Source organism: Eleginops maclovinus, chromosome 13 (genome assembly GCF_036324505.1).
Source record: "Eleginops maclovinus isolate JMC-PN-2008 ecotype Puerto Natales chromosome 13, JC_Emac_rtc_rv5, whole genome shotgun sequence".
NCBI lineage: Eukaryota > Metazoa > Chordata > Actinopteri > Perciformes > Eleginopidae > Eleginops > Eleginops maclovinus.
This window is the reverse complement of record NC_086361.1, coordinates 712,071-784,159: the sequence shown is the minus strand read 5'-3', so window position 1 is coordinate 784,159 and position 72,089 is coordinate 712,071. Positions and strand designations below refer to the sequence as shown.

The window sequence follows — 72,089 nt, the reverse complement described above, 5'->3', positions numbered from 1 at the left end:
ACATGTACTGCGTTATCTAAAAGGTACTACTGACAAGCAGCTGACTTTTAGGAAAAGCAGCGATGGTTTAGGCCTCTGGGCATACAGTGACGCAGATTGGGGCGCAGACACCAGTGATAGACGGCGCACGTCTGGCTACTGTGTGAGCATGAGCAAAAACAGCTCACTGGTATCTTGGAGAAGCAAAAAGCAACCCACAGTAGCGTTATCGACATGTGAAGCCGAATATATGGCTTTAGCTCTAACAATACAGGAGTGTATGTATTTAGAGCAGCTGTCTCCAACACGTCGCTCGCGAGCTACCAGTCGCTCGCCGCCCCCTTCAAAGTAGCTCGCCAAATAGTTTACATTTAAACCATAGACTGTATATATAACATTTAAACACAAATTTTCATAATATGCCAATTTCATTTATCACCTGTACATAAAGTACCGCTCATCTTCTATCTGAAGATATGTTGCTATGATATTTGTTTTCACAAAATATGACACAGAGCGCTGCTATCAACCGGTATTGCTAACAGTGGCTAACCCGAGGTAATTGCTAAATCTGTAAACAAGGCGCGTCCATCTTTTCCGACCTCGAATGTGACGTCACTCCCAGTTCCGACCTCCGACCTCCGATGTAAACGCGGCAAAACACCGAACGGGCATTAGCTTGACCATGGCCGCTGAATGCAACAAGAGGCGGAAAACATACTTTTTTCACGAGAATTGGGAAATAGACTTTTGTTTCACAAGTGTAAAGGACAAGTGTGTTTGTTTGATCTGTGGAGTAAGCGTGGCGGTCGGTAAAAAATGCAATGTGGAGCGCCATTTCACCACAGTCCACAGCACCTTCTCACGGAACTTTCCCGCTGGTAGCAATCTACGAAAAGAAAAGATGAAGGACCTGAAAATACAGCTACAACGACAGCAGTCTGTTTTTACCAGACCAGCACAGAAGGCTACTGCTTGTACGGAGGCTTTGTTTAAAGTGGCGCACATCCTGACAAAACGCAAAAAGGCCTTCACTGATGGCAGTGTTGTAAAGGAGGTCATGACCGCGGTGGCTGAAACGTTATTCAAGGACCATAAATGTAAGACAGAAATATTGTCTGCTTTTGCTGATGTACAACTTGGTGCAAATACAATGGCAAGGAGAGTGTCTACACTGGCTGTGGATGCGGGAAGACAGTTGGAAACTGACATTAACAGGTGTAAATGGTTTTCTATTCAGCTGGATGAATCTGTTGACGCGAGCGATACAGCCCAGCTGGCTGTTTTCATCCGCATGGTTTTTGATGATTTCACTGCGCATGAAGAGTTTTTGACTTTACTTTCATTGAAAACTACAACAAGGGGAGTCGATATTTACAATGCTGTGAAGAACTACTTCACGGAACAGAAGATCCCTATTGAAAAGCTGGTGTCAATAACCACTGACGGAGCACCAGCGATGACAGGTCGTCACTCTGGATTTATTGCCCGATGCAAAGCAGACCCGGAGTTTCCGCCATTTCTGGCCTACCATTGCATAATTCACCAACAGGCTTTATGCGCGAAGGTCACGGGATTTGAACATGTCATGGAGCCAGTTGTCAAGATTATCAACTCCATCAGAGCAAAGGCTAAGCAACACAGGACCTTCAAGCAATTCCTGGAGGAATGCACTGTGGCCTATGGAGATCTCCTGCTCCACACTGACATCAGATGGCTCAGTAAGGGTAAAGTGCTGCAACGTTTCTTTTCCTTGCTGGGTGAAATCAAGATTTTCTTGGAAGAGAGGGGGGAGGACACCACCTTGTTATCTGATGCAGTATGGGTCCTTGATCTTGCGTTTTTGACAGATGTAACTGAGAAAATGAATAACTTGAACGTACAGTTGCAAGGTAAAGAGAAAGACGTCTGCAACATGATCAGTGCTGTTAACGCGTTCAGCGCAAAACTGGCCTTTTTCATCCAGCAGTTGAAGGCCAAAAGATTCCAGCATTTCCCCTCTGTCACAAAGGTTTTGGAAACCCATGCAGGGGTAGCTGATGCTTTGAACACAGAGAAGTACTGTGATCTCTTGATCAAGCTTGGCCAGGAGTTTGCAGACAGGTTCAGAGACTTTGAGAGACTTGAGCCCTGTGTGAGATTAATTGCCAACCCATTCATGAATATGGACATTAGTCAGATTTCTGGGCAGATGGCAGACCTTTTCTGTATCAATCCTTTGGAAATGGAAATGGACCTTTAAACCTCCAAAACGACATACAGCTGAAATCTCAACAGCATGCTGAACATTTCTGGAGCTTGGTTGAGCCAGAAAACTATAAGAATCTGTGTCAAGCAGCTCTGAAGACAGCTGCTTTGTTTGGGTCTACATACCTCTGTGAATCTTCTTTTTCTGACATGAATGTCATCAAATCTAAGTTCAGAACAAGACTGACAGATGAACATTTGAAAGACTCCATAAGAGTGAACCTAAGTGGGTATATTCCAGCATACAGCTCTCTTGTTGGCACCATGCAGTGCCAGGTATCTCACTAACTAAAGGTGCTTGACTGAATATGTAGGCTAGTGAATAAATGACTGAAAGTGTGATGTGGACAAAGTTAAGAAGTTAGAATTGTTCAACATCAATAGTAGCCTATGTGATTTCAAAGGTGTGAGTTATGTTTTGACAAAGTGTCAGTGTTTTGTAAATGTTATGCAAAAAATGTGAGTTTAATGTGTTTTATAGTTTGAACAGATAAAGAAATGCATATGCTGATGAGTTCAATTTGGGCTATGTTTCACACAAAGTGTGAGTATTAGAGGTCAGTGTTTTGTAAATGTTATGCAAAAAATGTGAGTTTATCAGTGATCGCTGAAAAGAAAGAAATGCATAGACATGCATACTGATACATGTTTAGTTACATTTCTGTATTTTGAGTGTGAGTATTGGCTGCCAATATTTTGAAAATGTTCATGCAAAAAAATATGTTGTTGAAAAGAGAAAGAAATGTTTTGACGTGCATACTTTGAGTTTAATTTGAGTATTAATGTTCTTACACAAATAGTGAGTGTTGGATGTATGTTCCGTATATGCTTGTGCCAAACGAAACCTTATTCAGGGATTTAGATACGTGTGAATAAATGTTACACATGATATAAAACACAAGTAGCTCTCCATAATTTGTTTTCATTAGAGGTAGCTCTCAGAGGGGAAAAGGTTGGAGACCCCTGATTTAGAGCAATTACTGAAGGATATGGATTCCTATGAATATGTTCAAACTGTTGTTCATGAGGATAACCAGGGCACCATTGCACTTGTGAAGAATCCTGTGTGCAGACAAAGGTGCAAACATGTAGACATCAAGTATCATTTCATAAGGTCAACCATTAAAGAAGGGAAGATGACACTTGTTTACTGTCCTACTGATGAGATGATAGCAGATGCTATGACCAAGCCTGTCTCAAAGGTTAAACTGATGAAATTTTCAGGAGCCATGTTTGGTGTAAGCGTCTGATGAGCTGTAAATATGTTAAGTACTGTATGTACTGTAAAATGTTTTGATTTATTTCTGGGTTTATTCTGATTGTTAAAAGCTGTACAGGATACAAGTCACTCGTAAGTGGGAGTGTTGACATATGTGTGTATGATTGACTGAGATGTATTCTGTACTACTTACCTGCTCCACACCATAAGGGGGTGCTGTTGATTTTGTATGGGATGAGTGTGATTGGTGACGTCACACCCCCTATATATATGAATGTTCTGCGCGTGATTTTTCTCTTGGCCCGCTCCCAATATGATGAAGGCTGGAAGAGCAGTTCCTTTGTTTGCTGTATAATAAATATGCCCTAAAGGCTGAAGGAAGAATTCGTCTCGTCTACCTTTCTAGTGTTGCATTATTGGACTCCTGCTGTGTGTTGGCACTACTCCTGCTAACATACATAATAAATAAAGGGATCAAATATTGAAAGTAGCCTAAAAAAAATTTAACAATATTTTAAGAGGACTTTATGAGGGAAAAACTGTTTATTTCCAAACTGAATTACAGATACCATCTTTTATGGCAGTCGCTCACAAACCACCAGTGGTCTATAAGCGCCCCCTAGTGGTCCCTGAGTATAATGGTAAAATGTCATTTGAAATTAATATATTATAGGTGTAAAGTATTTTTCAAACTTTGTAAGAATGACTAGTATAGTTGGCAACAGATGCAGTGTATGAGTGAGTAAACAATGTTAAATCAATGGAACAGTTTTAATAATTTACTTGTGTTAATTGTTAAATGCCATCAAGATGAAGTGATTTATATTCATGGTTTCCTTAACACATTTCCGCATTTAAGAAGAAAATAAAAACACAAAAAACATGATATCAGTGGAATATATATATATTTAACTTTATTGATCAACACTTTCAACAACAATGTCAGAAATAGGCATGCCAGTCATCTTTCTTTCTTTTTCTATAGTCAAATTAAAAAAAGAGCAGAAAAGAAAGAAAGAAAGAAAATTGACCAAAAAAAACAACCAAAAAAACACTAGAGTACCACTAGATTTGGGTAGTAAGATGTGTTCCACCCATCAAGATAAAATGATTTCAATGAATGCTTACTTAACATATGTATGCATTTAAGAAGGAAAAAAACAAACATGATATCAGTTAACAGTTCAACAGTTTCAACAACAATGTCACAAATAGGCATGCCATTCATGTTCATATATTCAAATCCAACTGAGGGCAACAAATAAATAAATAGAAATAGATCATCAATTCACACAAAAAAACAGTGTTAATTCATGAATTACGGTACATACTAGATACAATTTTAGAGCTACTTTAACTTTGAGAAATATTGTTATTATATGAATTATTATAATACTATTGATTTTTTATAATGTACCATGGCATTGAAGAATTCAAGAAATATGGGAGACATTTCTGTGTGGTAGGAAGTGATTACAAAGTTGTATCAAGAGAGTAGGACAAACTTTGCTATGATATCAGCACTGTTTAAAAGAAGCCATAAAACATTAGCAGGGACATGAAGTAGCTGCAGAAAGGAACAGATGGGAGGTGATCATCATCACTAGACTGGATTGGATCAAACAGGATTCAAAGGCACAATTTGAAGAATGCAGGGGGTGTGGAGTCAAAGAAAATGTGCAACACATCATATTACATTGCAACATTTATAAAACAGAGAGGAAACAACTAAGTGACAGGGTCAGAGAGGCAGGGAGGTAGTGGAGCCTGATGGGGATACTAGGAACAGAAGGTGGGGGCGGGGTAAGAGCTACAAGGAAGGCCCTTTTTAAGTAATTGAATGAAACAGGACTGATTGGAAGAATTGAAAATAACGTAAACAGTGGTATAATTCCACAAGTGATGATGGATGACATGGTGATACACACTCTTGTACAGTAGGTGGCGGTATGCACCTTAAAGCTATTTGAAATCCGCCAAAACTAAGCGAAGAAAAATAGCTGCATTTTTGCACTTGCGCAGAACAAGCGGGTTCCCGGTACCGATGTTGTAGCGGCAAGCAGAACTTAAAGCTTTAGACATTGAATAACCGCAGGAGTAAACGCAACATTATTCCTTTCTCTTCTCCTCTCCCTGTGTGTGAAAGATGTCCAGACTTCAGAGTCTAAAGCAGTTTGTCAACCAGCGGCTCACTGCGGCTGTCGAGGACATCTTTGAACATTTTGAAAGAACAATAACTGAGTATGAAGAGGAGATGGATCGCCGACACCGGAAACTGTGCCAGTTGGTTTCAAGACCTACAGTACACCTGCAGACTGAAGCAGGTTAGTTTCTGTCTCGTGATGAACACATATTTACTCCTAATGCTGTCCATGCTAAGCTAACGTTAGCGTAACCCCCCCCCCCCCCCACACACACACACACACACACAGCCTGTTAGCAGCTATGTCCGGCTTGAACCATATTACATATGCTATATGTTCCAAGCTAACATTAGCTTGACCCTCCACACACATTCTATGAGTAGCTAGCAGATAGCATATGTTGGCTAAGTGTAGCCGACGTTAGCTACTCCTTCCACATACAGCCTGTTAGCAGCTATCTCATACCGGAAACTTGTTTACTGCCAATGATATCCGTGCTAACTTACGTTAGCTACACCCTCCACACACAGCCTGTTGGCAGCTAGCTGTTGATTCAAAAGTCTCTATTGCTACTGCTGTCCGTGCTAAGCTAACGTTAGCTACAGTCTCTATACAGCTTCAGCTAAAGGGGATAGCCGGTTGAGTTTAAAGAACAGCCCATCATGAACCCAAATTAATTTATAAAGACACTTTGCTAGCAGGTTTCAGGCTAGCAGCATTTTCTGTGATGTTATTACAAGTGCACGAGTAGAAGTGACTAGCGTGTAGATGTAGTATTTCAAAAATGGTAAATTAAGATAAGATTTATTAATGCCAGACTGGGACATTTTTGCGCTGCAGCAGCAAAATACAATGCAATAGATTTAGGAATAAAATAAGAAATAAAGTATTCTAAAGAATGAACATCTTACAAAACAAATACAAATACAAATAAACCGGCTTTATATATAAGTATATATGCAGTAGAATATGAACATAAATAACAAATAAACTGAGTGAAAATTAGACTATTGAATTTACTAAATTTAACGCAGGATAATATTTACATTATAGTGCAGTGTATGGATTATTAAATAAAGTATAAATGTACAACGTAAGTGTAAAGTGACAAGTGAGAGTGAAGTGTTCCAGTTTACAGAGAGGCTATGGAGCAGTGAGTTGTCTGCCAGCCAGAGGGGAATTATTGTACAGAGTTATTGCAGTGGGCAGGTATGTTCTCCTGTACCTGTTCTTGTGACAGGGGAGCTGGAGCAGTCTGTTGGAGAAGGAGCTCCGCTGTTGGTCCAGCTGCAGGTGGAGAGGGTGGGTGGGGTTATCCATGATTGATAACAGTTTGTTCAGAGTCCTCCTCTCCACCACAGCTTCAAAAGGGTTCAGTTTGATGCAGATGACAGAGCCAGCTTTCTTAATTAGTTTATTAAGTCTTCTGTTGGCACTGGCTCTGATGCTGCCCCCCCAGCAGACTGCACCAAAGGAGAGTGCACTAGCAACTAGGGATGGGCATTCGATTAAATTGTCTTAATCGATCGTCGGGAGAATTAACGATCGATTTTGGATTAATCCTTCATATTTTTATATTAAAATTCACTATTTATAGGCTATATTAAAAATGCAGTGAACATACCAAAAACACAGCGTGTTTTCCTCATTGAGAGATGTATTACAAGATGGACAACTCTTGTCGCAGTTCAACCGGATCCGTTCAATGGTTGAAGTTGAAAATATGCGCTGCTGTGCTCTTAAGCAGCGGAGCTTGCAGCTAGAAGCCGGTGCTCATGAACACAACTGACCCTTGTTTTCCCCCAAAATAATAATATAAAAACACAATCATTTTAAACAATAACTTATCCAAAAATATATAATACTTTCAGTCTGACAGGTTTTGCCAAATTGTAACTCAAAACTATCCAAAAAGGCACCATGTCGAGAAAGAGGGTGAGAGAGAGATTAGCCAACCCAACAATGAATTAGGCTTATCAACAAAGCTTCATAAAAATAACCAGTAACTCACATACAACTTCAGCACCAGTCTACTGATTTTTGTTGAGCCGACCTGGCAGGCTTTCTGTGAGCATGACAGCTGAGTTCATTTGCCAGTCATCACTGATGTAGTGGCAGATGATCGTGATGTAGCTCTCAGCTGTTCAAGCGGTCCAGCAGTCTGTGGTTAGAGCAACTCTTTCAGCTGTGCTCAGTTCTTTTAACAGCTCCTGCTTCCGTTCTTCGTAGTGAGTTTCTATCAGTCTGGTGACGTCGTGACGGAATGTGATATGCTGGTTCTAATAAGTTTATCAGTTTTCGAAAACCTTCGCCCTCAACAATACTTAAGGGCAGCATATCTCAATGAACCTTGCAGATCCCTTGGGTAATTTTCTCTGCTCGTTGTGCATCGCAGCTCCTCCATGCTAACATCGAGTTGATGCTAGGTTATGACGTACGCGGAAACTCAACGTTTTCCTGCCCGATTTGTACCACGCACGTCTACATTTTACGGTACGTGACGGCAGCCAGTTAGTTTACCTAACCGGAAATAGCTGGTAGTTCACAGAAACTGTCTGTAGAGTTTATTGCTTGATATTGGTGATCGATACAGTTTGTTATTTTCGCGCATGTGCAGCCGTGGGGGAACAGATCGGGCAATGACAATTACTTTTGAAATACACGGAAACTGGCAGGTATCTGAGTAGGCCTGTGGCGGTTTTTTTCAAACATTGCCCCCGTGTGGTAAATGTTTGATTGCTGCCACATAGCGGTTTCATTGCATTCCTTCAAGACTCACAGTACACAACAGAACCTGCATTAATTTTATCGACAACAAATGAATGTCATCGACGAAATTCTTAATGATCAATTAATCGATCGTCGATTAATCATGCCCATCCCTACTAGCAACAACAGACTGGTAGAAGATCCCCAACATCTTGCTGCACATGTTGAAGGATGATGTTTAATCACCTCCCAGCTTTACTTCAACTATAGTTTGATGCTATTACTTTACTGTACTTTCACTGAAATAAAGTTTTAAGTGTAGAACTTTTGCTTGCAAAAAGTATTTCTATTATTAAATATAACTCTTACTAAAGTAAATCGTCAGTTTTCTGTGACATGGTAATACAGGTCATCTGTTGTCTCTTATATTCTTTCTGAAGTGACCTTTTTTGGACACAGCTGTAGTCTCGTTATCTTCATTCTTGCACTCTGTTCAACAACAAAGTTGATTTTATCTAAAATAAAGGAATGACCAGTCTGCTCACAGGCCAGAGTCAGTCCTCACTATGTTGTGCACATGAAAAGATGTTCATTTACATCAAACCATATCAATCGTATTATGTTTATATGTGTGACAACATACTTCGAATGAGCGTACATTCCAATAAATCACTTTAACAAAAGCTTCTTTAAGAAACATTTGGAGTGGTCTCTTAATTTTTCCGATGCTGTGTGTATATACTTTACCTTTGGTTACTGGTGTTCCCCTTGTTGACACACACACACTTTCACTGTCAGCTGTGACTGTGAGGATCACAGAGTGACACAGAGAGAGAGGAGGCTTCATATTAAAGTGGTTCAAATGCCTTTACACGCTCAGACGATCTGTGCAACGTGACCTAACACAAATACCAATAGCTGCTGACACATCAGGTCCCAGTACCAATTGAGTACCGGTTCTCAATACCTGGTCTGCGACAAATACTTCTTAACTCTCTCCTGCTCTACTCCACTTCCCTTTCTTGTGATCGTCGCTACCTTAAATGTAGTCAGCTGACTAACATGTTATCAGTGACACGCTGCGTAGTTTGTGACAGACATTTGGATGTCACTTTCATACTCTGCCTGATGTGTGGATTTAGGTTGTCAACTTATTTCCTTTATTACTGCTGGTCATAGTTCAAAGTTGACCCTAAGCTGGCAGACATAGGTCTATTATTATTGCACATGCATTATTGTTAAGGAATGAATTAGTAGTTTGTTTATGTGGAGAGATTTTGAACAATTAACTAATGATTAATTTATAACTTTTAACATGAAATGATGTGTGAGACTTGAGTCTATATTTCACTCTCATATCACGTGTTTCCTGTTGCTGTAGATGTCCAGCAGCTGTTGGTGGTTAATGAAGAGATTCCGCCTGCGCAGCAGAAAGGCCAGGAAAACCCAGAGCCCCCCCCATGCATAAAACAGGAACAGGAAGAACTATGGAGCAGTCAGGAGGGAGAGCATCTTCAAGCGCTGAATGAAGCTGATATCACCAAGTTCACCTTCACTCCTGTCCCCGTGAAGAGTGAAGATGATGAAGAGAAACCTCCGTCCTCACAGCTTCATCACAGACAGACTGAACTCATGGAAACACAAGCTGATGGAGAGGACTGTGGAGGACCAGAACCAGCCAGGAACTCAAATTCAGATAAACATTTACAACCAGATACTGAGGACAAGAAACCATTTTGCTGCGCAGAGTGTGGGAAAAGATTTGGAAAGGAAACGCATCTGAATACACATATGAGAACTCACACAGGAGAGAAACCGTTCAGCTGCGCATTCTGTGAGAAATCCTTCACACAGAGTGGAAGTTTACAGAAACACATTAGAATCCACACTGGGGAGAAACCATACAATTGCTCAGTGTGCGGTAAAGCTTTCATTGAAAGTGGAAATCTGACGAGACACATGATAACCCACACAGGAGAGAAACCATTCAGCTGTTCGGTTTGTGCTAAAACCTACAGAAGCAAGGCCGACCTCCGAAGACACATGAGGACTCACACAGGAGAGACACTCTTCAGCTGCTCCTTTTGTAACCGCAAATTTCCCTGGCGTTATCAGGTCAATACTCATAAATGTGTTGGCCGTCAGTCCTCACAGCTTCATCTGACTCAGACTGAAGAGAGCTGAGAGGCAGAGCCCAGCGCTACAGTAATCTTCCATGGATAACCTTTCATTCAGTGTAACATTAATGAGAATTTCTTTCAGTAGCTGTTGTCATGACGTTGCACTAATATGCTTTGACAATCAATGTTTGTTTACCATCTTTTACATTTCATATTTTGTTCCTCTGCTTTCGTACATAATCCATTGCCTTCCTACTGTTGTTTTTGTTGATTCTCAGTGGAGTGTGATGCTCTAAAGAAAGTATTCAATGTATGTTTTTGAGTTAAAGCATCTGGAAATGTATGAGCCTGCATGTGACCAATAGTACGCCTCTTCTGAAAGCCACAGTGTAACTTTCACAATGTCTACATGTTTGTGCTAGCATCCTCACAAATGTTAATAATCAAATACATGAAGAATATACAGATTCTTTGCTCTGACATATGCCTTAAAGCCTGTAACAGACTAATGCAAGTGTTTAAAATAAGGAACACTGTATTGACTGTGCCCAAAGATTGAAATGTTAAAGTGAATATGAACATCATTTTATATTATGAAATTAAAAATAATCATTCAAATTGAATTTGGAGTCACTGTTCATTTTGTACCATTTTTAGGAATAAATATTTAGTGTGTGTGTGTGTGTGTGATTACCACATCTTATCTCTGAATGTCATCCTGTCTCTGATGTTCTGTGCAAAATGTCTGAACGATTAATTATCTCAAATTCAAAAATGATTTCAAATGAAAGGTTCTATGAATCACAGAGAGATGTATTAGTCAGCGGAGAAAAAGCAACAACAAAATGAGTCAGATCCAGAGAACAGAGCGGAAGCGGCAGGACTTTTAAGTTATAATGAAGAGAATTAACTCTGCTAATTAGAGGATGTCACATACTATGTGCAGTTTGTATACTTATCACGCTGTTGTGTGAAGGCATTAAAGGTCCCCTATTATGCAAAATGCACTTTTTCATATCTTTTATACATAAATATGAGCAGTTTTGGGTGTAACGTCTTACAAAAGTAACTGAGTAACAGTGATGTATTACTAAGAGGGCTGCAGAAACAGATTCAAGATTGAGAGCTGCAGGCTCAGAGAAAAGAAAAGAAGAAGACAGGAGTGCACGCAGGCCAAAGCAACAGAAGGTAACTTTCTCTGGGTCTGCTGCTTGAACCCCGAGAAGTTCAGAGACTCGTGGCAGAGTGTTGAAAATCTGCAGCCTCTGTCCTCTGTGGAATCGCCGGCTTTTAGAAAGTCAGCCAAATCCCCGTTAACACACCAATGACAAGGTGAGCTAACGCTGCCATAGAGACTCATAGAGGTCACAGGGCCGTGCAGAGGCTCCACTAACATGTTATTAATAACACACAGAGACGTCATGTTACCGGTATCACATATTATTCAGCCCACTTAAACGGAGCATGAGTTTAATGTCTAGCTCTTTTCCTAATGTTCAGCATGTACCGCCAGATAGATAGATAGCTTTAATTAATGAGCTGCAATTAACTACATTTTAGCATTTAGAGCCATACTGTTGCAGTTATTTTGGTGAAAGTAACTCAAAGTAACGCAAAAGTAGTGTAACATTACATTTCAGAGACAGTAATAATGTAATGTAACTTATTACTTTAAAAAGACAGCAATAAGTAATTTGTACTGTAATACATTTTAGAAGTAACTTGCCCACCACTGAATATGTGTCCCCGGTGTGTAAGGAGACTCACAAAGTGTCAGAAAATACAACTCTCTCTTTCCCTGCTTACCCACATCTCCAAAAGCGGGGGTACAAACGAGCTGATACAGATTTGCTGTTCTAATGGCATAATGAGGGAAATGTGGGCTGGCTTTACATTTAACTGCTGGCAAGGTCCCACCCCCGTCCCAACCTATCATCCCCCATATACAGTGGGTGAGCTGAATCCCTCCCCCCTCCCAGCTGTGTGTTCAGCAGGATGTCTGCAGGAGGGACTTAGAGTTGTATACATATAATGTCTCTGTTTTAGTGGTAAACACTAAGAAAGAACCAGCTATGTGCTGTATCAGAAACAATGCACCACGTGTTCTGGAAGTATTATGGTCTGTGTTTATATTAGTAGGAAAGCTCACAATCAGGGCTAACGCTGTACTGGAGAGACTACAGTGAAGGAAATAAGTATTTTATCTCCTGCCAATTTAGTTAGTTTGCCCACTTACAAAGAAATGAACAGTCTGTACTTTAAATGGTAGGTTTATTTTAACAGTGAGAGACAGAATATAAAAAAAAAAAGAATCCAGAAATGTAGTTACAAAAAAAGATAAATTAATGTGCGTTTAATGGTGGGAAATAAGTATGTGTTACCCTTGCAAAACATGGCTTAGTTCTTGGTGGAGAAAGCCTTGTTGGACAGCACAGAGGTCAGATCCTTCTTTGTAGTTGGTCACCAGGTTTGCCCACATCTCAGGAGGGATTTTGGTCCTCTCCTCTCTGCAGATTCTCTCAAAATCCTTAATTTTTGGAGGCTGATGCTTGGCAACTGGAAGCTTCAGCTCCCTCCAAAGATGTTCTATGGGATGAAGGTCCGGAGACTGGCTAGGCCCCTCCCTCACCTTAATGGGCTTCTTCTTTAGCCACTCCTTATTTGCTTGGCCGTATGTTTTGGGTCATTGTCGTGCTGGAAGACCTATCCATGTCCTATTTTCAATGTCCTGGCTGAGGGAAGGCTGTTATCAGCCAACGTTTTATGGTACATGGCCCCCTCCATCCTCCCCTCGATGAGGTGAATTGCCCGGTCCCCTTAGCAGAGAAACCCCCCCAAAGCCTCATGTTTCCACCTCCATGCTTGATGCTGGGGATGGTGTTCTTGGGGTAATCATCAGCATTTCTCTTCCTCCAAACACGACATGTGGAGTTGATGCCTAAGATCTTGATTTTGGTCTCATCTGACCACATTACCTTCTGATAAGCCTTTTTCTAAATCATTCAGAGGATCACTGGCAGACTTCAGATGGCCTGAACATGTGCTTTCTTGAGCAGGGGACCCTTGCGGGCGCTGCAGGATTTTAATCCAGTACGGCATGTGGTACCTGTTAACTTATATTTTCCCTCCTTGTATTTACCCTTTGACCCTGGGAACGCGTGTACGCATGCACAGTTGTTTTCGTGTCTCTCTCTGTCTCTCTTGGTGTGTTGTAATGGAGATGGGAGCATGTGAGTTGTTCTGTACGGCAAGGGAATAAAGACGTTAAAGATATATAAACGTAGTGTTTATTGCGTCTAACATTGGTAGCAGAGGATGGCAACCGCTAGTTACAAAGTTCCACCAAAGTTTGATGAGTCCAGACCGTACGAAGGTTGAAAAAATGAACTCAAAGTCTGGACGCGTGTTACAGAACTTGACAAAAAGAAGCAGGCACTCGCTGTGGCCCTGGGGCTCCAAGGAAGAGCCCGGGAAACGGCCATGGGAATACCCAGCAGACGACTTGGACAGTGATAACGATATTGATACGTTGTTACAGAAACTGGATAGTGTGTTAAGGAGGAAAAGGACCGTGCATATGAAGTGTATTCCCATTTTGATGGGATTACAAAAGACAGTTCTCTATCCATGTCGGACTATATCATTGACTTTGTTTAACTTACAAAGCCTAGAGTGAAGCACTTTCTTGCAACCCTCTTTTCTGAGCTAACCACTGGTAATGTTGAACTGAATTCTCCTTCACTGGTCTGTGTGACTGACAATCAATCTTTTTTCGATGCCCTTAAGTGAACTTAACAGGTCACAGAGAAGAGACTCAGGTTGTAAATAAGCAGCATTAAGGAGCTCATACAAAGGAAGAAATTCAAGGAGATGCTCTGGTCAGACACAAAAGGCCAACTTGCTGACTGTCTCACCAAAAAAGGCACATCAGCTCTGGTGCTTTTGAAAGCTCTAAGTGAAGGACTGTGGGATATGTGGTGAAAACTTTATTTGCACAGTCAATTCAAAGCACTTTGTTTGCATTGTTTGTATGTTCATCTTTTGTCAAACTTACTCTGAAAGTATCAGGATGTCACTTAAGAGGTATTCTTTTGTTTATAGTCATTGGATGACTTTGTATGTTTATTTGAAATCGTTTGACAGCTATTACTTTGACATTGTTTTATTATTTGACATAAAAAGGATAGGGAGATTGTTAACTTATATTTTCCCTCCTTGTGTTTACCCTTTGACCCTGGGAAGGCATGTATGCATTAGGGCTGTTTTCGACTAAGGATTTTCATAGTCAAAAAAGAGAGAGAGACAGAGAGAGTGAGAGAGAAAGAGACGCTCCCCACGCAGCCTCCAGCTTAATTCACAATTGTCCCAAAAGAAAAAGAAAAAAATCACTTCTTCACTCTACTGCACCTGTGATTGTCTGATTTTTCTGAGGTTGTGTGCTAGGAAAACCAGCTTGTTCAAATTGGTCGGGAAAAGTGCGCTCCTTGATTTGTTGGCAATGAAACCCGCTTTGGAAAATATCCTCTCTGAGGGCGTGGAGGTGGAGGGGATGCTGTGAAATCTCCTAGCAGCTCTTGACAACTTTGGATATCTATCCTCATTTTTCTTCCACCATTCCAGGGGGCCTCCAGTTCATTTAGTGAAGTCCTTCAAATAGGCCTTCATCTCGCTTGTCTCATCCTGTTCCTCCTCATCTTCATCACTGGCCAGCAGCATAGCCATCAGAGTGTCCTGTTTTGCAGTCGGGCCAGGATCCACCGTGTCACTTTCCTCCTGGCAAGACCTGTCAGTTAGACTCTCAGCTAGTTCTGCCACCACTGAATACGCCTCATCTCTTTGGTCGTCGGAGAGAAAGGAGAGCTTCTTGAAGCGTGGGTCAAGCACCGCCGCACTGATGTAGACACTTCTTTCCAGCCTTGGCCCTTTAAGCTCCCATTGCCTGTCCATCTCCTCGGACAGCGCAGTCTTGATGATCTTTGTGGTTCGACTGTCGTCTGCATGCACCACCAAATGTCTTTTTTTAATATTCATAAGCATGGGGACAGTGTTAGACAGGGATGCATTATTTTCTTGGGACAAAAGCTCTGTCAGGTGTGATCATTGGTTTAAGAACAGCGACAATGTCCTCTGCTGTGCGCCACTGTGATGTGGATAGCTCCAGGTCACGATCGGACCGTTTGCTCACACTGTCATCTGTGAGCACTTCTGAAACTGGCCCCTTCTGTTCGATCAAGCGATCGAGCATCAAATAAACAGAGTTCCAACAGGTGACAACATCCTGCATCAGTTTATGCTGAGGAACATTCTGTTGTTTCTGTTTATCTTGAAGTGCTGTGGTGGCCTTTGCGCTTTTTTTGAAATGAGAAACCAAGCGCCTTGCAGCAGCAACAGTGCGGCAAATGGGGTCCTGCTTCTGAGCGCTGTTTATGCAGAGTTGTAATGTGTGGCCCGCGCAGCACACCCCTTTCATATTTCCCCAGGAGGGCTGCTGGACCAACTGGTTGGTGCACGCAACCATGTTTGCTGCGTTGTCATGCACCACAGAAACGATCTTGGTACTTGGAATGTCCCACTCGCAAATTATCTCCGTCAGTTCTCGTGCAATGTGATCGGCTGTGTGACTGTCCTCCGTTTCTAAAACAAAACTCTCCAGTGGCCAGTCTCCAGTGATGAAATGTGACGTGACTGTGAGATAAGCCTCCATCTGAAGCGAGGTCCAGATATCAGTTGTGAAACTGACAGCTTCACAGTCCTGTATTGCCCTGTATATCTCTGACTGTGTCGATAGATATTTTGTGTGCACGATATCCATCACCGTAGCTCTTGTAGGGATGGTGTAGCCTGGCTCAAGTGTGCGCAAGAGTTCTTTAAATCCCCCACCCTCAACAATGCGCACAGGCCTCATATCAAGTGCCACAAACTCCGCAATCTTTTCAGTAATTTCTCTTTTTCTCTTCTCTGAAAGTGGTGGTCTCAAATCAAGTTTTTTTTTGCGTTAATCTCGGGGCCGCCGCTGATGCAGACGTGCCGGCTGAGTTGTCGTCATGACACAGCGGGTGTAACTGTAAATGATAGAATTATATAACAATAATACTTTAATGCCTGTATTGATAAAAGAGTGGTAGAACTGTTTGTTTGTTTGTAAATTTAACAAGCCTTACCCGCTTCAAATGATATGCCATGTTGGTTGTCGTCGTGTGATATGCAAGAACCTGCTCACACAACCTACATTTCACTTTTTTCGGGTCATCTTTAACCTTTTCAAAATAGTTCCACACTTTTGATGTCTTTTTAGTAGCCATTGTGAGCCAATAAATCCCTAAACACTAACGGTCCTGTGTGCTGCTCACCTGCGCTCATTTGGATTGCGCAACTGCAGTGGGTGTGATTTATTAATACCGTAATAAGCTAAGACTACCATTTAAACGAACAAATCATTGGAACTCTTTATTAACATAAAATAGACAGATTTAGCATTAAAATAGGCTTTTATATAACAAAAACAGACATTCTATTTAACAATTAATGCTCGGCAGCCGCGGGCACCCCATATAGTCAGAATGGTATGGTCTTTGTTGTATAACAACATTTTACGAAGATTCGACTACGAGGTTCATATTCGAATCAGACCTCTCCGAATCGAATCGTCGAATATTGGAGGTCAGCCCTAGTACGCATGCGCCGTTTTTTTCATGTCTCTCTCTGTCTCTCTTGGTGTGTAGTAATGGAGATGGGAGCATGTGAGTTGTTCTGCACAGCAAGGGAATAAAGACGTTAAAGATATATAAACGTTGTGTTTATTGCGTCTAACATTACCAATAGTTTTCTTGGCGACTGTGGTCCCAGCTGCCTTCAGATCATTAACAAGTCCCTCCTGTGTAGTTATTAGCTGACCCCTCACCTTTCTAATGATCATTGATGCCCCAAGAGGCCAAGTCTTAGATGGTGAAGCCCCAGACCGAGGGCGATTGATGGTCATTTTGTGCTTCTTCCATTTTCTAATAATCAAACCAGTTGTCTCTCTCTCACCAAGCTGCTTGCTGGTGGTGTTGTCTTCTATTCCAGGCTTGTGCTGGTCTACAATCTTGTCCCTGATGTCCTTAGACATTAGTTCCACCATGATCACAAGACCTGTCTCTGGTCTGGCCCTCGGTGGAGAGGTTGTAATCTGATTTATTGACTGTGGACAGGTGTCTTTTATCCAGGTAAAGAGTTGACATCAGGAGTACTTTCTTAAAGAGAGAGGACTTATTTAACCGCTCCGTGAGAGCCGGAATCCTTGTTGGTTGCAAGGGGATCAAATACTTATTTCCCACAATTAAATGCAAATCAATTTATATCTTTTTTTAAATGTACATTTCTGGGTTTTCTTGCTTTTCAGTTCTTTGTAAGTGGGCTAACTTACAAAATCGGCAGGGGATCAAATACTTATTTCCTTCACTGTATGTGTAATATAAAAGGTCCTGTCCTGTGTGTTCAAACACTCCTTTAACCCTCTCATCAAAACGATATTCTGCACTTCGCTTGACGTCACCACTGCCAACTGGTTTCTCTGACACAGCTGTTGTCATCAGCGTCAGTGTTAATAAAGGTTGATGAGGAGGCCTGCTGCTGCTGTCCAGTCTGTTTTAGGAGACGTCCAAGCCTCGGGGAAAATCATTGATCCACTGTGAAACATATTTTTGGATCAGTCTTGTGACATACACCGTGTGTCCAGTCAGGAAGAAGTTCTTTCTCACAGTTTGGAAGAATGTTCTGTTGCGTTCAGTCAATTCTGCAGTATAAACATCAATTTGGTTTCTACCAGTCTCTGTTGCATCAATATGCACAGCGTCTTTACATGAATAATGAACACCGTGAATAAAGTTGCACGTTAAGTTTCTATCAGTGGACTGTTGGATTAATGTGTCTGCAGTTGGGGAGTTTTATTTGTTACAGAATTTATCTTATAAACAAAGTAAATAAATACTGCTCAACATCCACAGCTGGAGCAGCTTTCAGTGTTTTTGAGATTATTCGTACTTAATATAATCAAGTCATGTAGTATTAAAGGTTGAGATTGACTCCATTGATCGCTTAGTAGCAGCTGTCAGAATTATTTTCCTTTTGCCATATATGGGCTATATATATATATATACAGTATATATATATATATATATATATATATACAGTGGGGCAAAAAAGTATTTAGTCCTCTGAAGCTCCTCTGTCCTCCACTCGTTACCTGTATTAATGGCACCTTTTTGAACTCGTTATCAGTATAAAAGACACCTGTCCACAACCTCAAACAGTCATACTCCAAACTCCACTATGGCCAAGACCAAAGAGCTGTCAAAGGAGACCAGAGACAAAATTGTAGACCTGCACCAGGCTGGGAACACTGAATCTGCAATAGGTAAGCAGCTTGGTGTGAAGAAATCAACTGTGGGAGCAATTATTAGAAAATGGAAGGCATACAAGACCACTGCTAATCTCCCTCGATCTGGGGCTCCACGTAAGATCTCACCCCGTGGGGTCAAAATGATCACAAGAACGGTGAGCAAAAATCCCAGAACCACACGGGGGGACCTAGTGAATGACCTGCAGAGAGCTGGGACCAAAGTAACAGAGGCTACCATCAGTAACACACTACGCCGCCAGGGACTTAAATCCTGCAGTTCCAGACGTGTCCCCCTGCTTAAGCCAGTACATGTCCAGGCCCGTCTGAAGTTTGCTAGAGGGCGTTTGGATGATCCAGAAGAGGATTGGGAGAATGTCATATGGTCAGATGAAACCAAAACCGAACTTTTTGGTAAAAACTCAACTCGTCGTGTTTGGAGGAGAAAGAATGCAGAGTTGCATCCAAAGAACACCATACCTACTGTGAAGCATGGGGGTGAAACATCATGCTTTGGGGCTGTTTTTCTGCAAAGGGACCAGGACGACTGATCCGTGTAAAGGAAAGAATGAATGGGGCCATGTATTGTGAGATTTTGAGTGAAAACCTCCTTCCATCAGCAAGGGCACTGAAGATGAAGCGTGGCTGGGTCTTTCAGCATGACAATGATCCCAAACACACCGCCAGGGCAACGAAGGAGTGGCTTCGTAAGAAGCATTTCAAGGTCCTGGAGTGGCCTAGCCAGTCTCCAGATCTCAACCCCATAGAAAATCTTTGGAGGGAGTTGAAAGTCCGTGTTGCTCAGCGACAGCCCCAAAACATCACTGCTTTAGAGGAGATCTGCATGGAGGAATGGGCCAAAATACCAGCAACAGTGTGTGAAAACCTTGTGAAGACTTACAGAAAACGTTTGACCTCTGTCTTTGCCAACAAAGGGTATATAACAAAGTATTGAGATGAACTTTTGTTATTGACCAAATACTTATTTTCCACAATCATTGGAAAATAAATTCTTTAAAAATCCTACAATGTGATTTCCTGGATTTTTTTTTCTCATTCAGTCTCTCATAGTTGAGGTGAACCTATGATACAAATTACAGGCCTCTCTCATCTTTTTAAATGGGAGAACTTGCACAATTGGTGGCTGACTAAATACTTTTTTCCCCCACTGTATCTATATATTGTATATACACTTCAACTGTGAGAGACGGAATCTAAAACAAAGATCCAGAAAATCACATTGTATGATTTTTAAATAATTCATTTGCATTTTATTGCATGACACAAGTATTTGATCACCTACCAACCAGTAAGAATTCCGGCTCTCACAGACCTGTTAGTTTTTCTTTAAGAAGCCCTCCTGTTCTCCACTCATTACCTGTATTAACTGCACCTGTTTGAACTTGTTACCTGTATAAAAGACACCTGTGCACACACTCAATCAAACAGACTCCAACCTCTCCACAATGGCCAAGACCTTGCAAGATCTCACCTCGTGGGGCATCAATGATCATGAGGAAGGTGAGGGATCAGCCCAGAACTACACGGCAGGACCTGGTCAATGACCTGAAGAGAGCTGGGACCACAGTCTCAAAGAAAACCATTAGTAACACACTACGCCGTCATGGATTAAAATCCTGCAGCGCACGCAAGGTCCCCCTGTTCAAGCCAGCGCATGTCCTGGCCCATCTGAAGTTTGCCAATGACTATCTGGATGATCCAGAGGAGGAATGGGAGAAGGTCATGTGGTCTGATGAGACAAGAATAGAGCTTTTTGGTTTAAACTCCACTCGCCGTGTTTGGAGGAAGAAGAAGGATGAGGACAACCCCAAGAACGGCATCCCAACCTTGAAGCATGGAGGTGGAAACATCGTTCTTTGGGGATGCTTTTCTGCAAAGGGGACAGGACGACTGCACCGTATTGAGGGGAGGATGGATGGGGCCATGTATCGCGAGATCTTGGCCAACAACCTCCTTCCCTCAGCAAGAGCAGTGAAGATGGCTCGTGGCTGGGTCTTCCAGCATGACAACGACCCGAAACACACAGCCAGGGCAACTAAGGAGTGGCTCCGTAAGAAGCATCTCAAGGTCCTGGAGTGGCCTAGCCAGTCTCCAGACCTGAACCCAATAGAAAATCTTTGGAGGGAGCTGAAAGTCCGTATTGCCCAGTGACAGCCCCGAAACCTGAAGGATCTGGAGAAGATCTGTAAGGAGGAGTGGGCCAAAATCCCTGCTGCAGTGTGTGCAAACCTGGTCAAGAACTACAGGAAACGTCTGATTTCAGTAACTGCAAACAAAGGTTTCTGTACCAAATATTAAGTTCTGTTTTTCTGATGTATCAAATACTTGTGTCATGCAGTAAAATGCAAATTAATCACTTAAAAATCTCATGCTTTGTAAGTGGGAAAACCTGCAAAATTGGCAGTGTATCAAATACTTGTTCTCCCCACTGTATACAGTATATATATACAGTATATATATATATATATATATATATACACAGTATCTACATACTTTTACTGTGTATACTTTTACTGCAGGCACTTGTACCGTGTATACTTGTACTGCAGGTACTTTAAATGATGGAGTCATGTGAGCTGAGCAGCTTAATGAAGAATCTTTATTTTAAGAAAAATAAATGAATCTGAGGGACAGACGACGAAGAGTGAAACAAAGACGTGCAAAGAGACAGGTGAGACTAGTGAAACAGGTGTGTGTGTGTGTGTGTGTGTGTGTGTGTGTGTGTGTGTGTGTGTGTGTGTGTGTGTGTGTGTGTGTGTGTGTGTGTGTGTGTGTGTGTGTGTGTGTGTGTGTGTTCAGTAGCAGCGCAGGAAGAAGGTGTTGCAGGCCGTTCCTCTCAGACAGTCACACAGCCGACCGATACGAGGGCCATGTTTCATCGCACATCGCTCGCCCACATCACACTGAGAGGGAGACAGGAGAGAGAGAGAGGAGAGAGAGACAGAGAGAGGGAGACAGGAGAGAGAGACAGGAGAGAGGGAGAGGAGAGAGGGAGACAGGAGAGAGAGAGACAGGAGAGAGATAGACAGGAGGGAGACGAGAGAGGGAGACAGGAGAGACGAGAGAGAGAAACAGGAGAGAGAGATAGGAGAGAGGGAGACAGGAGAGATAGAGACAGGAGAGAGGGAGACAGGAGAGAGAGAGGAGAGAGAGAGGGAGAGAGAGATGTAGACAGGAGAGAGAGAGACGGAGACAGGAGAGAGAGAGGGAGACAGGAGAGAAGGAGACAGGAGAGACGAGAGAGAGAGACAGGAGAGAGAGAGAGAGAGAGAGGGAGACAGGACAGAGAGAGAAACAGGAGACAGGGAGTCAGGAGAGAAGGAAAACGATTAGATATATGTATACATATATATTTATATCCATATATATGTGTCAATGGGTTAAGTGTGATCAATAATGAATAATCACAAGATTTAAATAATAGTATTTGTTTTTTGGGGAGCGATCAAACAAGTACAGGTTCGGTGTTGTACTAAAGAAATCCTTAAAACCTGGTGAGAGAACTCAGAGGGTTTTTACTGAATTGTATCATAATTTCTGATTTATTGGCACAAAGCCCGACAACTTTCCAACTCTCAGCTAAAGCATGAAGAGAGAGAGATGCCGTGATCGCCCTCTGAGTAATGTGAGTTACACAGGAGCTCTGTCTGCTCCTACAGTGGAGACCCTGTCCTCTCTCTGCTGTGACACCTCAGGAAACTGGAGCAGGGTCCAGCTAAACGTCTCTCCTCTGTCTGCCTCTGTCTCATCTGTCATGGATTGGGTGTTCCGTTACAGGAGGCCGTGATGGTTCTTCCTGATGTCCTCACCACTCAGTGAGTACATGGCACTTGTGCTGATTCCTCCGTTTCCTTTTGTCATTTCATGCACCAAGACATGGCTGAATGAATTAATAGATGAATGAATGGATGGCATGTGATTGATTGACAGTTGATGTTACCCGGGGGATGACGCTGGCCTTCTTCTCCACAGAGAGAGACACACTGCTGTCATCCTCATCCAGGAGAGCAGCCTGCACACACACACACACACACACACACACACACACACACACACACACACACACACACACACACACACACACACACACACACACACACACACACACACACGGGTAATTATTTTAAAATGAAGTCTTGATAAAAAGATGAAACTTCTTTCTACTCTATTTGTTAACTTTACTCATGTGGTGTTTAAAGTCTGTAGAATATTCTGCTCTTCCAAAGAAGCATTATTCTTAATGTAGATTAAGATCACATTCATTAGTATGACAGAATTAGTAGATGAAGATAAACACATCTTTTTATTATGGTGATCTTGAAAATGTATTTATCTGCAATTTTCCAACATCTTTAATATTTCAAGTTAAACCCTATTTTAACCAACGTTAACATTATTTATTCACTTACAACTGTAGTGCAATTGATCCGTCTTAATTTAAACTCATTAATAAAGATAACAATTATTAAATTAAGCTAAAAATACATACTTTAAATACTTACTGTATAAATGCACTTAAATCAACATTTATTTTTGAGCAGTTTTTTCAAATGCCGAATAGTTTTTAATAATTACAATATTTTATATATTGAGAAAACATTTTCCAACATGACTTGACTAAACATTAGAAAGGAAAATTTCCTTTCAGAATAAGAGTTCATAAATTTACCAAATCAATAACCACACAATTAAAAACTGTTGAACCCTCATTAATTCCAGCTAGACCTTTCCTACAAACACTTTAATACAACAATCTTTCAATCTTGATTAAATGACTTTTACGACATATACTACATTTATTATTTTTGATCAACCAAAATGTTATAACTCTGCTATATTAATTATTCAAGTCATTAAGTTAAAAAATATTTTATTAATAGTCTTTGTAATCATTTTAACATTTAAAAAGCAACATGGCCAGTTCCTTTCAGAATTAAAGCATGTGAACACGCTGCAGAGATCCTGTACGCAGACAGATGCTCACCAACTCTTTGTCTGTGAGGCCGAACAGCGTGTCCGGTGACCTTTGACCCTGACACAGGGAACTCAGCAGGGACAGACAGAGGGACAGGTAGACGGCCGCACGCACGATCTCCATCTCCAGACACTCTGAGCAGAACACAGAGCAGGTTTTCTAGCACTGAACGACTCGAAGCTTCAGCTGAGGAAAATGCTCAGTCACGATGTTGGTGGTCCTCTAGGAATATCACAAGTCTTCTTCTTCTGTGGTGTTCAGCTCCTGATAATGTATCTTCTTCTGCTCCTCCTCCTCTCTGCTGCTGGCTCTGTGTCCCCCCGTATTTATAGGCTCTCCTCCTCCTGCTGTCAGAGTGTGTCCATGTGTTCAGAGCATCAGAGAAACGTGAGGATGTGTTGGGCTGTGATCGATGACGCGTCTGCGAGGTTAATATTAACATGTTGATGGCATCCTCGTGTTGTTGTACAGTGGTCAAAAGTCAGACTGTGACTCACGGCAGGAGGTTAAATTAACCTCGGGGGGACGTGTCTGGTAATGAGGAGAGCCGGGCTGTGTCTCTGGCTCTAAAGCAGCTCCTTAGGAGGACTGAGAACCTCTCTCCACTTGTAGGTTATCTTCCTGTCAGAGGTTAGAGGTCAGGCCTCTCTTTTAGACGTTTGTTGGACTGAGACAGGAAGGTGTTTTAAGGATGACGCAGGAGAACGCTGCCTGTGCCCTTTTTCTCGTCTGATTATCATCTGCAGGCTCCGTGTTTCATTAGTGCAGAAATGTCAGCCAGCAATCACGCTGACCACAGGAAGCTCTGCTGCACACACACACAGCTCACACACTCAGGGAGTACAAATACAACTGTACCCACTGAAGTACATATTCCTCTGAATCAGAACCAGAACCTCTCTGTTGAACCCCGATGGGGGGGTTGTATTTCAGTACAGTTGCTCCATTATAAACATATATAATTTAAAGCATAAATGTTGATAATGTGCTACACAACAACACATCTGTAAAGTATGTATTACAGTATTATTGCAGTACAGTAGTAATAATAATAATAAGAGAAACAAAAACAGAAAAACAAACAAAACAACAAGTAAATTAGAGCCCGAAGGCTTTTGTAAATAGGTGGGACTTTAGGGCCCTTTTAAAGGCGTCAAGAGTGGGGATGTTGCGGATCACCACAGGGAGAGAGTTCCAGAGGGTGAGAGCTGCCACACTGAAAACTCTGTCCTAGAAGGTTTGCAGGTTGGTGCGGGTGGTGGCATGGAGGCCAGAGTCTGAAGACCGCAGGTTTCGGGGAGGGGCATATGAGCAAAGGAGGTCTAATAAGTGGCAGGGGGCTTGGACATGGAGGGATTTTTAGATGAGGAGGAGGATTTTGTAGGAAATACGAGACTTGACCGGGAGCCAGTGGAGGTGGATGAGGGTGGGGGTTATGTGCTGCCATGGCTTTGTCTGCGTGAGAACCCTGGCAGCAGAGTTTTGGAAATACTGGAGCCTGTCCAGGATTTTGGTGGTTACCCCGAACAGGACACCATTGCAGTAGTCCAAGCGGGAGGTGAAAAGTGCATGAACTACGGTTTCAGCAACAGACTGTAAGAGTGACGGTCAGAGTCTGGTACTGTCCGTTAAGTGGAAAAAAACAGATTTTGTGACGAACTTGATGTGGGAATGTAAGGAAAGGGTAGAGTCGAAGATGACACCCAGGTTGCGGACTTCAGGAGATGGGGAGATGAAGCAGCCGTCAACCTCAAGGATGAAGTCACTAACCTTCTGGAGCAGCGCCTTGGGTGCCACACCATGAGCTCTGTTTTCTTGCAATTAAGCTTAAGGAAATCTGATGACATCCAAGTTTTTATTTCGTGCAGGCAGTTGACAAGGGACTGAGGGGGGAGCTGGGAAGATGGAGTAGTGCTGAGATAGATGTGGGTATCATCAGCGTAGCAATGGAACTTGAGTCTGTGATGGCAGATGATCTGGCCGAGGGGGAGCATGTAGATTGTGTTGCCTTTCTTTAAAGATGAATATAGTTTTGAAGTGAAAGCATTTGATACAAATAATGAAGGTTGATCTGCCTTGTTTATACTGCCCCCGTGTGTTCGTTTGCGGTATCTAGGATATATGTGCATGTAAGGGTAATGTCTTCAGTTATGGCAAGCCGTTTGAGTATTTATTCCATATCCTTGATATCAGATGGCAGTTGCCTACACTAGTTAGCTCTTTGGCAGCACGTGTTAGATATTTGGTCACACTAGTTTGGCACTTTGTTTTACTAGTTGAACAAAACATTTTACTAGTCATTATTTTTCAGCAACTAGTGGCACTTTTGCGCGACTACTTCCTACATAAGCCTTACAAGTGACGCCAAGAGCTGCACTAGTAGCTCTAAAGTCCCAACGTGTAAGCTTTTTGACAAACTAGTGCCTCTCTGATCGTACTACTAGTGACGCTAAAAGTCTTACTAGTTAACTAGTGTGTCGCGAAAAACTCTGACATGTTAACTACAAAAGAAGCAGAAAATTGGCGAACTAGTTAACTAGTGGCATACATTTTTTTGCACTAGTTAACTAGTAACACCCAAAATGGCTCACTAGTTAACTAGTAAAGGCAAAAGGTTCACTAGTTAACTAGTTGACGGCTCTTTTGACCTTACTAGTTAACTAGTGCGGCTCAAAATGTCTACTAGTTAACTAGTGAAACTTGTGCCCTTACTAGTTAACTAGTGAGCTTTACATTTAAATGCAACTAGTTAACTAGTGGGTGCAAAAGGTTCACTAGTTAACGTGTAGGAAATACAGTATTTAGTGCCACTAGTTAACTAGCGTGCACTTGTATGCTAATGAGGAGGAGGGGACAAAGTGTGCTGAGGTCTCCTATTGGCCCTAAGCTAGACTTCCCGCCAGCCCACATTTTAAAATAGTTTTTTTAAGAATTGGAGCTTAAATACACTGTGATTTCTAAATATGATCATATTTACAAAAATGTAAAACAAGTATTTTGTAACTATGATCATAGGACTGTATATAAATTAGGTAAGAACATTGAAGATGCTGTTAACATTAGAAAGTTGCCTTCGGACTGCAGACTGATGAAGTATATCTTGTAGCGATGTTTGTGAAGATGATGAAGAAGTCTCCGGAGACACCAGCTTGTATATAATAAGGTTTATTACAACAGCATAGTATCATACACCAACACGGGCAATACGGGGTTCCCAGAGCCAATTGTGGAAGTCCCCCCGAACTGTCTTTGTGCATACACTTTATAGGAGAAAAATGTATGTGCGTGTCCAAAGTGTGTGTGCTCACAGGAGGTAATCAATAACAATGTATGCCTCACTAAGTGACATGTGTCCGTTCATATGGGCCCCCTAAGTACTTCGGAGGTTGTTATACAACATCCGACTGCCCACCATATGGCCCCTGAACGACGTCTTCTCTGCACTCTCCATGACCTCAGAGGGTAACAAACTAGCTGTATTATGAACCAAATTAACTAACTGTATGTATGAACAGATTTAATACACCACATATTTCCCCCTTCGAGACGACACAGAGTCCCGAAAACAAAAGAATAAACCAGACACGACATCAATTCTGATAGAGATAACACTTCCTCCAATACATGCTTTCTACAGCATAACTTTAACTATACTATAATTTTATGGAGTGGGGGAGCGAAAAACCCGTCCGACAGCCATCTTCCCAAGTTACCCTCAAACAATCTAGACAGGAAAACTCTCCCACGGCCCCTCTGCCTTAGGCAACCACACAAAGTACTCCAGATCTATCAAAAGGAGGAACTGTACTTATTTATAACAATATGTGTAGAATGTAACTTAAGCGAATACATATGGAAGCCTCAAAACCAAAATCAAAACACTGTCCAAATTCTGGCTGGTCGACCCATCGCACCTTCCAGTGGACCTTTCCCTGCCTAGACCCAATTTCCCTAGGCGTTAAAGAAAAAGAAAACATCTGAGGTCCCAATATATCTACTCAATATCAGATAACATCATTCCTCAGACATTGATACAGAGACAATATTATGGACGTTTAAGTATAACTCATATATGTAAGACAAAGACACAATAGTGGTTCACACTGCAGCTCCTCTGCAGCAGCGTAGACGACTCTCAGTGTAGGGTCGCTCACATGTCGAATCTGAACACTTTGTCACAACGTCCTTGTTCAGAATCCTTCAGTCCATTGTAATTGTCCATTTTGAGTGTCTGGATCCCTCCAGTGTAAATTCCCCCCTTGTCCTTATGGAAGGAAAGAAAAACAAAAACCAGTATCTTTGCAGAAAACAACAGATGCAAAGTAAAACATCAAACACTGATTATAATGTCAGATTCACAATCTCATATTATTAGAGGTTATGATTTCCATATTCCCCTAAACCTAAAACCCCCAGTATAACTACCACATGACAACACTCTAATAGATTTAAATGTCATGAGTATATCAGAATCAGACGTTCAATATGGATATTTCTCCAGTAACTTTCCTTCTATCCACACTTCTGCCTCATCGGCATCTTTACCAGCCACCTGTAGTAATGGCATCTGAGATGGATCACCAGGCATCACAACACCAACCCATCTCAGTATCATAGCCTTTGCAAAACTCATAACAGCGTACAGAAACAAAACATCACACATAATGATATAAGCACTACCACCATGACTTGAACCAATACTGCTCCTAGCGGTCCGAATTTGTCCTGCAACTAAGCATTTGCAGACCATCCTGCTCCTTGTGATGGGCCAAAGGCATCCCTTATATGCTTCAATGCGTCTATCACACTAGTCATATTGTCCGAACTATCTGGAATTGAAGTGTAACAAGCGTCTCCGGTTAAATTCAACGCCACACATAGGCCACCTTGTTTGGCCAAAATATAGTCCAGCGCCATATCATGCTTTAACAATGTCAGCCTATGGCTCTTTTGAGTATTGGATAAAAAGTCAAATACCCTTATGGTTTCATTAGCAAACCCCTGCAAGGTATAAGTGATATTATCAATGTGATCCGCCAAAAATGTCACATCATACCATGGTGTGGCAGCCGGGTGTGGTTAGAGCGCCCGCTGCTGGGGTGAGGGGAGTGGCTCGGCCGGAGACCAGACAGCTGATCGGAATGAGGTAATCAGGCATTTAATATAAAGCATGTTGGTAACCTGGTTCTGGTCGGTCTTGCAGTAGGCTGGGTCCTGGGAAGACGACACACCCCGTCCTGGCCTTGCCCGTCCTGAAAGTACCGCGGAGCTGTCTGTTGTGTACACATTTCTTGAGGAATAAACGCTGTTGTTTTTGCCCAACCCCGAACGATTCCGTCTCTTGCCTTTTACCTGAGCCATCCCGCTCACACATGGAAATAGTCCTATACCCCATTTTTCTCCTATACTTATACTCCAATGGTAGGATTCCAAATTATGAAATTGTGCCGACTTCCTTTTCTTTCTACCTTCGGAGAGACTATTAGATTGATTCCGATCATGTGTTCCCCCCTGCTGCATAGAAAAGATCTCATATGGAAGTTTCAATGTTGCCATGTAACAACATCCTGTCCACCCATACGGCAGAAATATAAACTGTATGCCTTCTCGCCGCAGACCCACCAAAGGTCTCTGAAATTTCCTATAATCGCATTACCAAGCAAAAGCTGATCCTTCACCAACACCGTTCTATGATGTTCGCGGTGTGGGACATAGAATTTCACCTCATATCGTCCCTCGTTAACCGTACGGTCACGCCTCTCCAAGGTCATCAAATACTCATCACAGTCAGATATTCCCATAAACATGCCTGGTCCATCATAAGTTTTGTTTGAACAAAAACAGGTGCTGGCCCTCACAGAGTTCACCTCCATTGCCTCAGGGACCGTTGTCAACCTATTTCCCTGCTGAGCAAGCAGATCCATATAAGGTAAATCTCTTAACCAAAAACAATCTAATCTGGGCCAAAGTAAATTCCATGACAATGACATCATCTTATCTGCTTCTGATTGCTGCTTATACAACAACCACGATAAGGCATAAGATTGACATTTAGCAGTTAAAGGTTGAGGCACTGTCTCTAAAATCGAAAGCCATGTGCCTGGTGGAGGAACCCTCACCACACATGGACAATTAAATCCTCTAACCGATCTTATGGAATGAGTCAACTGCTGGAACCATAAATTCCTACTTGCCCACCTATCTTTAATTTGTAATTTCCATGTCGCGTCTCTCTTTTGTACTGCATGATATTGATCAGTCCTATCTTCTAGTAACCTATCAAAATCAACAAACTCCTCTTCCAGATCTAAAATAACCTCCTGAGCTGTCACAGATGAATCAACATCATTCTTTTCTCTCATCTGTTCTCCAACTCCAAAAGTCTCATTACCACTGTCCACACCAGACTCTATCCCCAGGGTCACTTCAGCCCTCGTCCTCGTAACGTCTTTGTTTTACTTTACTCCAAACTGGTTTTGTATTCCTTTGTCTAACTGGATCTCCAGAACCTTCTGGGGCAGTTTCACAGCCCTGTGGAACCTCTGATGTTTTGCGCTCCAAAAACTTGGGTTCTGCTGTTTAAGGGACATATTGAAAGTCAATTTTTCCAAATCTTCTCTCCCTTTCATTACCTGCAGACTCGGCTCTGGCACCATCAGCTATATGCCCAGAGTCAACACCGCCATCCATATCATTGATAATCCATTCTTCCGGGTTTTGACTCTGGAGGTTTCCATGCATCTTGTCTGTGGCTGGTTCTCCCACATTTTCTCCCGGCTCTCTTGAGCTTTCAGAATCCTGACTCTGCAGTCGTATCACCTCTTCTCTTGGTGCTTTAACACAGTGTGATAAATGATACCACGTTGGAGACCCTTTGACCTGAACCACTGTTCCGGTACTGCGAACAACTTCAAACGGTCCTTCCCGGCGTTCGTTATACCACTGTCTTCTAAACACCTTTACGAACACCTGGTCTCCAGGTTGCACTGTGTTCAGGTGCTTCTCCTGCACCTCCTTTCTTTGCCTGTCAGAAACATATTTAGATATTTTCTTTTGGAAATTAGCCATATATGTAACATATGCTCGCATTTCATCTTCTAGAAGGGACAAACTTGGACCCTTTCCACTTGTTCTCAAACAAGGGGTTGGCATCCGTCTCCCTGTGAGCAACTCATGGGGCATCATATGTAAGTCATGCAACTCACGTGAACAACCACCATTAATGCCAAAGGGAGTGCTGTAAGCCAATGTAGCCCGGTGTGCTGGCAAATTTTCACAATCCGATTTTTCAAAACTCCATTCATTTTCTCACAAATCCCTTGCTTTTGCGGATGATAAACAGCACCCAAACGCTGTTTAATTCCTAGCTTTTCTAAAATCAATTTCACAGTCTTATCCACAAACTCTTTCCCATTGTCCGAGGATATCCGATCCGGAAGGCCCCACCTGCTTATGACTTCCCTACACAAAAACTTGGCAACCGACTGAGCATCCTTTCGCTTGGTTGGACAAGCCTGCGGCCATCGCGAAAACCTGTCCACTACAACAAGCATATATCTCTTTCCCTCCACTGGTTTTATTATGTCAACAAAGTCCACCACTAGTTCCCGCATAGGACGTCTCGGCGTTGGAATGTAACCGTGAGGAACCATCACACCCTTCCGGACGTTATTTTTCAGACAGATAGTACGTCTGCCTATGAAATAGTCAATCTGTTCAAGCAAACATGGTGCCCAAAATCCATACTCCTTTGCGATTTTCTTTTTAACCTCCCCCCTTGCAACATGGGCCAACCCATGTGCTTCTTGGATCATCAAACCCAACAGATCTGGGGGCGCTATTACCAGGCCCTCATGATTCCTCCAAAGACCGGGCGAGTCTTGGGTGGCTCCCTGATCCTGCCACAATTGTGTATCCAGTGCAGATGCAGCTTCCTGCATCGAAATCACATCCCTGGACGTAATTATGTCTTCCAAATCAACTTCATGAGTTACCAAAATAACTTTACCCAATTTGTCCGCACCCGTAACTGCTTTTGCCGCTTCATCAGCCGCATTATTCCCCCGGGTGACTTTCGACGCATCCATTTTATGTGCTGCACATTTAGCTATTGCTATCTCTTTAGGTTTCATCATCGCATGTAGCAACTTCATTGTTTGAGCGTGATGCTGTATTGGAGAACTGTCCGTTTCCTTAAACCCTCGGCTCTTCCACACTGATCCAAACAAATGACACACATTATGTGCATACGCAGAATCAGTGTATATCGTCACTCGCTAACCCTCTGCCAACAAACATGCTTCAGATAGCCCGACAAGTTCAGCAAGCTGTGCAGATGCCGGCTGCGGTATTATTTCAGCCTTCTCAACAACAAATCCAGTTCCTTGAGCTCTCACCACAGCAACACCCGCACTCAATTTATCACCCACACGATAACAGGAACCATCATTCCAATATTCCAAGTCTGCCTCACGCAAAGGGAGGGCTTGTAAATCAGACCTGAGCCTAGGGTATCTTTCTGCTTCCTCAACACAATCATGTGGTTCGCCATCCTCAGGGGTTGGCAAATTCTCAGCCGGATTTACTGTGGCACACCTCACTAGGGTGACATCCTCCTGCTCTAAAAGCCTATAATAGTCTCTAAGTCTAGACATGCTCAATGTGTATTTACCAAAATTCAAGAGATTGCTGAGACTATGATGGGTGAGGATTTTCACCGGATATCCCATGGTGACAGAGGATGCTTTGTTGTACATCAAAAATACTCCCACCATTGCTCTGTAGCACAGCGGTTACCCTAATTCTACTTCTGAATATTCTGTAGAATAGGTACGAGATAGGTTGAGGACTAGACCCCGTACCTGTTGGCTGACACAGAACCGCACATGCATATTTGCCCCCAGTCGAAGTGGACACATACAACAATAAATTCTTAGAGTAATCTGGAAGCGCTAACGCTGGAGCTTCTTGTAATCTCTTTTTGATTGTTTCAAATGCCAAAAGGCCATCCTGTGTCCAGGAGAGATTACAATGGAGTTGAGCATTGCCAGTGTCTTTAATCATAGCTCTCAATGGCCCTGCCAGACTAGCATAATCCTCTATCCATGTTGAAGAATAGCCAGCAATGCCAAGAAACGTCAACATTTCTCTGACGGTTCTGGGTTTGGGAGCCTTGCGAATCGCTTCCAACTGACTATCAGAAATGCTCCTGTGTCCCTGCGTTATTATCTGACCCAAATACACCACCTTCTCCTGACAATACTGCAACTTCTTCTGGGAGACTTTGTGTCCCTTTTCTGCCAGTACCTGTAGGAATTGAATTGAGTCCTTGTGACATGTTTCCTCATTTGGTGAACAGATAATAATATCATCTACTTATTGGATCACAGTGCTTTTCACCAGCTTATCTATCCCTACCAAATCGTCTTTCAATATTTCATTGAAAATGTGGGGACTATGCTTTAAACCCATGGGCAGTCTATTGTAGTCATAGAGTGGAACACTGAAAAATGCACCGCATAAATCTAACACCGTAAAATGTGACGCATCTGGCGGAATTTGAGCCAATAATGTATGCGGGTCTGGCACTTCTGCTGGAAAGTCGGCTACCACTTTGTTCACTGCTCTCAAATCATGTACCATACAATCATCAGGCTTTTTCAAAGGCAACAAAGGTGTGTTACTTTGAGGATTCTGTGTTATTCTCAGAACACCTGCTCTCACAAGTCCTTCGATTTGTGCTCCAATCCCTTTGACTGCCTCTTCTTTTAATGGATACTGGTTGTTCCACGGAAGTTTAACTCCTGGTCTGAGTTCAACTCTCACTGGTTGAGCTGACTTTACTAATCCAATGTCGGTACTGTGCTGAGCCCATAGACCTTCCGGTACTTGTCGCAGCATCTCCTCTCTTTGATTCTGAGTCATTTTAGCACTGTAAATTGACTCGTTTCCCGCTGTCACCCCTACCCCCACACCGGGTCCTATGCACCACCCCACTCCACATTCACCACATCAGCAAACACTGACTAACCCTTCCCCTCTTCCCATCTCTCCTCAGGGTCCCGTTTACGCGTCTGGTCATCCGGCACCACAGGGGGCTCCTCGGACGCCAGGGCAGGATCTGATGGACACGGGCTGTAATCAGACGATGATCCACCAGCGCTTGGTTCGGCCTGGGGCATTGATTGAAGCATTGTGGGTGAAGGTGAGGTGTGTGCATGGGGATATTCAGGGTGCAACCTCTATTCCGACATCCCCCTATAACGACATGCCCCTATTCCGACATACCCCTATTACGACATGCCTCTATTCCGACATACCCCTATTACGACACAATTTTAGTACCACATTCCGACAGTTTAGTACCGCCATTCCGACAGTCTACCCAGGCGCATGGGGGCATCGTCTTTCTTTCATTTTTGTGTGTGTGTCTTTAACATATACTTTTTTAACATATTCAGTTTATTTTGTATAATATAATATAGCCTATTGTTGTAATAGATGCACTGACTGGTTGGCACTCAATTTCGTTGTTGTCCGATCGCCCTGCATCCAATCTGCAAGGAAGTCGCTCAAAGAAAGTTAAAGCTATGCAAGCCATCGAGGCTGCTCCCAATTCTGCTGAGCTGTAGACCGAAGCTGATGGGATGACGATGAAGGGACTTGGAGGAGCAGTGGTGGTGGACTTGGGAGGGCTATCAGAAGTGTCCATGAGGGAGGAGGGGTGCCCTGCATGTCTGACAGTGTCAACTACCGCTACGAATGCTTCCACTTAAGTGGAGCTATGCAGACCCAACGCACCATGTCGGAATGTTTGAAAAAAGTGCCGCTTTTCCGACAATGAAAAAAATGTTGTCGGAGTGGCACGTTTAAAAAAAATGGAAATGCCGCCACTTCGACAATTAGACGTCAATGTCGGAGTAGAGGTATGTCGGAATAGCAGCATGTAACCGGGATATTCACCAGTACCCGGAGGTGACGCTTGAAATTTCTTTTAGGAGCAAAAAGCGTAGAGTCAGGGATGGGGTTAGTACCGCGAATGTCAGCTGGTTAACCCGCCGCCCACCCCAAAAGCGCCTTTGCACCCACTTCCGTTAATGGAGGTGCCGTTTGAGAGAGTTGGTATTGACCTCGTCAAACAGCGAGGTGGGGGCCGGAGTTGGAAGGGATCGACCGCTCCGTCCTGTACATCAGCCGTAAGCTCGCTAAGCAGGAGGTGAGGTACGCGCCCTGCGTTACTATCCCCTGGGTCACCCTTTCACCCTCTGGTTGGACCATTCCCCGCTCCAGTGGCGCCACCGCATGAAGGATGCCAACGCCCGGATCACTTCACTTCAAGGTGATCCACAGGCCGGGCAGCCGGATGGTCGTGGCTGATTTCCTCTCCCGCTCGGTGGATGGGGGGGGAGTCAGCTTTCGGCCGGCGGGGTCCTGGCCTGAGTCGGGCGGTGGGGGAATGTGGCCGCGGGGTGTGGTTAGGGCGCCAGCTGCTGGAGTGGTGGGAGTGCCTCAGCCGGAGGCCGGACAGCTGATCGGAATCAGGTAATGAGGCACTGATTAAAAGCATGGTCGTACCTGGTTTATTCTCTTTTGCAGTAGTCTCGGTCCTGAGTGAGGCCTGTCTCCCTTCCGACGCCCGACGAGAGCAACTAATTCTCTTCCTAATTTAAATTGTCCGGTTCACAACAAAGACCTCATTTTGTTTACACCTTACCAAGTAGTCCTTCCATCATTCTGAACCCCGGTGTGAGCCCTATAGCTCACAGTGCTAAATTAATAAACTTACCTTGCCTTGCCTTACACCGATGAGACGAGAGTAGTAGAGTGTCTTGGCGTGAGAGAGCTTCCTTGCAGGCTTTCACATGGTCATGAAAGGGCAGGAGTTGAGACCTGTTTTTTAGAGAGCCTCTCCAGTTGGCGACCAGAGGCCTTCATGCTGCGGAGTTCGGTAAAGAACCAGGGGGCAGGGCGGGTGAAGAAAACAGTCCGGGTTTTGAGGGGCGAGAGAGTTGAGTCCGAGGGATAGGGCAGTGTTGTAGTATGCTACCAGGCCATCCACGGTGAACTTGAAGGGAGCCGAGGCCATTTGGGTAGCTATCAGGTTGGATAGGGCTGGTACACTCACAGTCTTGATGTTCCTAAACATCGTGGTGCGTTTTGGGTGCTGCCTGGGCAGGGAGACCGGAACAGTGAAGAGGATGGCATGATGCTCAGATACAGTCAGGTCCAGGCGCTGTAGGTCGGGGGGAGGTGGGCCGGTAGAGCACACCAGGTCCAGCGTGTGGCCTTTGGTGTGGGTGGGACCCTGGACATGTTGCCTGATGCTGAAACAGTCCAGCAGTGATATGAATTTAGCAGTAAACTTGCAGTTGCCGGAGTCCATGTGAATGGTGAAATCATCGAGCAGGATAGTTAATGGAGAGATGGAGCGGAGAGAGGTGAGCAACTTAGACAGCTCGGACATGAAGGTAGTGGAGGCTTTGAGTGTGCGGTAAATGAGGGAGTTGAGAATTAATATTCTCCCGGCTTCAACATCCCACCTACCCGCGCTTCGACATCTCACAAAACTCACCAGTGTGGCTTCAGTGCCTGGGTGTCCACCTCGGGTGCCAGGGGGCTCTGGAAATCAACCATCTTTCGTTTCGGCATGGCTCCTGTGTCCGGCTGCCTGCGCTCACTGCCTTCGGCCTCGAAGATAGGAGGAGTCGGCTCCGACTCCATATCTTTTTGGCTGTTGAATGCCAGATCCATTGCAAACAAATATTTTGTCTTGAATGACTTCATCGTCTCAAGAGAGCTGGACTTTATGCTCGTTTCGGAGTCCTGGCAGAGAGATGGGGATTTCTCCTCTTTGAACGACCTTTGTACTCCTGGCTAAAGCTACTCCTGTGCTCCTAGGCGCACCGGCCGAGGACGAGGATTTCCCGCTTTACACAGGGACTGTTTTTCCACCAGCATGGTTAGCATGGGATCCTTCCCAACATTTGAAGTGCAAATAACAAAGGTTGGTCGCTCAAACCCATTTTACTGTATTGTAATCTACCGCCCTCCAGGCAAAAGTGGTTATTTTTTAGCTGATCTTGGTGACTTCTTAACCTCCATCATCTGCTATGATAGTGTTATTTGGTGCGGGGATTTCAACATTCATGTAATGACTGCATAGACAAGTTTGCAAGTGATTTCCTTAATGTCACAGAGTCTTTTGGTTTCTGTCAACATGTTTCCGTTCAACGCATAACAAGGGCAACACATTGGATCTCATATTCACAATTGGTCTGAATATCAGCAATGTCCGTATTGAAGAGCTATCTGTTTCCGACCATAAAGGTGTTCTATTTGTCTATGTCAATAGATAACGCTTATGTTCAGGGGAAGCGAGAAAAAACCTTTTATGTATTATAAATGGTGCTTCTGTTAAGAAATTTGTAGCAGCCTTTGACAACAATGTTTTGGCGTCTCATGTTGATGACTTTGACTGTCTAGTCAACGCTTTCAATTCACACTGCTCCGCCATCTTAGATGACGTCGCTCCCTTGGTGACACGTAGCTCTCTAGCTGTAAACACATCTCCCTGGTTAACAGAGGACATCTGAAGACTGAAACGACTCTGCCGCAAAGTTGAGCAGCTATCGAACACCGTCTCCATCTGAAGGACCTTTACTGTGATTTTAACACTTTGGTCAAAAATGCCAGGACTAATTATTTCTCTAATCTTATCTCCTCCAGCAAGCACAACCCCAGAGTATTATTTAAAACCATAAATCCCATAGTAAACCCGTCCACCCCCTCTGTTCCTATTTTTTCAAATGACTACTGCAACCGTTTTCTAACTTTCTTTGTAGACAAGGTAGCTGATGTGGGGTCGAGCATCACCCCCCACTACTCCTCCCACGCTGAGCAATTTTTCCTGCATTACCTCAGCCAACCTGATCGCTGTAGTGAGCTCTATGACATCTTCATCATGCCCCCTGGATGCTTTACCAACTTCCATGCTAAAAGAAGTTTTTTAATGTGTTGCCCCGCCCCTGCTCCAAATTATAAACAGCTCCACTGTCTCTGGCTCCATCCCGTCTTTTTTTAAGCAGGCGGTTATTCACCCTCTCCTTAAAAAACCCAACCTAGATCCCTCCCTCCCATAGAATTACAATCAAAGCTCCCATTCTGGTCCAACATTTTACAAAAAGTCGTTGTTAATCAACTCAACACATTTCTGAATAACAATAACATCCTTGGCAAATTCCAATCAGGTTTCAGAAAACATCACTCTACAGATTCAGCTCTCCTCAGGGTTTCCAATGACATCATGATGGCATCGGATGCATGTGACTGCGTAGTTCTGGTATTGTTGGACCTGAGTGCAGCATTTGACACGGTGGACCACGCCATCATGCTAGACAGACTCAGAGAGTAGGTAGGCATCTCAGGGTCTGGCCTCCAGTGTCCGTACCTCAGTGGGAGAGGTTTCTCCGTGGCTGTGGGCCCGTTCTCTTCACACAGCACTCCTCTATCCTGCAGCCTGCCCCAGGGCTCTGTTTTAGCCCCCATTCTTTTTTTCCTTTACATGGTCCCCTTAGGCCCCTTAATTAGCCAATTCAAGGGTGTCTCGTATCACTGCTATGTGGATAATATATAGATTTATTTCTCTTTCAAACCCGACAAACCTGAAAATGTAAACACCCTGACTGCATGTCTTTCTGCCAGTGAGGAGTGGATGTCTAGCAACTTCATACAGCTCAATGCGTTAAAACACCTAAGTCCTGATCTTAGCGGCTGATAGCATCACCTCTAGGTAGCAAGCCACCTGGGACCATTTAGTGGCAACGTTACGGCTAATATCAAAAACCTTGGTGTGGCCATCGTATAACTTAGTGGGTAGAGCAGGCGGCCATATACTGGGGTTTGATCCCCATGAACCAGGTTCGAATCCGGCCTGAGTCCCTTTGCTGCGCGTCTTCCCCTCTGTCTCCCCGTTTCTGAACTTCACTGCCACTGTATTAAAGGCACTGGTTGTCCAAAACATTATTTAAAAAAAAACCTTGGTGTATCTTTCGATCATGCTATGATCCTAGACAAACACAGGAACCTCCTACCCATACATCTTTTTTCCACCTCAGGAACATTGCCAAGCTCAGGGGTGTTTTAACAAATGTAGAACTTGAGATGCTATCCATGCTTTTATATCGTCCCGGCTTGACTACTGTAACTCTCTGTTCTCCTGCCCCATCAAAACATCTATAAACCGGTTACAACAGGTCCAAAATGCAGCTGCCAGATTACTCACTCGCTCTAAAAAAAACTTGCCTCATCACTCCGATCCTTTCCGCCCTGCACTGGCTCCCTGTCCATCTGAGAATACAGTTAAAAGTTCTTGTTTTTACATATAGAGCTGTCCATGGCCAAGCCCCTGCCTACATTCACGACCTGATCCACCCTTAGAGGACAAACCGGGCCCTGAGGTGCCACGGAACAGGATAAAAACTCAAGGGGGTCGTGCCTTTGAGGCGGTGGCTCCAAGGCTTTGGAATGAACTCCCCCAGGGCCTGAGAGCCGCTGTCTCAGTGGAAATGTTTTAGGGGCAGCTGAAGACTCACCTTTTCCGACAAACTTTTGGGGTGTCGGGGGAGGTGAGTTTTTAGCTGTTTTAACACTGGCGTTAATTTGTACTGTTTTTTTTTTGTTGCCTTTTATTGTACATTATACAGTTGTAATTGTGTATTTTATTGTGTACTGTCTGTAAAGCACTTGGTACATTTGTGTTGAGAAGGGTGCTTTATAAATAAAATTTTACTTACTTTCTTCACCTCATGGAAAACATAATTAAAAGCGAGGATACCCGGCCTGGAGGAAGCCCGGGGTCCCCTTCTGGAGCCAGGCCCAGAAGGAGGACTTGTGGGCGAGCGTCTGGTGGCCGGGCTTGCCATGGAGCCCGGCCGGGCACAGACCGAATAAGCAACGGCTACACCTCCGCTTCCCCGTCCCGCGGACCCATCACCTACGGGAAACAGCAATGGGGTCGGGTGCGCTGCCAGAAGGGTGGCAGTGAAAGCAGATGGTCTCGACGGACCAGACCCAGGCAGCAGAAGCTGGCTTCGGGGACGTGGAATGTCACCTCTCTGGGGGGGAAGGAGCCGTAGCTTGTGCGGGAGGTGGAGCATTACCAGTTGGATCTGGTGGGGCTCACCTCTACGCCCAGCGTTGGCTCTGGAACCTTTCTTCTGGATAGGGGTTGGACTCTATTCTTCTCCGGAGTTGCCCAAGGTGTGAGGCGGCGAGCGGGTGTGGGGATACTCACAAGCCCCCGGCTGAGTGCCGCTTTGTTGGAGTTTACCCAAGTGGACGAGAGGGTCGCCTCCCTAGGCCTGCAGGTCATTGGGGGGAAAACTCTGACTGCTGTGTGTGCTTATGCACCAAACAGCAGTTCAGAGTATTTGGCCTTCTTGGAGACCCTGAAACAAATCATGTATGGGACTCCCGAAGGGGACTCCTTAGTCTTGCTGGGAGACTTCAAAGCACACGTTGGCAATGATGGCGTGATTGGGAGGAACGGCCCCCCTGATCTGAACCGGAGTGGTGGTTTGTTACTGGACTTCTGTGCTACTCATGGATTGGCCATAACAAACACCCTGTTCGAACATAAGGATGCTCATAAGTGTACATAGTACCAGAGCATCCTAGGCAGAAGGTCCATGATCGATTTTGTTATCGTATCATCGGACCTGAGGCCGCATGTTTTGGACACTCAGGTGAAGAGAGGGGCGGAGTTGTCAACTGATCACCATCTGGTGGTGGGTTGGGTCGAGTGGCAGGGGAAGCCTATGGACAGACCTGGTAAGCCCAAACGTGTAGTGTGGGTGAACTGGGAACGTCTGGAGGAGTCCCAAGTCCAGGAGGCCTTCAATTCACACCTCCGGTGGAATTTTTCAGACATCCCTGTAGAGGCTCGGGACATTGAACCTGAGTGGGCGGTGTTCAAAGCCTCTATTGCTGAAGCTGCGGCGGGAGCTGCGGTCTCAAGGTCTTAGGTGCCTCAAGGGGCGGTAACCCTCGAACCTCCTTGGGACACCGGTGGTCAGGGAAGCCGTCCGACTGAAGAAGGAGTCCTTCCGGGATATGTTATCCCTGGGTACGCCTCACGCAGTAGCAAGTTATCGACAGGCCCGAAGGGCAGCAGCCTCAGCCGTGGCCGAGGCAAAGCAGCGAGTGTGGGAGAAGTTCAGAGAAGCCATGGAGAAGGACTTTCAGTCGGCACCAAAGTTGTTCTGGAAAGCCGTCCGACACCTCAGGAAGGGGAAGCAGGGAACCATCCAAGCTGTGTACAGTAAGGATGGGACGCTGTTGACCTCAACTGATAGTGTGTTAGGGCGGTGGAAGGAACACTTTGAGGAACTCCTGAATCCGACAACTCCGCCCTCTATGTTAGAGGCGGAGCTGGAGTATGAAGGGGGATCAACTCCAATCTCACGGGGGGAAGTCATTGAGGTAGTTAAACAGCTCCACAGTGGCAAAGCCCCGGGGGTGGATGAGATCTGCCCAGAAATGCTGAAGGCTCTGTGTGTTGAGGGACTGTCATGGTTGACACGTCTCATCAACATTGCGTGGAAGTCGGAAACAGTACCGAAGGAGTGGCAGACCGGGGTGGTGGTTCCTCTTTTTAAAAAGGGGGATCATAAGGTGTGTGCCAATTACAGAGGCATCACAATACTCAGCCTCCCCGGGAAAGTTTACTCTAAGGTGCTGAAAAGGAGGGTCCGGCCGATTGTCGAACCTCAGATTGGGGAGGAACAATGCGGATTTCGTCAGAGTAGAACCGCTGCTCCTTTGCGTTGAAAGGAGCCAGTTGAGGTGGTTCGGGCACCTAGTGAGGATGCCACCTGGGCGGCTCCCTAGGGAGGTGTTCCAGGCACGTCCAGCTGCGAAGAGACCGAGGGGTAGACCTAGGACCAGGTGGAGGGATTATATCTCTTCGCTGGCCTGGGAGCGCCTTGGAATCCCCCAGTCAGAGCTGGTTGATGTGGCCAGGGAAAGAGAAGTCTGGGGCTCTCTGTTGGAGCTGTTACCTCCGCGACCCTGACGGAAAAGCGGGAGAAGATGGATGGATGGATGGATGGATGAATGGATCTTCACTTTATTCTTCCTGGATCTATTGTTCAGATCATCTTTAAACTTGTGTGTGTGTGTGTGTGTGTGTGTGTGTGTGTGTGTGTGTGTGTGTGTGTGTGTGTGTGTGTGTGTGTGTGTGTGTGTGTGTGTGTGTGTGTGTGTGTGTGTGTGTGTGTGTGTGTGTGTGTGTGTGAGATTAACTGAAGGTCACACACTCACACCTTTCATCCTTCATACTGTCACACTGCTCTCTGACTTCCTGTTACTTTACATTCAATTATAACTACAACGTGTGTTTGCGTGCGTGCGTGTGTGTTTATTCAATATTGAGGCAGTGATTAAGATTAAGATTGGACTCGATCTTGTTCTGTTTTGTTGTTCCAGCTGAGCGATGGTGTGAAAGTCAAACAGCTGGAATCAGCTCTGAGTTTATGAAAATGTTCATCTTTTCAGTGTGGAAACATTTATTTATTTCTGATCACTCCATATGCTCCTTCCTTCAAAGGATGAACGGTAGCAGCAGTGTGTGGAGGTGAGAGTGTTTCCTGTCTGCAGACTACTGAAATAAACGCGCAGCCTGAGGCTGTGAGCCACTGACACTCCGTGTTTGGTACCCGACATCTCCCATCACCATCAAAAGGCCCTGCACGCAAACCCACAAATAACTGGGAGCCCTGAGGGGGTTTGGGGGGGCGCTAAAACTTATACACCTTATGTAAAATAAACAATGTAACCATATATAAACAATGGCTTGCAAAAGTAAAATGTTGTAAGAAAAATAAATAATATAAAGTTTTGGAATCTTTTAAGAAAGCAAAGGGACAAGGTTTGGTTCTCTGATGAAGATGGAGATCTTTGGCCAAAATTGAAAGCGCACACACTGCCCATACCTCAGGGCAACGATTCACTGAGACTTCCTGGTTTGTGTTAAATGAGGAACAGGAAGCTGTTAATAACTTTTCAAACATTTTATTGTGAACATAGAAAGTTAGACATACAAAAAGCTTTGTTGTAGATTGTTCTGGAACACTTTGGACCAACATGTTTCAATGAAAATCATTAAAGATTTAAATCCTATTTCTCTAATATTGCCTTCCTGCTGAGAAACGTCCTCTAAAGGACAACAGGGCATCTAATCTGCATGAAGAACTCCTCAGACTTCTCATTGGACAGGACAGTTTGGACTTTAACGTGGTTTATTTAAACTCATTATTTCATTGTTCAGAACAACCTGCAACAGATAAACACGTGGAGCTGAACTGCTGTCTGTCTTCAAAGAGCAACGTTTGACAAAATGTTTGACTGACTAAAGGCTAATTTATGGTCGTCCATCAAAGGCTACGGAGAGCCACGGAGAGCCCTCTCCGTTGTCGGAAACCCTCCCGGAGACACTCACCGTAGCCTTGCGTGCGCCGTCCAAAATTCCTAACTATTAGTCGAAGAGACGGAGACTCGCGGAGACCGCAAGGGTTGTGATTGGTCGGTACACGATAAGGTAACTGGTTGTTAAAATTGTGAAGGTGAGCTTCCACGCTAGCAGTAGGCTGTGATCAGAGAGGGACAACTCATTCATTTTGCAAACAACATACGAGATAATTGACGATAAATGTGTCTGCATTTTGAATGTGATAAATACAATTGCCCGTTTCTTCTGTCATTGTAACTGTAGACTTTTTACACATCGCCAGTGCTATAAAAGAGATGCCTGGCCATTGTTCACTGTGTGGAACGGAGTCGGAAGATAAACAATCCACGACTTTCACGATAGACGTCGTGAGATTAGGTCATCTTGCGTAGCGATGCCTGCTGATCGGGCGGTGAATTGCATTGCGTATCCGACATCCCCACGGAGAACTTCGAAAGGTTCTTGAGCTTCTGTGTGACCATGGAGTCGGATTGACGGATAGCTACGGAGTAGTATAATGAGACCTTAAACGTGAAGAGTTCAGGGGGTGACATTTTAAAAATAAGAAAGAAGACATGTTATTCTCTCTCTTTTATACTTTGTCATGTTGTATTGAAATTATTTATTATAACCTCCACTGTCAGAAGTTTATCTTCATGAATTCAATTCAAATTTGCTCACTTCCTGTCTGGGGTGGAAGTATGGAAGCTATTTAGGGTCAAACTGTCCTGCAGATGTAATGGTGACTTGGCAGTATAAGAAGTTAAATTAAAATAATTATTTAATGCAAAATACTGTGCTTTACTCAGCTACATTTAAGTTTACTTCATTTTCTTTAAATACATATTGTGTCCAGCTTCATTTAAGTTATTTTGTTCTTGCTCAACAAGCCTGGGATTACCTAAATCGGATCTAAACTTCTTTCCCCTGTGTTGAACTGAAGAGCATCATTTTCCTCATCTGTGATAAAATGTATGGCAGGAGAGTTTCTGCGGTTGTGGTTGTTGTCAAGAGCTTGTTGCTAACACACAATATGTTTGAGTGGTGCATGGAAAAATCTAACCTCAGATATATATTAAATATATATTTTAATGGAATAAATCATGAAGGGCAGTGATGCACTTCAGATTCCAGTTGCCAATTAAGCATGAGAAGAAAAAACACGATTTAAATCCGACTTAGAAAACGTTTTCTTGCCTCTATGTAGATTAGTCTTTGATAAACGCCAATATCTATACATATATAAAACCATATTTATGAATATAACCCGCCATTTTTGTATACAAGTTTCAGCATGTAGAGCACTCACTCCTGTTGGTCTCAAACACGTTCAAATAAAAGTGAAAAGTGAAAGAAAGCTTTCTAAGAATAAAAAGAGTCTGTGAGCTGTGATTGGCTGAAGGAAACATGGCTCCTCTGCAGAGGTCGAAAGTCTTTGAGGTCCAGACATCAGCTGCAAACAGGAAATCAATAAAACTCTCATTAGTATTTAAACATCAATAAGGGTTCAAAAGAGCAGCTGGTTTGAGAAACTAATAATTACAATTATTATTATTATTATTATTATTATTATAATTCTAACAATAATTAACTTGATGATGATGATGAAGAGAGGTGGTCTAAAATGTGTCTGATGTGTGTCAGTTCCCCCACAATAAACTGCACACTTCCTCACAATAAACTGGTCTACCATTTATTTAAAGAAATCACATCTCAAAGATCTGGAGTCAAAGATAAAGGAGCTGTTTTTTTTTACACAACATTAATGGGGTTTCTTTGTAATTCTGTTCAATTAACAGCAGAAAATGAATTACCTCTTTTTCTCGAGCTGAGAGACTGTCTATTACAATAATTATTCATTTAATATTAATTCACAGCTCTGGTGTTTTCTTTTCAAATGCAATATGTTTTGTAAGAACACTCAAGTCATATTTTATATATACATTATATTTATATTATATAGTGCCACCTGATAATATACAACTCATTTTATATAATAATAATAATAATAATAATAATAATAATAATAATAATAATAATAATAATAATAATAATAATAATAATAATTATTATTATTATTATTATTATTATTATTATTATTATTATTATTATCTTACAGTATATGTACAGGTGCATCTCAATAAATTAGTATATCTTGGAAAATGTTTGAAACTCATATTTTAAATAAATGAAAAATGTGTTAATGTGTCCGCCCTCAGGACTTGGTTGGGCCTCCTTTAGCATGAATCATGCATTACTGCGGCGAGGCATGGAGACGTTCAGCCTGTGGCTCTGCTGAGGTTTGAAGGAAGCCCAGGCTGCTTCGATAGCGCCCTTCAGCTCGTCTGCGTTGTTGGGTCTTGTGTCCTTCCTCTCTCTATGGGGGTTCAGGTCAGGTGGGTTTACCGGCCAATCAAGCATAGTAATTCCATGGTCATTAATCCAGGGCAGGGGCCAAGTCCTGCTGGAAATGAAATCAGCATCTCCATAAAGCTCGTCAGAAAAAGGAAGATTATCGTATCCAGGACATGGGCTACTGTCGCGTTCCTCGTGTCAAGCCACTCCTGACCCAGAGGCCACCTCAGAAGCGTTGGGCTAAGGACAAAAGGAACTGATGTGTTGCTCAGTGATCCAAAGTCCTGTTTTCAGATGAAAGTACATCTTGCATTTATTTTAGAAATCAAGGTCCCAGAGTCTGGAGGAAGAGTGGGGAGGCACAGAATCTATGTTTCCAGTGTGAAGTTTCCACAGTCAGTGATGATTTGGGGAGCAATGTCTTCTGCTGGTGCCGGTCCACAGTGTTTTATCAAGTCAAAAGTCAACACAGCCATCTACCAGGACATTCTGGAGATGCTGATTTCATTTTCCAGCAGGACTCGCCCCTGCCCTGGTTGAATGACCATTGAATTACTATGTTTGATTGGCCGGAAAACTCACCTGACCAGAACCCCAAAGAGAATCTATGGGGTATTGTCCAGAGGAAGATGAGAGACACGAGACCCAAAAATGCAGATGAGCTGAAGGCCGCTATGGAAGCAGCCTGGGCTTCTATAACACCTCAGCAGAGCCACAGGCTGATCGCCTCCATGCCCCACCGCAGTGATGCAGTAATTCATGCTAAAGGAGGACCAACCAAGTCCTGAGAGCGGAGACATGAACACACTTTTCAGAAGACTGACATTTCTGTATTAAAAATCTGTTTTTGTATGGGTCTTATGTTATATTCTAATTTCAGATATACTGAATTTTGGGTTTTCATTAGCCGTAAGTCGTAATCATCAAGATTAAATCAAATAAACACTTGAAATAATTCGCTTTGTGTGAAATGAATCTATTTAATACATGTTTCAAATTGTAAAAAGAAGCACTGAAATTAACAACATTTTCCACGATATTCTAATTTATTGAGATACACCTTCACATATACTGTATATATATTCTAGCTTACATGTATACCTCTCTCCTTACTCCTCCTTCCATCATTCATTACTTTTCTTCTTTCTTTTTAGGGAAACAACAGTGACGCAACACAGTTTGATGGACCGGTGATGTGTGTGTGTGTGTGTGTGTGTGTGTGTGTGTGTGTGTGTGTGTGTGTGTGTGTGTGTGTGTGTGTGTGTGTGTGTGTGTGTGTGTCCTCACAGTGTGTGTTGAAGGCTGTTCAGGATCATCACTGTCCAGACGAGCGTTCTGATTTCCTACAGACATTGAACACATGATCAGAGCTCCTCTTTGGATTCAGAGGGAGAGAGAGACGTGTTCTGATCATTGTGAGAAGAACCAGACTCTATTTTATTCTTCACAATATCGATACAACACATTTAATGTCTTCCATCCTGCTGATTTAGATCTGCTTCGTTTAGAGAAGGGAACTTGTGTTGCTGCCATTAGAATGCTTTTATGTTTTTGTTGTTTTGAACACTAGATAGCGTAACGGGGCAGCAACATATAACTGATGGTGGTACAGGTGAGGGGTCTGGGACTGGGGAGAGCAACAGCTTTTTGACCGTGTAGCCGCTGTTTTTCTTCGGAAATAAAATGGTATTAAAGCTGAAAACTTTGTTGCGAATGGAGATCACACATGTCCGGTTAGTTTACCCAGATATTGATTGGCAATAGTCACCACAACCTGAATTAAATACATTTTAGTTTTTCCATGTTGTTAATCTATGTCTAACGTGCTGGATTCGCTCAGAGACTCAGTGATGGATCAGATGGATGTGTTGTTATTGTCCATGTGAAATGCTCAGTCAGTCGTGGTGGTTTGTTTATGTTCCGTGTGTCATGGGTCCTCACTCTTGACTCATGTATACCTAGTTTGGATGTGTTTTTTATTTATTTTTCTGCTTTCAGTATGAATGATGGGTGCTTGGTGTGTTTTTGGGGTTTTGTCTGTTTTCCCCCTTCCCCCTCCTGTCTTCCATCCAGCTTGCACTCACCTGGTCCTAATCAACAATTAGCTCACCTGCCCAGCAATCAAGCCAGCTCCAGTATGTAAGCCGGCCGCAACAGCCAGTCTCTGCCAGATCGTTGCCATACATGTTTTTTTGTGTGCCACGCTTCCAGCTTTGCAAACTAGCATTTTGCCAGTCTGTACTAGTCCGTTTTGCCTTTTTGCCTTTTGCCTACCTGCCTGCCGTATTTTCTAACACCAGCTGTTTTGTAAGGGAATCTGACAGCCCGTTCTAATCCTCGAGCCAGCCTCGCTCCTCCCCGGATTCCCTTTTCCCCTCCCTACAACTTACCTCAGCTTACCATTTTGTTGAATAAAACCACTCACCTCTCCACCATCTGCCTTTCCCAGTGTCTGCTCTTCGGTTCAGTTCAGAAGCCCTGACACCATTGATGTTTATGTAAATTCACATGTATGTATTGAGCTGTTAGACGGTTTAACCTAAACTCTAATAACTCTACAAAGAATCCTCTGGATGTTTTTCAGTCTGTGAACTTGTGTCCCCTCCGGTATTATCTGTTGTATTTTATGTTATATTATATGTAATATGATATTATATTTACCTCTGTGGTGTGATTTAATGTTCTTCTGTGAATGAGGGAACTTTTGTTTCTGTCTGCAAACAGAACCCCCTCAGGATCTGCAGACCACATGTGTGGTTTCTCTCCGTTCTCCTCGTTTACTGTCACATTCACTTTAGTTATTTTTATCACTTTTATTTTATTTTTCTTACATTTCTCTGGTTCTATATCTACAGACAATCTTACAAGGTTTAAACAGTTTGATTTAAAGATAAAGAGAGTCAGTGTGTTGATGCTGGCAGAGATCAGCCTCACGTTAATAGTAAGCAGATGGACACACACACACACACACACACACACACACACACACACACACACACACACACACACACACACACACACACACACACACACACACACACACACACACACACACACACACACACACATAGTTAATACTAACCACCTGCACTCACTGTGATGTCAAAAAACAGCAGTTTTATAAATAATGTTCCTTGGAAACAGATCTGTACATATGTCTCTGAATTTATGTCTCTTCACTGATCATCTCTGCAGAATGGTATGTCTATATTTCTTGTAAATATTGCTCTATATTTGAATGTTATAATATTATATATATATATATATATAAAATATATAATTTTAATACTTTTTTACAATAGTTTAATTATTTGTATTATTATTATTTGTAATGTATCTTCTTTAACTGTGTTTATGTATGCACCATGTAGACCAAGGCAACCTGTTTCTCATTCTGAAAATCACTCCCGGCTTCACATTTGTTACATACATTACAAGTTGGTTTATATTCCTGACTGACGCGTTCATTACACGTGCTGCTTACGGGGAAATTTGCCAACTTGTCGATACATTTATTTTTTCAGTTTCATGATTATGATAAATGCTTGAGAGTTGAATTTTTAACAAGAGAACTTGTGTTTCAAACCGACCAGCAGCTTGTGGGTTTCAGAGGGTTAACTGAGACGTCACTTTGGCTAAAGTCAAATTTAATTTAGTTTAACTGAGGTTTAACTGAACCTAGTTTATCTGAGGTTATTTCATACCTGGTTCAACAGAGGTTTAACTGGTGTTTATTTAAAGTCAGTCCTGGTTTAACTGAGTTTAACTTCGGTTTAAGGTAACACAGTCCAGTATAAAGAGCTCAGCTGGTTCTCACCATAGAAACAGGAAGTGAAGCGGCGTTACGACCTCTGACCCAACCCTGCTCCGTGGTTACTCGGATAGTTGCCGCAGTTACGGTCACATCCTGTTCCTGATAACCCTGCTCCGTGGTTACTGGGGTAGTTGCCGCGGTTACAGTCACATCCTGTTCCTGCCCCCCCGTGTCCTCCCCTTCCTCGTCCCCTGTATCGATGAACCGCTCGCTGAACTTGTCCAGGTCCTCAATGCTGGTGTTACCTGAACGCACCACAGCAACATCGCCTTTAAGATCTTAAATCTGCATCATATCTTTACGACTCTAAATGTTCTGAAATGAAACGTTCCTCATCATTTTAAATGGTGGAAACGACTTCAGATGGGACTTACTGTAGAAGCTGTACTCGAAGGAGGCGTTGTAGTCCTCGTAGTCCGGAGTCGCGGTTAAGTCGTAATACTGCGCCTCAGAAACTGAAAACACAAGCAGTCATATGAACACACCTCAGAAAGTCTCTCTGTGCTAAGCTAGGCTAACAGTTTCTCCCTAGACTTTGACTGTGCTCCTGTGTTAATGCTAAGCTAAGGTAACAGTGCCCTCTACACACGCATGAAGCTAACCTCAGAAACATGGACAGCAAGGTTTATTAACCTATTCCATGGAAGGTGTGTCTCACCCCCCCTCCCCCGCCTGTGTTCAGCCTTTCGTCCTCCACCATCTATCTTTAATAGATGTCGGGGTATGTTCGGGTTCTCACACTGTTCTCTTTACACAACGCTCAGAGTTATTATTGTTGTTTGGAGGAAGGGTGAGTCCTGCTGTATCTTCGTCTGAGCGACTCCTTCTATGTGGACAATAGTTTATAAAAAAAAGGGCTTGGCCGATTTGGACAGTTTTGGGTTTTGGGGGTCATTGAGTATGCTGAGTCCATTTTTGACATTTTCAGGGTCAAAACTGGCAGCATTAACCAGAAAATTGCAAAGTTTGTACTCTCGGTGGGCTGATTTGGATAATTGTTGGATAGATTTAGAAGATTTAGGGGTTTCTGGATCGTTTGGATGAGAAAGATTGCCTATTTATATAAAAAATGATGGTCCACAGTAGAGGTTATCATTTTCATCTTGTGCTCTCTATGGTCACAACGCTGCTCATGAAAGTCACAATCAGCCCACCTAAAGTACAAATGTGGCCACTTTCTTGTTAAAACTGTCATTTTTTATCCTGAAATGTAAGAAATGAACCCAGCACCCCAATATCTCTCAAATCCACTCCAAAACTTAAATTGTGTAACTATTTTCCACATATAGGCTATAATGCTAATTAAGGCAGCCTATGCAAATTGTGCAAATTGACCAACATATGCAGGTTAGCATCCAGCAGTTTCTATGTGCTGGGGACCGTACTATACATTACTAACATAAAACTTTGGAGTGCTCAACATTTCAGCGAAATACAGAACTCTTACTGTAACTAGATACAGGATGTTGCAGTGAAACAGCAGCTGGACTTCATCTGGTTTTATACTTAAACTCGAACCTGGTCCAGCAGTGGCTCAGTCAGTAAGGGCTTGGACTGGGAATCGTATGGTCGCCGGTTCAAGTCCCCGAACAGACTTGAAATATGGAAAGTGGACTCCTACTTGGAGAGGTCCCAGTTCACCTCCTAGGCCCTGCTGTGGTGCCCTTGAGCAAGGCACCGGACACCTGCAATCCCCCCTCCCCATTGCTCCCCGGGCACTGCACGATAGCTCCCCACTGCTCCTAGTACTAGGATGGGTTAAATGCAGAGGACCAATTTCACTGTGCCTGCTCTGCTGTGTGCATGTATGTGACAATAAAGAGGGTTTCATCCTCCGATTCTATCTTCTATCTATGTACCTGCCGGTAACCCAGAAACAATTTATGCACACACACACACACACACACACTAAACGGGGTCAGTCTGTGATAACCTCTCGGGGTTAATCTGTAAATTCTGATGTGTCTGCATTTGTGACCTTTGACCTCAGGCGGCTAACTAAAATGTTAGCCGAATGAAGCTCTTTATGAAGCTCTTTAACATGGGATTAAAGGCTTAGTTCACACAAATCACAGAATCCACAGAATGTTCTGTAACATAATCTGTTTTCTGGTCTGGAGAGATTTGGGTTTAACACCATACTGTTCCCGAAACACACACACACAAAAACAACCACCCCCAAACACACTGGGGGCTGATGTGAACTGAGGGGGTGTTAATTGTTACCAAACAGGAAGTGAGTCATCTCCATCTGACTGTCAATCCCTGAGAATCCTCCCCACACTGCAGGGGGGAGGAAATGAAAAGCAGGTGAAGAGGAATGAGGGAGAAGGAAATGGACAAAGTGGAGGAGAGTAAAAGAGAGTTAAGAAAACAAGAGAGTGGGGGGCGGGGGGGAGTCACATGCCTCTCAGGAACATTTACAGAAAGCAGCTGTGCATCAAAGCTGAGCACAAACAGGACGTTTCCTCCAGAGGACAGGAGGGAAGGAGACGAGGAAACACTTCCTTTCCTTTCCTCTAATTCCACATCTCTCTGATCCTTGCTGATTTTAATATTCATCTCAATATTAGTATCTGTGCTGCAAAATAAATCTACATCATCTCCTCTTCTGTCACAGTTATGATCTGGCTCCCGACACATCAAATAAATAAAATTAAATTAAAAAAAGTAAAAACTCAGCTTCAGAGGCTCATTAAACCAGCTGACAGATCCATGCACCCTTCAGCACTGCTTTCATCATATTCAATATAGACTGATTATCGTTTATTTGACCATTTAATAAAGGTGTGAGAACATTTCCTTGGAGAGCACGGTTCAGGTCCCGTTTAAAACAAACAGCATTCATTCATTTCTACTTTAGCCCGAAATGAAGCTCATTCAACCCAAACACCAATCTAAAGGTGTCGCTCTTAAACTAACCAAACTGTTTCACTGCATTAACCTAAAGAAGTTATTTTGTTTCATATGAAAAATACAACAGAAAAAGCCCTCCGATTCCAGTCTATATGCTAAGTTTAATCTAAACTTTAACCACTAATAGTTCAACATTTTCTTTAAATGTTACTTTGAACTAATCCAATCCACAACAGTAAACATTAGCTTCAAATTTCAACAAACATACACACACATGCATACAGTGTATACGTATATACAGTATGAATATAGAGAGAGATAGTTGGGGGGGGGGGCTCCAACATAGCCACCAATCTGGGGGGCTACACATGTCATGTTACAGTTACACTGTAAAGTACATTCACTATAACTCACACACGCATGCACACACACACACACACACACACACACACACACACACACACACACACACACACACACACACACACACACACACACACACACACACACACACACACACACACACACACACACACTTCAGACAGTGAACAGGAAGTTGAACAGCTGCAACACACACAGATCACATGAACAAGATGTCAAACAGAGTTACCCACACACACACACACACACACACACACACACACACACACACACACACACACACACACACACACACACACACACAGGACTCACCAGCAGTCAGCAGGATGAGGGAGGCTCCGCTCAGATAGACAAACAGCAGACTCACACTGAGCATGATCAATACAGAGAGACAAAGAGAGGGAGAGCTGATGGCTGATCGACTGAGACCTGAATGAACACACAGAGGGAGAGAAAAGGGGAGGAGAGAGGGAGGAGGACAGAGGGAGAGGAGGAGGAGGGTTCTGGTTCTCTGCCAAGTTTGTTCCCGTTTGCCAAACATGAGCAGAGACAAAGAGAGGGAGAGGAGCAGACAGTGAAGAGCTAAAGAAGGAAAGAGAGAGGACAATAACTAATCCATTTTATATTCTGGAGTATGCTGCATATTCAGAATCAGTTAAAGTGCATACGCCCAAAACACTCTGATAGGTTTTTAAAATAAAATGCATCTTTAATGTGCAAAATACAATCGGCAATAACACACAGAAAACAGACTTTCAGAGTCAGAAAGACTTTCACGGAAAAGTGACTTCACTTTGTTTAATTGTATGACTATGATTATATCCTATCGAAGCAGTTTCAGCAGACATGGCACCATCTTAATGTGTCTACAGTATATGAAGAAGAATGTTGGCCCAGGAAGAAAATAAACAGATCTGAATCACAAGGCGGGAAAAACAAATGATTTCACATTCATTCACATGCAAGTTAGGTAGTGCTGCATTCATGTGATTTTGGAATAATCTTAAAAATATGTTTCTGTCTGCTCTGTGTCTGTAATTCTGCTTTGTACTGTCCCCGTTAAACTCAAAGCTCATGAACACTGAAGTTACAAAAATGACTTTGATCAGAGGAGCACCTGAACGCACCATCATCCTTGGAGCGGGGTCTCCAGATACACCTGGCTTTGGCTTCATTTAGATTAGATTAAATTCTTCTTCACTGCACAGAGGACAAACACAGACAATGAAACACTGCTTGAAATGAAACCAGAACTGCAGAATACTGTAAGAGAATATAGAATTATGACTGAAAATATTAAAACACTAGATGTAAACTGTACGAACATAGTAGCAGTGCAGGTCTGAGGATAAAATATAAAGTGATTAGCTCCGGCAGGAGGGACTGGGCTTGAGAACTAGTGTAAGTCCCGGTCACTCCCAAAGTGTCCTTGAGGAGGGCACCAAACCCCCAACTGCTCCCTGGCGACATGGTATCCTATCCACGATAGAGACATCAAAATAGGAAGACATTATATCCAAATAAAGAGTCAAACTGGCACAGGAAGAGTCTGAATAAACGTTGATTTCATTAATGAAAAGTCCGACTAAATGTACTTTTTCCGTGACTGAAATGTCATTAAACAAACCCCCTGTGACCACATCCACATGCATCTTGTTCAACTCAAATGGTGTTTACATTTTGTTTTTTACCAAATTGACCCTTTATTTTTGTTGACCAAAAGAGAAACCAAAATAACGTAACCCCTACCAATTCAAAATCCATATAAGGACAGAACCTGCAGCACACAATAAAAGCGTCTTTAAAAAAGAAATTTAAGTTAATGACAACAACAGATAATGGAAGATATTGTTCAGTAATATCTGATGATAAACACGATTTCATCACGTGACACTAAATAAGTAAACATAACTCAGTAGAAACTTTGATTAACAGAACGAAATTGACTTTATATGATAAAAAAACCTAACATGGCCATTGAAATACATTTAAAATGCTGGTAAAATAAACCTTTGTCAGAAGTGTTTTTAATAGTGCAGTTTTATAGTTGGTGAGGTAAAGAGAGAGACCTTCTCTGTTCCTGATAAGTAACGCCAACGCATCCTGACATAACATCACTATAGGAGGACTTGGGAGTGAGAACGTGTTGGGTTGAACCAGGGAATTCGTGTGTCCACCACAACAAAGGATCCTAATTGACTTTACATTGGGATTCTTTCTGTGGTGCCGACACGTAATTTAGCAGATTCCGTGTTTCCACCACATTAAACGGTGTTAAGGGGTCGTGGTCATTTCTTATATTTTTGTGAGATCAGGTTGGTATACAAACAGGAGTATGTGTATAGTAAGAGAGTGCAGCCTGATCTTCAAACAGTCCCTGACTCCTCCTGGTTCTGGAACACAGCTGGATATGAAACAATGGAGTCAGAGTCTGTTTTCTATTACAGTCTCAATACGTCACCAAACAAAAAATAAATCGGTCAGGCAGAAATGAGTCAGTTTCCATCAGTGTGTGGGAATCAATACAACAGCAGGAAACCCCACAGATCTTTTGAACAAGTGACTGAGAGGCTGTTTATTGTGGGATTTCTGTATGAACCAGGACATATTTGTACTTCAAATGTTGCATGTGTGGATCTTGTATTTGATTACAACTAGGTACATCGTTTATTTTAACATACATATCAACCCACACCATCTTCAGAAATGCAAATCCTAACAAAATGCAGCAAATGAAACTCAAGTTAGTACGGTAATGTAAAATGCCTCTGTGTTTGGGCCAAGCATGTCAGTGTAGACTGGTCCTGAGATGTGTTTAAGCTCCCTTTGCAAATGTTTATAAATACAGAGGATTTAAGGATTGACTTTACTGCAGATTTCCACCCAATACTTCTCTCAGCTGGACTTCCTCCTCTCATTAGCAACTATTAGCATCCCTCTGGCTAGCATTAGCATTGTGAATGACATCCCAGCATGCATTGTGAACAGAAGACAGGCCCCAATGGCTATGATGCTAATTTGAACAGCTTTGAAGCAAACATTATACAAAATAAACAGTTTTTATTTCATGAGCCTGTGAGGAGCTTTAATATTCCAGTCGGAGACTAAAATGCTTTAATGTGAAAATCAGTGCTGAGATAAAAGCTTTTGATCTGAGATAATTACAGTGTTTGATCTGATCTGGGGCGGCTTTAAATCTGCAGCAGGAAGTGACTCATGTGCAAATAAAAAGTGTGTTTAATCTGCTTTAATCTGTCTGTGTCAGCAGATTACAGCCGGAACTGTCCTCCGGATTTCTACTCACTGAAATACCATTAGCTTCATCCATCCAATACAGGGACATATGTGTCTCAGCAGAGTTGGTAACATGATAAATGAATAAGCCTCTTAATAAGTCCCCTCTTCTTCAGAACACAACACTTATACCTTCTGAACTACTATTCATGACCCTCGCTCATATTTGTCCTGATTTATGACAAATGTTCCACATAGTACATTTCAGACTCTGTGGAAAGAATAATTCTTGTTTGTAATATAAATAGATAAAAAGCATTTTGTAAAATCTGCCACAATTTAAATGAATGAATTAAATCTGATCACATCAAAGTTGAGGTTAGTTTATATAAATGGCACTTTTGGGACACAAAGGAAAGTCAAAGTGCTTTAACAGAAACATATAGACGAGAGAAGCTAAGCAAATAAACATTTAAACTGATGCTGTGAGAAGTAAAATAAAGTTCTAACTTTTTGCCTCAAATAAAAACATTTGTTTTATGTCAAGTATTTGACATAAAGGTCTGTTGCAGAGGAGTTATTTTTGGCTATTGTTGTTGTTTAAAAGGCACGAAAATACAGGAAACACTTTCTTTAAATTTGCATTTATTTTGGTTTCTTTTTAAAATTATTTTTAAATTTGTATTTTAAGAAATTATTCACAAAGCATACAAAACAAAAATAAACACATCTAGGTACATAAATTAACTACATCACAGTTGACAAATCCGAAATGAAATAATAACAATAAGAATAAGAAGAATAAAATAATGGATACAATATTAATACTTCTTACCTCATGTTCCTTATAAATCTTATTATAGTGTTTTAATCTTTACCCCTTTCCCCCATCTTTCCTCAAAGACATGCATCTGGTTTCTAATCCTTATAGCTGTTTTCTCCATTTCAGAGATGGCGTTTACTCGGTTATTCCATCTTTTTTTTAATTGCCTGGTGTTTTTCCCCAGGATTAGGGTTAATGGGATCTTGTTGAGAGAAAAGTCAAAGATATTGGACATTCCTCTTAAAACTTCACATTTTTAATTTTGCTTTCTTAAGCATCCATATGTTACATATGTTACTGAGCACAAACTTTATTTGTATGAGACCTTTTACATTCATATTGTATTCATCTTATTATTTGTCAAAGATGACTAACCATCAGAACTGAGAGAGTAGAATACTGTTAGAATGAACAAACCTACATATTTAATGAAGCGAATACACAACATGATAACAAATGTAATATTTCTACTTGTGTCTTTGGCCTCAGATAGACTTATGAAGATCTTAATTAGAGATGATAGATCCTCAGCACTAAGCTGGAGTCATTGGTTCAGACAGATTCTACACAGGAGGCTTTCGTACAGGAACTCTGTGCTGCGTCCCACGCAGGATTGATGTCACACACAGGAAGTAAAGCTCAAAAAAGCTTCAGGTGATCTCAGTAAACAGCAAGTTTCTGTGCATTTGTTGAAGTGCATCGTGCAAAAAAGCCTGAGAAACTTGCTCAACAGAAAGCGCAAAAAAGAAGTTAATCTGATAAATGACGAAGATTACAGATGCTCATCAGAGATTATAGAGCTGCAGGTCCAGACAACTTGTGTGTGTTGTGTGTGTGTGTGTGTGTGTGTGTGTGTGTGTGTGTGTGTGTGTGTGTGTGTGTGTGTGTGTGTGTGTGTGTGTGTGTGTGTGTGTGTGTGTGTGTGTGAGAGAGAGAGAGAGAGAGAGAGAGAATGTCTTGTGTATACCACAGAAACATCTGGAGGCTAAGGGAGCATTTCCTGTCAACACCATAGAAGACAGAGGAAGAGAGAACAGGCTGTAAGAAAGAGAAGAGACAAAGGCTGGGGTCCAATAGTAAAACACAACAGCTCTTCTGTCTTCTCCTTAACATCTCCAGCATGGAAAACATCAAAGGGTTAAGGGACATTCATCAGGACTCTGGGAAAGAGACCGCACTCAGACGTCTTTACGATGACTCAGAGGATGTTACTGAGTGCCGTGGGGAAACTAAAATCCTCTGTAGAGTCAAATATATGTCCCATGGGACAAAACCAGTCCGGAAAGGGTCTAATCCGGCACGCAGGGTGATTGCAATTAGTAAAAATGACAGAGAAGACATTCACTGCAATTTGAACAACCTTTCTGTATTTTGTATGTATCCATTTTTTACATTTACATGGCAGGGGAATAACTGAACATGCTTCCTCAATAGTTGCCACCTCAGTTGGTATGCTGGTGGACAGGATTACGTCGCAGATGTGGAAATGAATGGAAATTGATTGTCTGGATCGGGACAAGCAGCGCAGTAGCTACAGTGGCGGTATGGCAATGAAAAAGTCCCAGGCTCGTCCAACAATCCAACATAAATATATCAAATCAAATCAGATCTAAATTTATTATACAGAGAACTGACGCAGGACTTCCTCCTCTGGTGCCAGAGGAACCACCTCCACCTCAACGCAGGGAAGACCAAGGAGCTGGTGGTGGATTTCAGATAGCGCCAACACTCCCCCCACGCAAGTGAACATTAAGTCCGCAACCTGGGTGTCATCCTGGACACAACCATCTCCTTCCAGGCTCACATCAAATCGGTCACTAAATCTGCTTTCTATCATCTCAAAAACCTCTCCCGACTCCGGCCTTCACTCTCCGTCTCTGTGGCAGAAACGTACATACATGCCTTCATCACGTCCAGATTGGACTACTGCAATGGGGTGCTCTCCGGGGTTCCCAGCAAAACCCTGGAGAGGCTCCAGCATGTCCATAACTCTGCAGCCAGAGTTCTCACCCACACCAAACCATGGCAGCACATCACCCCACCCTCATCCACCTTCACTGACTCCCGATCAAACCCGGATACCTTTCAAAACCCTCCTCCTCACCTACAAGTCTCTCCATGGCCTCGCTCCACAGTACTTATCAGACCTCCTCCATCCCTACACCCCTACACGGAGTCTGTGGTCCTCGGACCCGGGCCTTCTCTCTATTCCCTGCACTCGCCTCTGAACCATTGGTGACAGGGCGTTGAGTGTTGCGGCACCCTCTGGAAAGCTCTTCCTGCAGAGATCCACAATGCTACCTCCCTGGACATCTTCAAATCTGCATTAAAAACTCACCTCTTCACCATAGCCTTTGACCACTAACTCATATTAGTCCCCCGTTCTTCTACCACAACTGCCATTTCTGTTTTCTCTTTTATTTACTTTATTTTTCTATTCCCTTTATTTGCCGTAGTTTTTTGTTTGTTTATTTGTTTTCTGTCTCTCCTCACAAAATGGAAAGCGGCTTTGGGTACCTAGAAATATAAATTCAAATCATGATTATTATTATGTGGTGGACATAGAGATTGTGAAATCCTGCAAGTACCTCGGTGTTCATCTGAACAATAAACTGGACTGGTCCGATAACTCTGCCACTTTCTACAAGAAAGGACAGAGCAGACTCATTCTGCTGAGGAGACTGAGGTCTTTTGGGGTTCAGGGGGCACTCCTTCAGACCTTCTATGACTCTGTGGGGGCATCAGCCATCCTTTATGGTGTGGCGCACTGTGCAGCTCCTTTAGTGACAGGCTGCTGCACCCGCGCTGTCTTATGGATATTTACCGCAGGTCTTTCCTTCCAGCATCGGTCAGACTCTATAACCAGCATGGCCCCCGGTAGACCCCCACACATATAACAACACAGACAATAACACCCCCTGTTGTGTTAATAACTGTGCAATACAGATAACGGTTTCTGAGGTCTATTTTTGTGTATTTTGTAAATTGTGTGATTGTTGTATACAGTATTTTTTAGTATCTTGGGTGTAACATTAAGCTGTATTTAGCTCCTTCTGCTGTACAAATGAAAATTTCCCCTCGATTAAAGGTATTCTGATTCTGATTAGTTATATTTTTACAAATGATGAGAGCTGGAAACTAAATATTAAAACCTCTCCTGTTTTAATCGATAACGTTTGACAGACGGTCGTTGTTTTGGGCATTACGTTACAACATACTACAGAGCGACTGCGCTAGCTGGGAGATCAATCACTTTTATTTGCTTAACTATGCGGTACTATAAAATCCACGCATCACAGCAATGACGTTACATAAATTAAACCAGGATACATCCTTTACCGTCAAACTGAGGAAAGAGAGAAAACACAGCTGCCTGTGTGCGTCACGTTTGACAAATACTTTCTGAGTTTATATTTATTACAGGCTACGTATTAGTTATATGGCCCTAACGTGTAAAGTCATATAATAATGTTTACCAGTGCTTTAAGACTCTTGCAGATCAGTGAAGCTGGAGTGATTCAACAAAAAAAAAAACATATATCTGAGAAGTGATCAGGATGAATAGACAGAAGAAAAGGAAAAGGAGCCGGAGGGACAACGAGAGTCAGAGCAGGAGAAGGCCAGGAGGAGATGAAGACATTAGTGACGAAAATAAATTAATGTGAGGAGTAAAGATGTCCGACTCAGAAAGAGGGACAGGGATCAGCAGGCAGATGAAAGTGCAGCTGGACCGCATGCTATGTTTTTATTCTCCTTTATTCCATTGAAAAATATTTCTTGAAATGTTTTGGTGCACAGGTCGCCTTCAGCACTCTTAAGAGATGGGTGATGTCATTAGTGGACTTAGTTATACTTTTACTGTACTTACAGTAAATATAATTTTAGGGTGGCCTTCTTGTGCTAAACATGAGTATTGTCTGCTGTTTTATACAATAGTTTGTTTGTTTGTCTGAACATCTTGTTCCTCTTGTGCATGACAAACCGTGTTCGGAGACTACTGTAAGGGCATGATATAAGGGTTATATATACAGTATAAAATCCCAGGTACTGTCCGCCCTCCCAAGCCTCCATTCCATGACCTCTTGCCCCTCTTCCGCTACCCCATTTTAAATATTTTACAACCCCCACTGAGTATATGAAACGTATTAGGCGGACACACCTGCTCACTACGGTGGCACCCTTCAAACATGTTGAATAAAAAAACAAGCTGGAGAAAAACCTCCCAGCTCAGTAACACATCACCAAAAAGGATAGAATAATACCTGAGGAAGACATAGTGACAAGGATCTTTGAAGATATCAGAACCATTCATTTATCCTGGGGGAATTGTGTTTCATCAAAGTTGCTCTTTTTTGGAATAAAATAAAAGATGAGTTAATAAGAAGAATTAGAAGTTAAATTGAAATAGAAATAAAACAAAATCAAAGGCTTTAACACAAACACAAAAGTAAAAGGTCCAGTTACGGATGACACTTAGGTCATGTTCACACCAGCCGTGTTTAGTCCAGTTGAATTGAAGCCTGGAGCATTTACCCCCTTGGTGCGGTTCGTTTGGGTTGGTGTGAACGCAGTCCGAGACCTCTGATGTGAACTAATCAACCGGACTCTGGTCTGCCTGAAAGAGGTGGTCTCGAACCGCTGGCTAGTGAACCCCGGAGCGGTTCATCGCTGTTGTGAACGCAGTCCGCACCAAAACATAGGAAGCGGAGGTCCTCAAAATCTTTAGCGAAAGAATGAAGTAGAACGGATTCAACCGAAGTGTCCATCAACAACACATAAAACAATCTGATCAGAGCAGGGCCGCCGCTACCATTACGCATAATACGCAATGTTCTTAGGCCATCAGGCGCCTGGGGGGGGCACCAAAATACCTTGATGAAAGAAAAAAAAAACATGGTAATTATCGAAATTTGAATTTGAATTAAGTATTGTGTATGTTATAGATAAAATTTCACTTTACAATCAGAACTATTTGCTCAAAAAATGATTTATTGTAGGCTGACCGTGTAGAGATTGTGCGTAGAGGACCATTCAAAATTGCATCTGAATTTACTTTCCCAAAGTGCCCAGATGGGAGGTCATATCATAGAAGCCTCCAGTTCAAACACTATCAAATGGAGAGAAAGAGGAGCTTAGGTTGGTTGAGGCAGAAATAAAAAGATGGCGAGAAGTCATCAAACGCTTAATTTCAATAACGCTGTGTGGCGTCAAGGAATTTGTCTTTTAGGGGCTCTTCACAGAGTCTGTATGAGAAATAATTTGGAAATTTCTTGAAGGAGGTGGAGTTGCTAGCGAAGTTTGATGCCATTATGGAGAATCATCCTGCCAAAATACAGAATGAAACTTCTAGATTTGGCACTTTCAGCTACTTGTGTTCGTGGTTGTGTGTGTTTTGTCTGTTGTACACTGTGAAATGATGTTATGTGGTCCATTTGACGATTGAAGGTCCTTTTCTGAAGTTTTATGATTATTATTATTATTGTTGTTATTGGTATAAGTTATAACAATAAAAGGTAGACCGTTATTATTGTTTGTTTGTTTTTTCGAGGGGGGGGCAACTGTGCTTAGGGCACCCAAATGGTTAGCAGCGGCCCTGGATCAGAGACCCCTGTGGTTGGTGAAACCTCCTCCTTACTGCAGGACGTCTCTAATTATGTGTGATAATATTTTTTAACACACGTTGCCGTCCACTAGAGTCTCTCCAGATTAACAGCAGCATGAATAACCTGCCGATGCTCCATGGTGGAGCTAGGGTAGAAATTGCTGGGATTTGTGTTTTTACCCGCTTATTGTCTGACCAATTGTTGGACAGCATTTCCGTGCAAATGACTTTTTTCTACAGTTTATAGTCCCGTTTGAGTTTTGTCCGAATGAACACAAACCGAACCTTCTGAGAAATGAACAATGTAAAAAACTTGCATCTGGTGCACACCAGAGAAGAGGACTATAGGTGTGAATGTGACCTTCATAAAGATATTTTTCTAAACAAAATTAAAAAAAAACATGTTTATCAAACAGGTGCAGAGACAGGAAGTCAGTTGATGATACTCATGGTGGATCCTCAGGTCTGATCTCACACTAAATTTATATCACGGAGGTCAAACTGTCCTGAAAACCTTCCCACCATGCATCTCCCAGCTGATCAGGGAGGGAGGGGGGGGGGGTGCTGCCTTGCTTCAGGGCACCCTGGGAAAGTCGTGGTGTTCTCATGCTTTCTATATTTAATGCTGACAGTGGGGACGTTAATGTTCCTGAACGCAGCGCAGGACGGCGGGAGAGTCTGCAGAGGTCAGTGTTGTGTGTGTGTGTGTGTGTGTGTGTGTGTGTGTGTGTGTGTGTGTGTGTGTGTGTGTGTATGTGTGTGTGTGTGTGTGGACTTTATTTGAGACTCTCAAGTGAACATGGTCAGAAGGCTGTTAGCTCGTCTCCAGTGTATGGTCCCAAGTGTTTAAATATAAACAAGGTTCCCACATAATAAACCTACACGGCACACACACACACACACTCTTTGACCTCTGCAGACTCTCCTGCCGTCCTCCGCTGCATTCAGGAAGCTGAACGTACCCACTTTCAGGATTAAATATAAAAGCATGAGAACATTTCTTTCTATTTTTTCTGAAAAGGCTTAACAGAAGAACTAAAGCCAATAACCATGATAATGTAACCATGATTTGATATTGGCATTGCACATGAACAAAAATAAGAAAATTACGGGTTAATTAAATACAAAGAAATTAGTGTTTGTACAAAGTAGTTCACCTTTCCCTTGTTTCCTTCCCCTATCTCACTCTCTCCCCTCCCCCTGGGTATAAACAACCGCCTCCCTCTCACCATGAGAACATTTCAGTCATGAGTCAGTATTTTCATGACGTTTCTCTGATTCACATCAGACTCCTCTCAGCAAAAATTGCAGTAATGTCACAGAGACCTGGTGTGTGTTTGTTTCTGCGTGCGTGCGTGTGTGCGTGTGTGTCAGGCTTCCATAGTAACATTTCCATTCACAACCTCTAAGTTAACAGATCCACAAACTAGAGCTGTCCCGGTCAGGTCGCTCCAGGACTTTGTCTTTCTGAGAAACAATATGTGCAGTACCCATGCCTTTTTTCAGGGCGCTACAGCTGTGTCCTTTGTTGAAAGCAGTTTCACTTTTGGAACGCAGCAGCTGACGACGAACAGCCAATCACAATCAAAGATATCTTTCGCCGTTCATCCGAAAAGATCAGTCTTTAACAGTATTGTAAAGTAACTAAGTACATTTATTCAGATATTATACAAAGCAAAATGTTGAGGTACTTGTACTTCACTTGAGTATTTCCAGTTTAGCCTCCTTTGTAGTTCTACCCCACTACAAATCAGAAGTAAATAGTGTTTACTCCACTACATTTATTTAATCCCTTTAGTTACTTTACTGATCTGGATTAATGATGGTAAATATAATCAACCCTTAAATCAGACTTTAGTTCACCTGGAGTAAATTCAGCAGCTACCCTGCAGTATACAAAGCCATTCAAACTAGCTGCACCTTTACCAGCTCTGAGAACACTTTAATGATCAATCATTATAAAACATATCAGAGATATTATTCTGAAATGGACCAATCAAACAATGACTACTTTTACTGTCGCTACTTTAAGTACATTTAGATGAGAGTACTTTCTACTTTTACTGGAGGAACATTTAGAATGCAGGACTTTTACTGTGACAGAGTATTCCTACACTCTGGTACTTCTATGTTACTCAAGTACAAGTTCTGAGTACTTGTACTTTTACTCAAGTACAAGATCTGAGTACTTGTACTTTTACTCAAGTACAATATCTGAGTACTTCTACTTTTACTCAAGTAAAAGATCCGAGTACTTCTACTTTTACTCAAGTAAAAGATCTGAGTACTTCTCCCACCTCTGGTCTTTAATAGCTTTGGAGGCTACCGGGAAATTATTTGGAGGTAAAAGCTTCAGAAAAAGATAGAGAGCACAAACTCCATCCAGACATACAGACGCTCTGATGGATCAGTACTAGATCCCACGCACACTTTCTCAGGAAAACCAAGACCTATTTGTATATATTTACATTTTTGGGAAAAATTGGCTTTTAACACAAATAACAGATAAAAGAAATTCACTATTTTGCTAAATGTAGTGTGAGCAATTCAACAACAATTTCTTTCCTAACTCAAAACTCTAATGGACTGAACAGCATGCATTGAAAGGCTCTTCAGCAGACCCTGTTGTGACTGAAACATCATAAAAGTGGCCACAGATGACAATTATTATAATAATTCCTGGTATGTATAAGTCACATTACATTATATCACACGTTACTTATTAGAAATGTAACACATGTAATACTGTGGACAATCCCAAAAGGAGCAATGTGGGGTGAGGTGTCTTGCCCAGGGACAATTTATGAATGATTCCCTTTTTAAAAAACGTGTTTGTGCTTGTAGTAAAAAAATTCTATTTAAAGCAGTGAGTGATTTTAAGATATTAAAAACTTTTCACAAAAGCACACACATCCAGATTCGATGTAAGACACAAGAATATGTAATTAGATCATGCTTAGATGAATTTAATTTGTGCTTTTTAACTTGAAATTTGTTGTGTATGTCTGTGTGATAATATCTTTTCAACTTTAAGTATAATTTGCTTTTAATTCTCTGCATTTATCATAAAGAATGTATCATTATTCTTTTCTTCCATGGTGCTGTCTTTAAATGTCTCATGCAGGCTCCTTTATGTTTAACGGTTTGACTGCCCCGTGCCGCTCGGCAACAAAATTAACAATAACAACAATGATAAGGATAAATCAGAGGAGACATCACACACCGTCATATGTTGTTTCATGAACATGAGTTGTTTCATCTCTTTGATTCATATCTGTCAGTATGCAATGTAAAATACTTTATTTCCAAGCAGCAGGATAATGCGCCCTACACTTTCAGAGGTCTAGTGGAGTCCAGGCCTCGACGGGGCAGGGCTGTGTTCGCCACAAAAGGGGGACCTACACAATATGGATCCATATTTATTCATATTCTGAATGTGAATGGTCGTGTTATTGGAACATCTAACATGATATATAGGCTTAATGTTTTAGGGACAGTTTAAAAGATGAACCTCTATCAAAGTAACAGTGCTCAAACTTAACTTTCTTCACCACCGTCCCAGAAACGTCCCGAAAAACATTTTGAACGGTCCCGAATCGTCCCGAATTTTCCCGAAAGTCTTTTTTACATTTTGAGTTGTTACTTACTGATAATATAATAAAACCACAATACATTATGTTGGTAAAAATAATATATTTATTTCCAGACTACATTTGTTTAGCTTCAAGATGACAACCAACACCCGCAGTCACGGAGCTGTGGCCTACGTGACCTTCTGCCACTACTCCACCATTTAGTGACTGCATTTAGTGGGTTGTATTCGTCATGGGGAGGGCCATGCATTGAGATTTGCTGTTAAGAGTGTCATTGGCTAGGCGAGACCTCCAGTCCGACTTCACCCATTTCATGCAGGAGAAACCACGCTCGCAGCAGGAGCTGCTCATAGGGAGGACAAGGCTGATCTCTGCAAGCACCTGCATGTGCTGTAACTGGCCGGCTCTTCCGATGGCACCCTGGATCAGCGGCTGCCACAGCACCTGAAGGAATGGGTTGAAAGTCTGTTCATCTGGCATGTTTTTATACTGGGATTCTTTGTGGACCTAATCACACTGTGCTGCAATCAACTTGTAGGAAATGTGCTATATAAGTACAATGTTGCTGTTAATGTGGAGGAAACCCTTGGAGGATCACTCACCTGGGAATCGAGATGCCTGTAGTGACAGGCAACCAGGATCTTGAGGTCAAGCCACTCTCGCCTTGCTGCATCCTCAGACTCAAAGTCCTTGCATGACTCCAGGACTGGGCAGAAATGCTCCATGATGACATTCAGTTCAGCGGTGCCAAATGTAGCCAGGGTGTTGGTGTCTTCTGGCCAGTTGGACAAGTCGAAGAGTGTGAAAATTGCTTTCAGAACGCCGGTCTCGAGACTCCTGAAACGATCTGACACAAACTCACAGAACCTGTTGGTGAGGCGAAGCTTGAGGTTGTTGAAGTTGTCATCATCAGTGCTGGTCCTGTTGATCTCAACACCTTGCCAGGTGGATCCAGTCCCAACTTCAGTCAGGAACCGCTGCAGCCTTGGGCCTGGGTTTGTCTGCATTGAACATGAACAAACAGTTTTAATAACTTCATCACCAAAAACCACAAATAAATCATATAACTCTGACTTTGAGCTGTTACAGCCTAAATTGAATATGCAATCATGTAAAATAAGGGAACATGTTCCTCACCTGCATAGCTACAAAAACCATGCATGTTGTCTGCAGCCCATCCGAGACCATCTGGAGTGTGAGGCCGTCTTTCTGGAACAAGAGGCTGAGGTGCTTCAGTTCTTGAAGGATATCCAGCATGAGGTGGATGATAAGCTTTGCCCTCCCCTTCATGGCTGCACTCGCTTCCCTGTCATTGGGATCACTGGCGTGGTTCTCGAAGTGTACAAGTAGAGGCTTGTAGTTCCTCATGAGGGTCTCAAGGGCATGCGATGTGTGTGGTAGCCAGCGTGTCAGTTTCACTTTGGTTTTAATGAATCATTATCATCGTCACATTATCACATTGTATATTTGCAATGTTACTTATTTGTAGTGCTCATAACATCTGCCTTAGACTACGGTTGAAAACTAGCCTTCCTGGCTGAACCGGCATATTTACAGTAATGTTCATTGATGTGCACTGTCTCTTTCAATTAAAAATAAAATACAATAAACATATCTTTACTATATTAATACCTTCAGTGTTCCCTGGCCTGAGAATACAGACCTCCATCGCCTTGCTGATCTCTTCCAGCTCCCTTGATGCCTTAGAAGACACTGTGTAATGTTTGTGGATGACATGTAGCAGCTCGTTCAGCTCTTTCAGCTTGGGAAGCACTTTCAAACAATCGAGTGCAGTCAGCTCCAGCCCATGAGCGATGCACCATATCGCTACTGAGGGGCACAGGTGGCTGGCTGCGACTCCGTTGTTCACTCCCAGCATTACGGAAGCGCCATCACATCCAAAGCCTACAATACGCAGCTTCAGGTCCTCCTCTTGAAACCCCACCTTGGACATAAAGTTGGAATTTTAAAAAGACTTAGCATCCTCACATTAGGTTATAATATGAATACAATAGAAGCATGCATTCTTTCATTCATACATTACATTCAAACCTAAACACAACTACCCACCACTTTCAGCCCTTTCAGAATGGCATCCAAAATGCCCTGGCTATGGGCGGGATCCAGGGTCACAATCTGGATAAGCCGGATCACTGGTTTGCCATCCACAAGGTAGGTGCAGATCATCTCCTGGTCCTTCACCTTATGGTCAACTGAGGAGTCAGACATCACAGAGAAGAACCTGGCTGCTTGCAACTCCTCCTTGAGCTCCTCAATGAAGCATGAGGCTGTGATTTCAACAAAGGTGTTGCATGCCACATCGTGGTGGTAGGTTGAGCCAAGGTCGAGGCCTTTGGTCTTGTGAAGCGTCATCAGCTTGGGGAATAGGGTGAATGGCTGCTCTTCTTTTGCGATGAAGTAGGCGATGTTGAATAGTTTGACCAACTTCTCTTGCACAGTTGCATCCATCCTATCAAAGGCTGCCACTACCCCGTTTCATGCCTACTGACCACCAGAGGTGGTATAAACTATGAATATTACCCTTCCGCGTAGCGTGGACCGAGTCTAATATCAACAAAGTTATAAGGTCGTGGTGCGCAAAACCGAGGCAGAAACTGTTTGGTCTTAATGCATTCTGTGCTGAGCGAGTGGGTCTCCACTCTAGTTATAACATTTTTTATTTCATACTAACATTGAGAAAATGATTAACTATCCAGGGACATTGTACAAGCAAGTTAAAGTAGCAGGTGTTTTATAAGCCGAAATAACGATAATACACGTAGATTTAGCGCTGGCTATCTCTAAAGCTAACAGACTGCCTTTAAAAGTAATTTTTAATAGCCCTGCTAACGTAAACTTTGACAGTCTACCTGTTTTGTTGATGGTGGATAACTTGTGGGTAATTTACTTTTACCACCACAACTAAAAAAGTTGAGTATGATAACCAACAATCTCGGTGTGGTGAGTATACAGTTTAGGTGTGTTATTACCTTGTTTCAACAGCATAATTGTGTACGACTGGCTGCTTACGATAGTTAGCTAGCAGACGATGCTAATCTGCTTACCAGTTAGTGTCTAGGCCAGTGGTTCTTAACCTTGTTGGAGGTACTGTACCCCACCAGTTTCATATGCGCGTTCACCGAACCCTTCTTCATTGGAAAAATAAAATGTGTTTTTTTCAAATTCAAGACATAGGTATATGTTTTACTGGTGCACAAAATGAACCGTGCATCAACATCACTGTGTTCAAAGAACAAAACCAGCAAAACATGATTTTCACACAAAACAAAAACATAATAATGAATACTTCTGACTTCTGCTGTTGCCTTTGAGAGACCAGTTCAGAAATGCGCGGCTTCACCTTGGCAAGTGCCACTCTCATGTCATTTTTGCAACAAAGTCTGTTCCTTTTCTTCGTTTTATGTCCAGCATCCTGGAAAAGGATTGTTCTCAAAGATATGTTGTAACAAACGGTATGAAAATCTCCAGGGCTTTCTTAGCAATAACAGGGTACGTTACCATTTGTTGACACCAAAACGTTGAGAGCGTTGTTGTTCTGAAGAGTTGCTGTTGAACCTGGCTCTGCTGAGTTTCAATGATTTTGTCGAGGTATTCATCATTGACATCTGCTGTCTCAACCCTTCTTTGCTAATATGGGGAGTGATGAGGCCCGAGCCTAGGCGCCAAACTCAAACTATATACAGCTTCTAATAAACATATTAATGAAAAACGCGACTTGTCTGACTAAAGTACTACTTGTACTTATATTATATTACTATTTACATTATACATCTAACTCCTTCAGCCTACTTTCAGCTACAGAAACCATTCAACTATTACATTATTCAGCTATTTCAGGACATTGACATACATTCGGTTGTTTATACAGCAACAGTCACCATTCAGCTATTCAAGTCTTCAACTTTTTCTGCATTTTCAGCAAAGTTTAGCAACACATCTACACAGCTTACAGCATTCACAAGCATATTCAGCAGGACATGCATTTTCTAGTTTGATATGAGTTCCATTATGGCAGCTTCATCAATGCGCCACCTGGTGCATCGATGAACAATCGCAGCTGGTTTCCATATCATTTATCAAAGGGGTGTAGCAAGTCTGAGCTGTGTCCACTACGTCATCCTGGGGGTTTTCCTTTCCGCAAGGGCCTGCTCTATGCCTGCCATGGCCCCACATATGTGGAGACGCCCGAAATTAGACGCTACATCCATAAGTGGAGCTGCTCATTTTGACCGGTGTTTACAGGTCAAAAATGAATCAAGCTTCTGGAGTGAGAAATCAGGACAGAGCAATTTCCGACAAGCTGGCAGCCTTCCGCAAAGTCTAGGATATGTGGATGCACTGCATGCCGATGCTGTTCAGCCCAGAGAGAGACATCTGCGTGGATGAACAGCTCACCCCATTCAGAGGCAGGTGCTTCTTCAGGAAGTACATTCGAAAATAGCCGGGCAAATATGAGATAAAGATTTGGGCAACCTGTGATGTCAAAATGTCTTACGCCTGGAGACTGAGGAAACCCTCAGGCCCTGGTTGACACAATTCGCAGAGACAAGCCTGAGCTTTCCCCTCATTTGCTCTAAGCAAGAGTGGGAGTGTTCTTTGCCGCCTTTGCTTTTACGAAGACCCACACACTGGTCTCTTAAATCCCTCAACAGGGCAGGAATGCACTACTTCAAAGCACGAAATACCACGGTCCAGACATAAGCAACGGAATTAAGAGAAAGTCCGACATTTTTATGTTCTTGTCTAAAATATATGTAGTTTCAGTATTTTTCAAATGAGCATTTTCATTTAAGATAAATAACATGTGTATTATGAAAAAGGATACTTTGATCATTTATTCATATTGTCTTGTTTTATGTTTCTGTTAGGTTGTTGGCCCTCTTCCACAACCTGGTTGAAATTTCACATCACAACATCCTATCGACATCAATCGAGCCATCCTGGAAGCCGCAAAAACTATACAGGGGGAGGCTCTTCACCGAAGAGGTGGAAGAAATGCTGGTGACCCCACACATCAAGAAGAAGAGGGCGCCTTCCCTGCCTATCTGCCACTGCAGGAATAGTTTCAGATCTGCGGAGTGCTGCCGCAGGCCCCTCTCTCATCAGGAAAGGTAAGGGCAGCAGGCAGTGCAACTTTTGCATGGACAGAAGAGCAGAGTTTGCAGCACTTGCAACAGAACTAGAACTTGAGCGAGCTAATTTGTGTAGATTTCTACAAGCTATTTTTTTCAACCCACAATGGCTGAAGGAGGAGAAGAGATCAATTTGGTAGAAGATATAATTACAACGCCATTTTCAAAACGAACTTTTCAAGTAAAGCTACACATCTTGAAAAGGGAACGACCAACTCCAACGCTAGCGAGCCTAGCACAGCAGGGAAACTACGAGCGGTACCCCTGGCTCACAGCCTTCGAGAAATTGCAAATTGTACTGCCGGGAATGCCTGGTATTTGCAACTGATCGATTTGGTGTTTGGAGCCACACTAAATTTGCAAACTTGAGTTGTCTAACCAAGGCAGCAACGAGACACCAAAGCACAGCTGGGCACTTGGAAGCACTGGTGCTTTTGAAAACCTTTGGGGACACCCGAGTGGATCTACAGCTCAACGAACAAGTGCGCAGGGAAACGGAGCTCCACAACGAAAGGGTGAACAAAAATAGGGAAATATTGAAAGACTGATTGATTGTGTCCTGTTTTTGGGTAAACAGGAACTATCATTTATGGGTCACGATGAAAGCGCCGAGTCCAGAAACAGAGGAAACTACGTGGAGCTTCTTTCTTTTCTTGCTGAGAACAACACAGATTTGCATTACCACCTGTACACAAACAACATGTTTACTGGGACGTCAGGCAAAATATAAAACGACCTGATTTATGCTATTGCTGAAGTGATGGGAGAAGAGATCAAAATGAAGATTAAAAAAGCACCCTTTGTCGCTGTTATGGTGGACGAGACGTCAGATGTGGGTAATGTAGCACAGCTGGCACTTGTTCTGCGTTATGTGACGGACACAGTTGTCAAGGAGCGGTTTGTCAGATAATCTGATTAATTAAGTTAACTGTAAATGCTGATGTATTGATTATAAATGCTTCAGAAATAGTAATATAACTCTG

The 72,089-nt window shown here is 42.8% G+C and overlaps 3 protein-coding genes across 3 annotated transcripts; 1 reads left to right on the top strand and 2 right to left on the bottom strand.

Moving 5' to 3' along the window:
• The first annotated feature begins 5,431 nt into the window (after nucleotides 1-5,431).
• LOC134874834 (zinc finger protein 501-like) lies at nucleotides 5,432-11,041 on the top strand. The gene is made up of 2 exons (XM_063899051.1): nucleotides 5,432-5,769; nucleotides 9,680-11,041. The coding sequence occupies exons 1-2, from the start codon at nucleotides 5,592-5,594 to the stop codon at nucleotides 10,480-10,482; spliced, it is 981 nt and encodes a 326-aa protein (XP_063755121.1). The 5' UTR covers nucleotides 5,432-5,591; the 3' UTR covers nucleotides 10,483-11,041.
• Nucleotides 11,042-21,570: 10,529 nt separating this feature from the next.
• Nucleotides 21,571-24,076, bottom strand: LOC134874842 (niq CART3-like). The gene is made up of 3 exons (XM_063899059.1): nucleotides 23,801-24,076; nucleotides 22,757-22,828; nucleotides 21,571-21,719 (listed from the first exon to the last, which is right to left on the bottom strand). Exons 1-3 carry the CDS (start codon nucleotides 23,912-23,914, stop codon nucleotides 21,612-21,614), a joined length of 294 nt encoding a protein of 97 aa, XP_063755129.1. The 5' UTR covers nucleotides 23,915-24,076; the 3' UTR covers nucleotides 21,571-21,611.
• Nucleotides 24,077-42,843: 18,767 nt separating this feature from the next.
• On the bottom strand, nucleotides 42,844-53,146 carry si:ch211-191i18.2 (uncharacterized protein LOC564095 homolog). Its single transcript, XM_063899057.1, has 5 exons — nucleotides 53,014-53,146; nucleotides 49,839-49,919; nucleotides 49,468-49,709; nucleotides 46,938-46,993; nucleotides 42,844-44,748 (listed from the first exon to the last, which is right to left on the bottom strand). The coding sequence occupies exons 1-5, from the start codon at nucleotides 53,075-53,077 to the stop codon at nucleotides 44,745-44,747; spliced, it is 447 nt and encodes a 148-aa protein (XP_063755127.1). The 5' UTR covers nucleotides 53,078-53,146; the 3' UTR covers nucleotides 42,844-44,744.
• Nucleotides 53,147-72,089: the final 18,943 nt, after the last annotated feature.

What these genes read in the sequence shown, in the direction of transcription:
- LOC134874842 (XM_063899059.1), bottom strand. Translation starts at nt 23,914, where the DNA reads ATGGAGATCGTGCGTGCGGCCGTCTACCTGTCCCTCTGTCTGTCCCTG. An exon ending in GCCTCACAGACAAAGAGTTG is followed by an intron (nt 22,829 to 23,800) that starts GTGAGCATCTGT and finishes GTGTGTGTGCAG; the next exon opens with GCTGCTCTCCTGGATGAGGA. An exon ending in AGGCCAGCGTCATCCCCCGG is followed by an intron (nt 21,720 to 22,756) that starts GTAACATCAACT and finishes TCTCCCTCTCAG; the next exon opens with TGTGATGTGGGCGAGCGATG.
- LOC134874834 (XM_063899051.1), top strand. Translation starts at nt 5,592, where the DNA reads ATGTCCAGACTTCAGAGTCTAAAGCAGTTTGTCAACCAGCGGCTCACT. An exon ending in ACACCTGCAGACTGAAGCAG is followed by an intron (nt 5,770 to 9,679) that starts GTTAGTTTCTGT and finishes CTGTTGCTGTAG; the next exon opens with ATGTCCAGCAGCTGTTGGTG.
- si:ch211-191i18.2 (XM_063899057.1), bottom strand. Translation starts at nt 53,077, where the DNA reads ATGCTCAGTGTGAGTCTGCTGTTTGTCTATCTGAGCGGAGCCTCCCTC. An exon ending in CTTCGAGTACAGCTTCTACA is followed by an intron (nt 49,710 to 49,838) that starts GTAAGTCCCATC and finishes TGGTGCGTTCAG; the next exon opens with GTAACACCAGCATTGAGGAC. An exon ending in CTTCACTTCCTGTTTCTATG is followed by an intron (nt 46,994 to 49,467) that starts GTGAGAACCAGC and finishes CAATGTCTGTAG; the next exon opens with GAAATCAGAACGCTCGTCTG.